This window comes from Filobasidium floriforme, assembly GCF_021052385.1.
Source record: "Filobasidium floriforme strain CBS 6241 chromosome Unknown HD553scaffold_17, whole genome shotgun sequence".
Classification (NCBI taxonomy): Eukaryota; Fungi; Basidiomycota; class Tremellomycetes; order Filobasidiales; family Filobasidiaceae; genus Filobasidium; species Filobasidium floriforme.
The window spans coordinates 1-65,766 of NW_025763638.1; the positions used below are offsets into that span (position 1 = coordinate 1).

The 65,766-nt window shown below is 50.9% G+C and overlaps 20 protein-coding genes across 20 annotated transcripts in view; 11 read left to right on the forward strand and 9 right to left on the reverse strand.

Moving 5' to 3' along the window:
* Window positions 1-1,881: 1,881 nt before the first annotated feature.
* Window positions 1,882-5,620, reverse strand: HD553DRAFT_325217 (uncharacterized protein; the record flags this gene model as incomplete). Its single annotated transcript, XM_046181578.1, has 4 exons — window positions 1,882-2,049; window positions 2,239-2,309; window positions 2,558-3,301; window positions 4,261-5,620. The coding sequence occupies 4 exons, from the start codon at window positions 5,618-5,620 to the stop codon at window positions 1,882-1,884; spliced, it is 2,343 nt and encodes a 780-aa protein (XP_046034825.1).
* Window positions 5,621-9,241: 3,621 nt separating this feature from the next.
* On the forward strand, window positions 9,242-12,264 carry HD553DRAFT_314825 (uncharacterized protein). Its single transcript, XM_046180396.1, has 4 exons — window positions 9,242-9,994; window positions 10,056-11,022; window positions 11,097-11,422; window positions 11,531-12,264. The coding sequence occupies exons 1-4, from the start codon at window positions 9,330-9,332 to the stop codon at window positions 12,015-12,017; spliced, it is 2,445 nt and encodes an 814-aa protein (XP_046034826.1). The 5' UTR covers window positions 9,242-9,329; the 3' UTR covers window positions 12,018-12,264.
* An 85-nt stretch (window positions 12,265-12,349) lies between these two features.
* HD553DRAFT_314826 (uncharacterized protein) lies at window positions 12,350-13,641 on the forward strand. The gene is made up of 2 exons (XM_046180397.1): window positions 12,350-12,833; window positions 12,957-13,641. Exons 1-2 carry the CDS (start codon window positions 12,704-12,706, stop codon window positions 13,481-13,483), a joined length of 657 nt encoding a protein of 218 aa, XP_046034827.1. The 5' UTR covers window positions 12,350-12,703; the 3' UTR covers window positions 13,484-13,641.
* Window positions 13,642-13,792: 151 nt separating this feature from the next.
* HD553DRAFT_73258 (uncharacterized protein) lies at window positions 13,793-15,921 on the forward strand. Its single transcript, XM_046184454.1, has 5 exons — window positions 13,793-13,898; window positions 13,965-14,524; window positions 14,587-14,748; window positions 14,811-15,254; window positions 15,317-15,921. Exons 2-5 carry the CDS (start codon window positions 14,014-14,016, stop codon window positions 15,709-15,711), a joined length of 1,512 nt encoding a protein of 503 aa, XP_046034828.1. The 5' UTR covers window positions 13,793-13,898; window positions 13,965-14,013; the 3' UTR covers window positions 15,712-15,921.
* HD553DRAFT_298252 (rab-GTPase-TBC domain-containing protein) lies at window positions 15,740-20,413 on the reverse strand. The gene is made up of 5 exons (XM_046178575.1): window positions 19,051-20,413; window positions 16,664-18,972; window positions 16,222-16,606; window positions 15,983-16,162; window positions 15,740-15,922 (listed from the first exon to the last, which is right to left on the reverse strand). The coding sequence occupies exons 1-5, from the start codon at window positions 20,251-20,253 to the stop codon at window positions 15,830-15,832; spliced, it is 4,170 nt and encodes a 1,389-aa protein (XP_046034829.1). The 5' UTR covers window positions 20,254-20,413; the 3' UTR covers window positions 15,740-15,829.
* Window positions 20,414-20,871: 458 nt separating this feature from the next.
* Window positions 20,872-21,693, reverse strand: HD553DRAFT_343811 (uncharacterized protein; the record flags this gene model as incomplete). Its single annotated transcript, XM_046182913.1, has 2 exons — window positions 20,872-21,141; window positions 21,211-21,693. The coding sequence occupies 2 exons, from the start codon at window positions 21,691-21,693 to the stop codon at window positions 20,872-20,874; spliced, it is 753 nt and encodes a 250-aa protein (XP_046034830.1).
* Window positions 21,694-24,035: 2,342 nt separating this feature from the next.
* On the forward strand, window positions 24,036-25,432 carry HD553DRAFT_358674 (uncharacterized protein; the record flags this gene model as incomplete). The annotated part of the gene is made up of 3 exons (XM_046183917.1): window positions 24,036-24,884; window positions 25,008-25,117; window positions 25,390-25,432. 3 exons carry the CDS (start codon window positions 24,036-24,038, stop codon window positions 25,430-25,432), a joined length of 1,002 nt encoding a protein of 333 aa, XP_046034831.1.
* Window positions 25,433-26,049: 617 nt separating this feature from the next.
* Window positions 26,050-27,405, forward strand: HD553DRAFT_325221 (uncharacterized protein; the record flags this gene model as incomplete). The annotated part of the gene is made up of 2 exons (XM_046181579.1): window positions 26,050-26,758; window positions 27,173-27,405. The coding sequence occupies 2 exons, from the start codon at window positions 26,050-26,052 to the stop codon at window positions 27,403-27,405; spliced, it is 942 nt and encodes a 313-aa protein (XP_046034832.1).
* Window positions 27,406-27,704: 299 nt separating this feature from the next.
* Window positions 27,705-28,738, forward strand: HD553DRAFT_325222 (uncharacterized protein; the record flags this gene model as incomplete). The annotated part of the gene is made up of 3 exons (XM_046181580.1): window positions 27,705-28,211; window positions 28,409-28,491; window positions 28,519-28,738. The coding sequence occupies 3 exons, from the start codon at window positions 27,705-27,707 to the stop codon at window positions 28,736-28,738; spliced, it is 810 nt and encodes a 269-aa protein (XP_046034833.1).
* A 969-nt stretch (window positions 28,739-29,707) lies between these two features.
* Window positions 29,708-30,877, forward strand: HD553DRAFT_343814 (uncharacterized protein; the record flags this gene model as incomplete). Its single annotated transcript, XM_046182914.1, has 1 exon — window positions 29,708-30,877. One exon carries the CDS (start codon window positions 29,708-29,710, stop codon window positions 30,875-30,877), a length of 1,170 nt encoding a protein of 389 aa, XP_046034834.1.
* Window positions 30,878-36,593: 5,716 nt separating this feature from the next.
* Window positions 36,594-39,975, forward strand: HD553DRAFT_325225 (uncharacterized protein; the record flags this gene model as incomplete). The annotated part of the gene is made up of 6 exons (XM_046181581.1): window positions 36,594-37,356; window positions 37,666-37,840; window positions 38,183-39,115; window positions 39,257-39,361; window positions 39,549-39,576; window positions 39,865-39,975. 6 exons carry the CDS (start codon window positions 36,594-36,596, stop codon window positions 39,973-39,975), a joined length of 2,115 nt encoding a protein of 704 aa, XP_046034835.1.
* A 286-nt stretch (window positions 39,976-40,261) lies between these two features.
* On the forward strand, window positions 40,262-42,469 carry HD553DRAFT_325226 (uncharacterized protein; the record flags this gene model as incomplete). The annotated part of the gene is made up of 4 exons (XM_046181582.1): window positions 40,262-40,938; window positions 40,983-41,142; window positions 41,452-41,555; window positions 41,698-42,469. The coding sequence occupies 4 exons, from the start codon at window positions 40,262-40,264 to the stop codon at window positions 42,467-42,469; spliced, it is 1,713 nt and encodes a 570-aa protein (XP_046034836.1).
* Window positions 42,470-44,547: 2,078 nt separating this feature from the next.
* Window positions 44,548-46,672, forward strand: HD553DRAFT_325227 (uncharacterized protein; the record flags this gene model as incomplete). Its single annotated transcript, XM_046181583.1, has 5 exons — window positions 44,548-44,816; window positions 44,863-44,984; window positions 45,018-45,271; window positions 45,950-46,006; window positions 46,121-46,672. 5 exons carry the CDS (start codon window positions 44,548-44,550, stop codon window positions 46,670-46,672), a joined length of 1,254 nt encoding a protein of 417 aa, XP_046034837.1.
* Window positions 46,673-47,887: 1,215 nt separating this feature from the next.
* HD553DRAFT_332025 (glycosyl hydrolase) lies at window positions 47,888-49,906 on the reverse strand (the record flags this gene model as incomplete). The annotated part of the gene is made up of 5 exons (XM_046182049.1): window positions 47,888-48,208; window positions 48,292-48,617; window positions 48,702-49,317; window positions 49,393-49,503; window positions 49,595-49,906. The coding sequence occupies 5 exons, from the start codon at window positions 49,904-49,906 to the stop codon at window positions 47,921-47,923; spliced, it is 1,653 nt and encodes a 550-aa protein (XP_046034838.1). The 3' UTR covers window positions 47,888-47,920.
* Window positions 49,907-50,394: 488 nt separating this feature from the next.
* HD553DRAFT_358683 (uncharacterized protein) lies at window positions 50,395-51,129 on the reverse strand (the record flags this gene model as incomplete). The annotated part of the gene is made up of 1 exon (XM_046183918.1): window positions 50,395-51,129. One exon carries the CDS (start codon window positions 51,127-51,129, stop codon window positions 50,395-50,397), a length of 735 nt encoding a protein of 244 aa, XP_046034839.1.
* Window positions 51,130-51,675: 546 nt separating this feature from the next.
* On the reverse strand, window positions 51,676-53,856 carry HD553DRAFT_336273 (uncharacterized protein; the record flags this gene model as incomplete). The annotated part of the gene is made up of 4 exons (XM_046182228.1): window positions 51,676-51,782; window positions 51,850-52,256; window positions 52,792-52,907; window positions 53,232-53,856. 3 exons carry the CDS (start codon window positions 53,854-53,856, stop codon window positions 51,861-51,863), a joined length of 1,137 nt encoding a protein of 378 aa, XP_046034840.1. The 3' UTR covers window positions 51,676-51,782; window positions 51,850-51,860.
* A 1,157-nt stretch (window positions 53,857-55,013) lies between these two features.
* On the reverse strand, window positions 55,014-56,870 carry HD553DRAFT_325230 (uncharacterized protein; the record flags this gene model as incomplete). The annotated part of the gene is made up of 3 exons (XM_046181584.1): window positions 55,014-55,771; window positions 55,999-56,075; window positions 56,266-56,870. The coding sequence occupies 3 exons, from the start codon at window positions 56,868-56,870 to the stop codon at window positions 55,014-55,016; spliced, it is 1,440 nt and encodes a 479-aa protein (XP_046034841.1).
* A 2,248-nt stretch (window positions 56,871-59,118) lies between these two features.
* Window positions 59,119-61,768, reverse strand: HD553DRAFT_286637 (methyltransferase-domain-containing protein). Its single transcript, XM_046178264.1, has 5 exons — window positions 60,524-61,768; window positions 59,845-60,419; window positions 59,656-59,752; window positions 59,262-59,579; window positions 59,119-59,154 (listed from the first exon to the last, which is right to left on the reverse strand). Exons 1-4 carry the CDS (start codon window positions 61,487-61,489, stop codon window positions 59,433-59,435), a joined length of 1,785 nt encoding a protein of 594 aa, XP_046034842.1. The 5' UTR covers window positions 61,490-61,768; the 3' UTR covers window positions 59,119-59,154; window positions 59,262-59,432.
* Window positions 61,769-64,129, forward strand: HD553DRAFT_314836 (putative nicotinate phosphoribosyltransferase). Its single transcript, XM_046180398.1, has 7 exons — window positions 61,769-62,121; window positions 62,222-62,350; window positions 62,459-62,758; window positions 62,856-63,121; window positions 63,230-63,356; window positions 63,430-63,732; window positions 63,802-64,129. Exons 1-7 carry the CDS (start codon window positions 62,043-62,045, stop codon window positions 64,044-64,046), a joined length of 1,449 nt encoding a protein of 482 aa, XP_046034843.1. The 5' UTR covers window positions 61,769-62,042; the 3' UTR covers window positions 64,047-64,129.
* A 795-nt stretch (window positions 64,130-64,924) lies between these two features.
* Window positions 64,925-65,766, reverse strand: part of HD553DRAFT_336276 (uncharacterized protein) — a gene marked incomplete at its 5' end in the record, with an annotated part of 1,497 nt that continues 655 nt past the window's right edge. The window contains one exon of the mRNA XM_046182229.1: window positions 64,925-65,766. This exon is cut by the window's right edge and continues 62 nt beyond it. Within this exon, the coding sequence (XP_046034844.1) occupies window positions 65,021-65,766 (746 nt within the window). The 3' untranslated portion in view covers window positions 64,925-65,020.

Here is a 65,766-nt window from a genome sequence, read left to right on the forward strand (position 1 = left end):
CTAACCCCTAACCCCTAACCCCTAACCCCTAACCCCTAACCCCTAACCCCTAACCCCTAACCCTAAAAAAAAAATGTCGTTGCCCCACTTGATAGCAAAAGCCAATTGTTGAATCTTCCAATCCTGCGGATCATCATCCGGATGACTGCGATTGAAAGGCTTTCTTCCATCATCTGTACGCTCCCTCAGTACCTGGCGTACATCATTGATGACTGGTTCGACCGCACCCTTCCGCTTTCCTGTCAGTTTGCTGTGGAGATTGGCGTTGAATTCTGTGACGACTATTGCGCACCATGCCTTTATGAGGCGATGTGACTTTTCATGCTGACGGCGAATCCTTTCACCTTGCCATTCGCGCATCTGTTCAGGTAGTTGCGGCTCCAGTGGGTAGTACCTCGTCATAATATCGGCTCCAAATGTACAGGCCGACGCAATGGTTGCTTCGGACACGTTCGATGCAGCGGATACTGTCAGTCCGTCTTCTTTGATCTGGAAGGACAGGACTTCGCCCTTGTCCACATTGCGACCGATATCTCGCAGGAGGGGCGAATACAACTGGGAAGACTTGGCGCTTTGACAAGTCGTGACGTTGAGGTGCGTACTCGCTTTATCTCCTTCCTGCCCCGCCTGCGTCCCCTGAGATGACGCAGTAATAGAACACCCGCTGACCCATGTCGAGGGCTGTAGCTGAGTCTCGATGTCATTCCAGACTTTCCACTCGTCGTCAGGATCATCAGTGCCTGACGTGTTGTATGACCAAGCAGAAAGGCTGGACCGCTTGTCTTTGACGCGCCGAATCGTTCCCCTTTGTTTTGGTCGAGGCAACGATGGTAATGAACTTGTCGCATCAGCCATGTCAAGGTAAAGAGTCAGCTGGGATACGGTATCCTCCAGAATAGTTGTTATGGCGGATCTCGGGAGCCGAAACTGCATGCACGTGAAGATACGCAGGGCTTGCGTTAACTTGCAAAGCGATGTCAGCTTTATATGTCTGCCTCTCTCAGGCAATCATAGCTGTTTCTGACTTCATGAGCTGCCTTCCATTGTCCATCGACGTAGCGTTCACTGGCGCCAAGTCCTTTGGCGATTGAACTATACGGCAAATCCCGCTAGACTATGGCGCCCGATCACACAATCCCTACATGATCCCCTGAACCGTTGAGCCTTTATCTAAGCTTTCTTTCCTGGCTCATCATCGACTGGCCCGCAGATTTCGAAGAAAAAGACTTGCTCATTAGGAATCTGATCCCCGACTTCATGCTATCATTTGGGACGCTTGTCGCCCGCCGTAAGAATTTACTTGTCACAACGCCGTCCCGCCTCTGCAAGACATGTCGAATCCTATTGTTCTCCCGCACGTCTATTGGTCTCCCAGAACAATAGACCGCATGGAACAATAAAGCACATCCACTCTTCGCACCTTTCCTTTTGTTCTCGCTTAGCAATCTGCGACTCGCTTAGCAATCTGCGACCACTGTCGCAAGTTGCGACCACAACCGCAAGTTGCGACCGCAAACCGCAACTTGCGACCGCAAACCGCAGACCGCAGCACCTTGCCACCTACCAGAATAACATATATAGCAGACCATTCTGGTCTGATTTCATGATCCCCTCTTGTATATTTTATCCTCATGCAAACTATACAACGGTGATCAATTCGATATCCAACAAGACAGACTGCTGGGTGACGACAGATCAGCCTGACTCTCCTTTGTGCTTTTATCACGCCAGGGAAGCTTCACGTTTGATCGCGCCATTTGCATGTGATGCAATCAGATCAACGAGTCAGCTAGTGATGAGACCTCGACGCTGTGATTACCTATCACCTCAGTCATTGCGATTTGTGACGTGATTTGAGAGCTGCTTATCGCAACAAAATGTTCAGTCCTTGACCACACTCCCTTTTGTTCCGAAACATGGGTCCTGACACGTAGTGGCAATAATGCGTTTGCCCGGTGGTTCTCCAGCAAGATGATCCATCGATTGCCACCTGGACTCGGCTTGTGAACCTGTAATAAGATCTGAATGGACCCTTGCAGGTGGGGATTCCTACAGAACCCAGCGGAAAATCAAAATCGAAGAGGAAGCTGTTTCCGGCAACGGATGTCGATCAAATTCGCAATCGTACGAGTGTTACCTTTTAAGACCCCAAACACAGACCTACAGCCTATAAACATGAGGTGATCGAGCCCGCAGCACAATCTATGCGAATGAGCCAACATTGTATTACTCACGCACATTTACATTCTTCATCGCATGATCATGGGGTACTCGAATTCTGTAGTTGGCAGGCAACACTGACAACTTTACTGAGGGCTGGATCAAGGCAGTCTATCAGACGATTTCTAGCGTGCGTAAAGAGTATCACTGGCAGGTACAAAGAAAAGAATCGAGTGCTGTTATAGTGGCTGGCTCTCCATTTCTACAGAAGTCGATTGGTTGGGACTATCGATGTGTATACATGGGCAAGAGAAACAGTACAGGCAAAGCAGTTAAAGCACAACATCTTCAGGCCGGACAGCGAAATATGACTTAGATCCTCATCCAGATTCCTCACGTTCAGCAATACGCAGAACTACCTTGACGATCAAAGATTTCAACCGAGAGTTATTCGTCAAAACCTCAATCGTACATCCGACGAGCACTTCGATGACTGCCCCGATCAGTTTGTGCCGAGTTTCCCACGTTTCCGCTGCAGCGATGGTCACAACTGACCAGGCTTCTCTGGCTTCTTGGCCTAATAATCCTTCCGCCAACTGCTTGAGTATGCCTTCGATAGTCGCTGTAAACGTCATCTGCTCACGCGGACGACGTGAACGTGCTCGACTCCTGCGTTGGTCCTCGGCAGCGAAGAACTTGTCGACGATCTGATCGACAAGGCCTGATTCCTCCCGTTGCCAGGCAGGATCGACGGCGCGGTCTGCGCCCAGGCCAGACTGAAAGATGCTGCTCGACTTCGCCAACCTCCAGAACATCTCAGCTGTAGCTGGCTGTTCATTTGAAAGGATATCGGCCATAAACTCGATGGCGGGAGCAACATCGGACGAGTTGGGTTCCTTCCGGTACTTAATACCAACCAATTCTCCGTCTTTCGTCTGCACGGACAATACGGTGTCCTTGTCCGGATGGTCATGGGACGAGACATCTTCAGCTGACACCGACATTTCCCGGATGACGTACGTTGTGATGTCAGACCAATCTCCTCCTGATTCGTCATAGTTCTTCGTCAAGTTCCGTTCGGCATAGTACATAGTAGTGTTCATGTCCTGGCAAGGTCCATGTCTCCCGTCCGATTGTCTGACTGCTCAAAGAGCTCATCGACGGTAGTTCAGTAGAAGATGGGGGTCGGAATTGTGCGGAGTCTGCCATGCTTGATAGTAGGTTGATCGACGACTGAGTCTGGGAGGGAAGATGGGTACTGAGTCTATACTGTAGCGGAACAACCCATACAGATTGTTTGCCTCCATTCCGTTCATTAGCCCGATTGAAGCTTTTACTTATATCTGTTTGCTTTGGCTCATGACGCCTGAATAGGTCTTCCTTTGTTCTATGTGTATGACACCATCATCCAGGTGACAGGGTCGGGGCGGTGTTTGATAAGCCACGATCGTTCATCACGCAATCGACGGCCTCCTGCCCCTGTGCCACAGCGTTTGAGAGTCAGCGCGATGGCGAATAAGACCTCACGCTGTCTTTTCTCTCGATCGACTTTCCGTTAAGATTATGGGATCATTGTCTGGACGTCGGGGTGAGCCTGTCCAAGCGATCACCTGATCAGGATACTGGAAGAATGACAAGACGGATGTGCGCCGGCACAGGTCCATTCAAGCATCACGCGATCGATCGCGACCTGCAACACAACGCAGAAGCTTCGTTTTGGGGCACAATACACAAAGCTGGTGCGAATTTGGTGCATCAAGGAGCCGATCGGATCTAGATATCCAGCTGACGCTCTAGACCTGCTTGTCTACTGGGGCACATGTTACAATCCGAGGCCCGGCAATTCGAGATCTCAGGATGAATCAGTCGTGCTGACGTCGGTAACTCCTCGAGACATGACACGAAGCGTATTCAATCAGCACGCTGTAAGGCAACCCCAAACTCTTTACGAAATTGCAACAAAATATCGTAAACAGATCGACAGAGCACAGTCGCGATGGGATAGAATGCAGTGCAACCGCTATTGTACATATATATGTTGCAGCAGCTTCACTTCCGCGCGAGACAGTCAGAAACGGTATTGGCGACGTTCATTCTGACCCATGTCTTGCCACTTCGATCGAATGTGTTGGACGGTCTCTGTGATGAAATGGGCGTCAACCGGGGACTCGGGATCGTAGTAATCGCGCGGGTCGACATAGAGCCTTGAGAACATAGCAGCCGAGAGGAGCTGCACAGTCCGGTTAGTTGCGCGGATGTGTACAAAAGGCTCCCTCGAATCAAGGTCATCCTGTCTGAGGTACTGAGCATCATTCGCCGTGATCAATCGGAGGATTTGATTCCTGAGGCTCTTCAGATAGTCGGTCTTGGGACCATGACCTCCTCCTTTTGTATCTACTTTCGCGAGCTCAAAGAACTCGTCCGAGATCGCCTGGATAGTGCTGAAAATCTGGGAGCTGTCTTTCCACAGGCCAAGCTTCTTCCGTGGGACCGGAGCTCGACTTCCATCGAGGGATGCAATAATGGAAACACTCCTCTGGTCATCGATCGTCGTCTCGGACGCGCTCTGAGCAGCGGACATTGAAGGCTCGTCCTCATGAATTTGGGAGGGCAGAACTCCTTCCTTCTTTGTCTGAGGCTTTCCTTCGATTGAGTCCGTTATCATGATCTTGTGTTCCACCTTCATCGAATTATACCAAACGGAGATGTAGTTGATCATCCATCTGGCCAGCGCTTCAATGTCGGTCAGAGATTCAGGCAACAACTCTCCTTGCTTGCCGTATCCTAGACCACTGACGCTCGCGCAGATGGCGCCACCCAAGTATCTGCTTGCTCTCGCGGCGTGAAAAGGCTCTTTACACTCTGCCCTACATGCTTCGACCACAGCTACCACGGCTGCCACCTTCTTTACAGGCCTGTGCCACTTCCGCTCGATGATATGCTCCATGAAGCTTGCTCCGATGTTTCGTGCAAGCTCAGTTGAACGTTCGATCGAGTGGAGAGTCTTCATGTGTCGATGGTGATCCGGGTAAATGGATTCAAAGTGTCGCTTGACGAACTGCACAGCATTCCACTCGAGATCCGAGTAGGGGACCTCAGCGAACTTGGCCGTGAGATCTTCAGTTCCCACGCAAATTGAAAAGACTGATTTTGCGCCATCAGCATATTTGGACTCTGTATTGGCAGAGCCATCTTGAGAGTGGGTTTGGAAGACTTGTGTAATATCCACATCTCCTGGTCCTTCGGAGTAGCGAGTCCGCGTGGTGAGCTCAGGGTCAACGATAGCCAAGTACATGTGCCTGCCATTGGTGCTGGTTTCCATGATGGTCCCGTCACCGATAGCAGTCGACACTTGATCCCAGACAGAGGTCGGCTTCGTCACACGTCCGTCGAACGACGGCGGGTGTCCGGTGTTGTCATCGCCAAGGGTGACGTTGTATGACCGGATAGACACAGACATTTTGCGGTGGAATTCGAGACCCGAGTATCTATAGGTGGATTGTTGGTAGCTGCTTGTAGGTAGCCCTTTTTTTCCTCGGGTTCAAGAGACATCCTAGGGTGATCTCTGCCTGTCTGCCTTTATATAAAGGTCAAAGCTGTTATAGGCTCGATTCCTTTGTATAGTATGACGATCGGATCTCGCGCCTCATCAGTGCAAGATGGCGCGATAGCACGGAAGTGTAACTCGACACTGCAGACTTGTCTGATGTGATCAGTCTTCCATTATTTCTTGCTCCTTGTAGTAGCTGTCGCTGGAGGGCAGGAGGGTGGGCTAATCTTAGGGCCCGTTGCCTGAAAGTACACGAGACACTTCTCTCTATCGCACTTCGCTTACCAGAACAGGTTGGGACAAGTCGATAGTATACTATTCGATCCTTTAATCTATCCATACAGGCTCAAATCATGCCGGTCTTGCCCTCTTAACAAACACGATCCTCTAACGCCTACTAAGCAAGCCCAAGTTAAGGGAGGGAAAGTCAGGGGGGAAACCAAGTCGACAGTTGGGCCAGATCATTTATAGGATGGTATGGGTTCACTCGCTACACTCTCTTAACTACTAGACTAAGCGTCTCTTCACCGATCAATTTGGATCTCCAACAAAACACGTTTCTGCTTTCGAAGTCCAATGATTCGTGGGCGGAAAGTTTCGGTACGGTTCAGGGGGTTCAAGAAGGGAATCACGATGGGCTCGTTTGGCAATGCCTCCGTCTCAGCGATACCGCCGATCTGTTAGAATTCGTGGTATGACTGATAATAAGCGTCTCGGTCTTGGCGGGTTAGAGCTCGAGCAATACTGCCCGACCTATTCGTGCATGATTTGTTCAGTCTGCTAGTCAGACTCGCCTAGACAAACTCGTGCTTGATCCTTTATTGTCTGGCGAAGCAGAGATGTAGCTAGGAAGTTGCTAAGAGCACGCTGCGGTAGCGTTGTACCATACAATAGCGAATATCCTGTCTGACGAGCTCGACCACATCTCATAGGTCTCAAGTAAGGCTCGACGTTTTTTTTTTTTGGTCAGAAGCGTTCAATCGTGGTGGATTCTCCGGGTTGGTCATATAGTTTTCCCGACGACAAGCTGGACCATATGCTAGTGGTTGAGCGGAAGGGCTGCCGGATTGCGACAGTCGTACAAAGCGAGATACAGATTTAAAGAAAACTGCAGAGCAAGCGAGAAAATGTCGTCGTCAACTAAGATGAACACGATATGTCGACTGTCAGGTCTCGCGACGGCTCGCGCGACGCTAGATCAACATCGACTGAGACGAGAATGTCGTAGTTAGCTTACTGACAGGTAACGTTGTCCTTTCGGCGCTCTCTTGATGCTAGTCTAGCAGCTAGAAGATCATGGGACCTTGTAGCACCCAACTCAAGGAAAAAGACCGCTACTCGATCGTGCTGTGCGGTCGCGGATGATAACAACAACCTGAAACACGAACCCCGTCCTCGATCACGTGACGGCACCGGAAGCATTTCATCCCCCTCCTTCTTGCGCCTTTCGCTGTTTCGGAATCAAATTTCCCGTTTCTGATCAAAACGTCCTCGGAACAAAAGAGAAGTCGAAAACCGAGTTTTTGTTGACATTCAGCGACCTCGGTTTGATCAAGCTATCGATCTTGTACTTCACAACAATCTTGCAACTCTACCTATAGCCATAGCTACAGAGCGAGAACATACAGTACATGAAAACCGTGCCGAAAATCCGTCCGGGGAGCTCTTTCTCGGGTCGACGATGGCTGATCAGGAGGTGACGACGGCGAGTTACGGTAAGTCGACCATGTCGTATGGTATAGTATGCCTTTCGGTCGAGACTTTGCTGATGTGAATATCATTCTTCTGTGGATAGTACCCAATCCGCAGGAATTACCGGAATACCTGTCATATTCCACTGTCAGTCTCACCACTTTTCTTACAATAATGACGAGCGCGAAAGCGTTGATCAATCCGTTTGATGGAGCTGATATCGACTTATTTCTTTTCTTTGCCTGGTAGTACGTGACGACGATAGGGAATACCGTCTATACGACCCAGACTATCATCCAGCTTCCCCAGATCTGTAAGTTGATGTGCATTCCATTCCTCTTTGTTGCTCTGTGCTCGATGCTGTGAATCGCAGTGTCACGTCGGTCGATCAAATTAATGTGGTGATTAACATAGTGAGAGCCATGCTGACGATCTGTGTCCTATCGTGCGTCGTTTGTCGGGACAGATTATGGTCCATCAATACCTCTCGGAGAAGGATGGACTTTCGGAGGCTCCGTATCCCCCACTACCGATCCTGCTCTCGCGACTACAGCTACAGGCTTACCGGTCGAGCCGAGCGGCACGGACGATGGGATTACCACTGCTGCTGGGAACACACCTTCGTCTATAATTCCGATACCTAGTACGGCTTCTTCTACTTCCGCAAGCACCGCGTCATCCCCTTCAACAACTCCATCCTCTTCTTCATCCTCCTCTCCTTCTTCCTCTCCGACCTCAACTTCGACTTCACCAACACCTTCCTCAACCTCATCATCCTCATCACCAGCTCCCTCATCCGCCTCATCCTCACCTAAAGAAGGCCTCTCAACACCCGCCCTAGTTCTAGCTACTATCATCCCCATAACTGCCTTTTTTCTGATCATCGTCGGTGTGCTCCTTTGGAGGAACCGGAATCGACGTGATCGGACTCGCGAGCGAAGTGGGGGTCGTGGTGGGAGTCGGAGAGATGGTGGTGGGAGTGGAAGAGATGGTGGTAGTAGAGGAGTGTACGGGATAGTCGGGAGGAAGAGGACGAGAGGTGATCGCGCAGGTGGAGATGGGGTGCTTGCGGGCGCGAGTGGAAATGCGGGAATGGGTGGCGCGGGAGGTGGAGGAAGCGGTGGAGGAGGTGGATCCGCGGGAGGTGTAGGAGCGTTGAGTGCGGGAATGGGGAGAGAGGATGATGATGGAGATGTCAGGGACGGCGAGGATGTGGCTGGGACAGGAGGTGGGACTGGGAACCGGGGTGGTAGGAGGTGGTTACCGAGTAAGTCCATCATCCCACATTCAAGCACTATCTGTCGGTTTTGCGATCTGGAAGAGATCGGGTATATGGCTGACCGCAACGCTCCATGCGTCGATTTCGATATGGTTGATTCCGAAATCGATCTAAACAGCTCTTCTAGCAGCAACCGGACTGCGCCAACGTTCAGCCTCAGCCCGACTGAAACACCAGAACCGGGTGGCGAGTACGAACGTCTGGGGCGATGGGTCTGATGATGACGATAATGATGGGTTCGAGATGATCGATTTGCCTGGCAGGGTACCTGGTACCTCTACAGGTGGTATGGCGGCTTCTTCGACCACTAGAGGACAACCCACTGCAGCAGAAGACGAGATTGATGATCAGGACCGAACTCCGAGAGCGAGCCTGGCCGATGCAGATCTGGCTAGCGTAAGGACGGGTAGGAGAGGGATGGACGATTCGAGAGGCGATTTAGGTTTGGAAGAGTTGGCGCCGTTCATGGGAGATGTGACGCCTACGAAATCGAGGACGGCAGGAGCGGGGAAGGGTAAAGGGAAGGGAAAGTTCTGGACTGTACTTGGGCTCGGAGCTGAGAGGTCTCGCAACGCTAGAGACAAGGAAGGCGGCCAACTTGGGACCGAGAATGTGGAACCGGATGGAACGGAAGCTGGAGTGCTGTCGATGGCGACTCTGGGTAGAGAACCGAAGATCAGCCAGACGGACTCGTCGACTCCCTCCTCTAGACAAGGATTCTTCCCGGTGGGTACGGCTGCGAAGAAGCAATCTCGGGGAGCACAACAAGATCCATCGGGATTGCAAGGGGGTGATGAAACGCTCCCGGGCAAGAGAGGCCATGCGAAGAGCGATTCGTTCCCTCCGTTCGCAGGAGGAAATGACTTGTTCTACTCTTACCCTGCCGAGAGCTCAGAGAACCCTCGAAAACCGGACAACACTCGGGACAGGACGGACTCGGGCGTGGCTCACGAAGGACCTGGCGGAGAGGAGATGTTACGTAGCAGCAGCGGGTCGAGGTTCTCGATCTTGTATCCGGAAGAATACTCTAGCGGAAGCGCTGGGAGCCGGCGGGGTCAAGGTCAAACTCAGCAATTCGTCAGCGAACAGGATTTGGCAGCGCTGGGTATGCCTCTACCCATTCCCGCAGGCAGGTTTGACGGCGAAGGCGATGGAGCGAGGACACCCAATTCGTACAGGTCGGCGCAGAGTCAATTGAGGTTCCCAGTCCCGCCTGATCGCAGTCGAGAGCCTTCCGTACTCGGACAGGTCGGGGTCGTCGGCGCGATGGAAGGAGTGACGAGGAGCGTCTCTGCCGATACTTCCGAGACGAGGTGAGTTGGCGCGTTGTAAGGTGAAACGCCCGCTGGCGCTAAATCCGGGTCACTTCGGCAGATACCACTCGCTTACCGATCAGGCCAACACCTTGACCCGTCGATCACGCTCGTCCGCTACTACTGCGGATGACGCGGGAGATCAGCCCGGTGTTGACGAGCACGGTCGACGAACAGGACCGGCAGCTGTTGATGGGTCGTACGGTACCTCTTCAGCTATCCGAAACACATCTCTGGCGCAAACGCCCGTTCGAACAGGTATGATTGAGCCGGAAGAGCACGGACTGGAAACAACACCGCTAGCGGGCACTTCTGATCGCCAACCTCGACCTCGACTCCCGCTCAGTGCGCTGCCATCGCCTTCTTCCACGGAGACACCTTCGAGCTGGACGCAGCCTAATCGATTCTCGCTGATTGCCGGGTCGATATCTTCTTTGTTCGGGGCCAAGCGGGCTAGCGTAGTTAGCTCGGTCACCGAAGCCGACCACGATCAGCATCACCAGCAGGCGCAATCGCGACGATCTACAAGCGGGATGCGGAGGAACAACAGTCGTGGCGGAGAGAACAGGCAGAGTTACGCCGGACAACCTTTGGTACCGGAAGAAGTCTACCGAGAGGCGTTCTTGAGCGGGATCCCCGAGGCTGCTAGGCGAGAAGCTAGGCAAGAATCCAGTGGCGAGACTCGAGAGACCTTCGGCTCGGCAGGTGTGGGAAGCGATGAGACCGGCAGGAGGGAACTCAGTGAAGGAGTTACCAGCGAGGGGGATGGAAGCGGGGAGACTTTCGGTGTCAAATCCGGCAGGGATCAATTAGGCGCAAGTCTGATCAGTGGACCGGGTCTGGGGGAACGGGCGAGGGTTGTCACACCCTCGAATCGAGGAAACGAGGCTGCAAGGGTGACAAGAGGGTCAAATGATGAGAACCCAGAGTTGACGACAAGGAGGATCGGAGAGTTCGGGGAAGTCATATCCGGTCCTGCTGCGCCTGGCAGGGAGGTCTTGAGACTACCGGGGGAGATGAGAAAGACCGTAAGCACCATTTTCGCACAGACAACCGAAATCGTACAGAATTCGAGTTGACTTTCGATGCGATAATTCTGCAGTCGACCCTATTCATACCCGGCTCCCCATACTCCCCCGCTCAAGCCTCTTCGCAATCAGCTTCAGTGCAAGATGAAGGCTCGAAATCTTCCTCTGGTTCTCAAGGTGGGTCAAAAGTCTCGATCGGGACGAAACGATCTATCGTCACTATGCGCAGCGGGCGTAGCCAAAGCACGAATGCTACGGGAAGGACGGGGAGGACGGGGAGGAGCGAGATGAGTGAGGAAAGCGGGGAGAGTCTGGGGCTCGTTAGTGGCCTGGCTCCTGGAGTGAGAGGTGGAGACGTCGGTGGGAGGGTCGATTATAGCGTGGCGGCTGTTCGTGGCAAGTGAGTTCAAGTTCCCAATCTCACACGCTCATCCGAACCTAAACATGAAGGAAACGAAGATGAACGCTGACCGACAACTTCTTACTTGGTTGCATCTGATGGTAACAGACGATCGATGCCTCAACTAGTAAACACGCCCGACGCGCTCGCTGGGAATATACCGAGGACGGATACTCCGCCGCCTGCGACGGTATCAGGACCAGCGTCCAGTAATGCAGGCACGGTACCATCCCACAGCACCGCCGGAACTCTAGGACTGGCCGCGGGTGCGCTTGTTGAAGATCAAGAGGTAGATAGGATACCTTCGACACCGCCTCCGAGGTCGAGGTCGCAGTCGAGGTCGAGGTCGACGTCCGGCCAAGGCCACGTTCAAAACGTCGGGTCGGACAGCCGCAACAGAGAATCGACCGGGGATCCGAACATGGAAGCCGACGAACCTCTCCTCCCCCCACAACTGCCTTTCGTCACCAAGACCAGAGAAGAAGATCGGTCTGCGAGTCCGAGTAGGAGTAGTCATTCCGCTAATTCGGAAAAGAGGCGGGAGAAGGAAAAGTGGTGGTTGGGACGGTTCGGGAAAGATAAGGAGAAAGAGTGAAACAGGTCGACTCGCAAACGCACGCGCGAGGAGGAATTAATTGAGATCGACTTGCACTTGAGGTGGGCCAACGGAGGCCGGATGAGTACTTACAGATACAGGAGGACGACACGTACAAGATATAATATGGCTCGAAGGCTGGGTTTCAAGAAAGGTCATGTAGCTGATGAAAGACGTATATACCCTTTTTTTTTCGGAATGTTTTGGCCAGCTAGAAGCGCGCCAAGTGCGCTTACTGTAGGCGGGTGTTGGGCTCGGATCCGAGTAATTGCTACCCTTTGGCGATATCGACACTGGAACAAATATGATTCTCTCGTCCAACCTTTGTCTCTCTTGACGATCAAACGACTGCTTGAGCTTGATTCAAGACAGACCATCGATATAGTCGTCGCCCGTCGTTGACGTCAATCCCGTTCGAGCCAAAACGCGAGCCTTTCGCGTTGATTGCGCGACTTGGGGAGTTCAACAATCATCTACACGCACCTTTGACGTCGAGTCCAAGTCTTCTTTTCAGCTTGGACCGACCACCAGCTCGACGCCGAAATACACATCGTCAGAAGATACATCTTCCCTGAGTTCTTTTCATCACACTTTGAAAACGCAGGCGAATTCGGGCAAACAGGCACGACCAGCTACCAGAACGCGAAAACGATCAAAATCAAAGCACCTTGCGAATCGCGAGCGAGATGGTTCGCGGTACAAGATCAGGCCGAGCAGGGTCTTCCCAGTCACACACCCAAACAGAAGAGACTACGAATAATGGAGAAGGCATGGGCATGATGGTCGATTCGGAACCTGCGTCTGGGTTGAAACGAAGTAGGTCTCGGCACGATTCTGCATCATGTCATCAACCGTACGTGCGCGGAATACTGATCTCTATTACTGTATCTTACCACCCGCAATCTCCTTCTCTGTTTTGTTTTCGTGACCACCAAGTAGAATCCCCTGAAGTATCAACCCACCTAACCCCATCCCCAGCCAAACGCACCCGTTCGTCAATCTCTAAAGGCCTTAATTCCGTCTCCCCAGTGCAACAGACCAAGACAGGAGTGGACCCCGTGGGTTCTTCCTCCGGTCCCGGTCCTAAGTTCGATACCGCCGTTGATCCTACTTCCATTTCGAGCTCCGGAGCTGCAACTGGAGCTGGAGCTGTGGCTGCGACTGGCAACGGCACCGGACGACGAGTGAGAACTCGGAACAAACCCCACCCAGCGCTCGTCAACCTCAACCCGAACGGAAATAACGGAACCTCTGGCGACAAGTCCGCTGGGAAGGGAGAGACGGAAAGGGATGGATTGGGGTCGAAGGAAAAAGGGAGTTACATGATGGACCTGAGCGACGTGGAGGATGAAGCTGAAGTGGAAGTGGAAGGTGACCAGGAGATGGATGTGGATGGGAGTCCGGGTTTGGGGAGCATTCTCGGGAGGAAGAAACGGGGAGAGATCTTGGGCGTGCTCGTAGCGTAAGCACCGAACTCCTCTTGCCTCAATTCTAGATCATGAATGGTTCATGCAGGACGATAAGATCCACTCCGGACGAGAGCTGATATAAGATGACTGTTGGCGCTACAATGACCTGCTCGATGTGTGATGTGTTAACAGTATGGAAACCCCAGATCATACCCACCAAGATCCTCACGCCAGGTCCCGAACTAAGATGGTCAAGATCGTCGACCTCCCCTTTCTTCTCAAACTCACTTCGGCGAAAGACGGGAAGACCGAGAATGACGATGGCAAGGGTGAAGTTGACATCAAGGTCGATCGTGATGGTGGTGTTGGGGTCAAACGGGAGATAGAGGATACAGATGTCAAGAAGGGGAAGGAGACGACGTTGAAGAGGTTGTTGATGAGCAAAGAGCGGGTCACGGTCGATGGGTTGTTGGTGAGTGACCCGATATCCGCTGTTTGTTGATACAGTCGAGCCTAGATAGAAAGCTAATTTTGGGAGCTACGGAATGGTGTAGAACGCCCTGTACGATCTGGCCAACACGTTATTAATGACGACGAACTTGCCCAATCCGTATAACGGCTTGACCACCAGATCGTCTTCGTCAACATCGACCTCGTCCAACCCGATCCCGGAACCGACGACCCTGTCGGCCCGACTACTGGGCTCAAAGGTTAAACAAGAGAAAGAATTACCCGTCTACGAACACCTTCAAGCGGTCAAGGACGTCGTACTCGGTCTCATCTCGTCAATGACCGCATCACCCGAGGGGGAAGACGTACTGCCGACGCCCAAACCGAAATACCGATGGGCTTTGCATCAGAGGACGACGGTGCCATGGCCTATGCCTCCTAGGCCGGCGGCTCGGGGGGAGAAACAACCAACTCCGGTGATTCCGACGGATAGGGTGCATTTGGATTGGTTCACCAGCGTAGCGGCATCGGAGAATGGCAAGATGGAACAGCTAGATGCAAAGGTTGTCGAATCGCTCAAGGAGCAAGGTGGGGAGGAGGAGGAAGATCTAGGGGGTTTGACTAGGCTGCAGACGGAAGGGTATCTCGGTGAGTAGTATTCAATCAGCATTTCCCGTCTGACGAAAAGGCTAAGATCTGTGGTATGTCAGCTCTTGGGAGACCGACCGTCGTCGGACCACCTGATAGGCATGACGAGGAAGCACAACGAGCTCGAGGCCCTAAGCTCGGCAAGACGTTGTATGCCGATGCTAGCAAGAAACTTCAGCGATACAAGGACAAGCGGCGTGGGAAGCTGCCTGTAGGCAAACCAGGTGAGTTGAGCAGTCACAGGGATCGTATCTGGCGGAACAAAGCTGACGAAGCCTTTTCGCAGTCGGCTTCCTGACGCACTATCACTCGTTCATCCCGTCCTTTGCGCCGACATACGATTCTACCATGGTCAGCGGCGGGTGGAATTATGACGATACGGTCGACGCCGCTCGAGCGGCCGCTATCAACCGGGAATGGATCGAGTCCGGTTGGAACAGCAATTACGCTTCGACCAGTGCCATCAAATCGGTCGAGCCGATCAATGACGACGTTGAGGCTCACGAGAGGGCGCTCAGGGCGGCCAAGGTGTTGATGGGTGACGATATCCCCGATAGCGCTATCGACCCGGAACTACTTGGTGCAATCGAGCAGGACCAGTCTGGATCGCAAACGGCCAAGAACAAGCTAAGGGAGAATGCCGAGCTGTTATTAACCCTGGCGCAGCGGCAAGAAGTGCGACTTCGTCGGGATGAGCGCGAGGTCAACGACCCGGAAGAGCACGCTCTGGGTGAGTCATCTCGATTCGGGTACATGGTTGACTCGCTCGCTCAGCATCCCTGCTCTAAATAGCTTCCCGCGTATCCGCCAATCTGCTCGAACTGGCATCAAGTGTCCGCCCACGGTCGATCTTGCCTCGACGACGACACCCGCACCTACCACTCGCAGCCGATCTTGCGCATACCGCCGTCTCGACTCCTGGAGCCATCTACCGAGGAACGCTTGACCCCGCTCGACCCAAAGCCATGGCCGAAAACTACGTGGTCCACACTCGTGACGAGCCGGTTGGCACAAAACGCCGTGAACCGCCAGCGACTCCTGCCGTTACGCCTAATCGATCCATCTTGCCCAACGCTGCTGTAGGTCGGGCTCCGCAACAGCCGATGATGACGCCCACCCCACCCGTGCGGCATACATCAAGTTTCAACGGAGCCATTCCACCATACCGCGGAGGTGTGCCGACATAGTCGAGCGAGTCATGTCATACTGCGCCCATGTCCTTGTCTATACCTAGATACAAGCATAATAATTCGATCGCAACCGGCTACAATATTTCGGTCCAAGTCGTGACACAGTTCGTTCGTTTCATGCAGATGCAGACATCAATGCATCAGCGTGTCTTTGCCGTCTAGCGGCGAGGTCGTTAGGGGTGATAGTCGTCTTGAGACTGTTTTGAAGCTGTCATACGACGAGGTTCTATCAGCAGATATCGTACCTGATGGCCGGACTCGCACTCACCTGTACGAGCTTGTCCGGGCTCCAGAGCCGTTCCGTAATGGCGTTAAGGTAGTCAAAGAGGTCTCCGACATTGTCGCATTCGAGTATGCCTGCCTGACCCATCTTCAAAATGGCCAAGGCAGACAGTATGATCACGTCTTTGCCTTCGATCATGAAGCAGTCCCATATGCGCAAGACGGTCTGGAGGAGTCGATACAGGTCAGCGGCATATCCAGTTCATCAATCGGACTCGAGCTCACCTCGATCGGCAAACAGCTGGTAAACAAGCTCAACATCCAGCCGAACGTGACTGCAGACAAGTCGAGTCCAAGATCCTCGAAATGACGGTGGATTTTGGGTAAAGTCTCGGCTACGAGCTCGCCAAGCACGGCCTGCTCGGTCATGCTGCCCTGAAGCGTCGAGTTGAACCATTCGCGCGGGAGCAGGTTTCGGATCAAGCAGACGAACGTCCAGTAGGCCCTTTCTTCGTCTTCGTAGATGAGCAACAGCGTGGCTGCCACCAAGTTCATCCCTTGACAGTAACCGATAGACGGGTCGTGCCAGGCATATGCCGTGAGAAGTCGCCTGAGCTTTTCGCAGCCCACACCGTCTCCTCCGAAAAAGACGTTAGTAGGGAAGGTGCGTCTGGAAATGCTTATGAATCAGTTTGTCGATCGTGTATAGATTCACGACATGACTTACTTGACGTCCTTCTCGATATCCCCAAGGATCGGATGCTCGTCTTGCTTGTGTACAGAGAGTATCTCGTAATACTCGCCCGGGATGAAGGCGTCCTTGGCGCCCGAACATTCTGCCCATATACTGGCCCGCATATTGATCGGGATACCAGAAGCAACGAGCAAAGCCTTGAATCGCTTCATGACCTCCTGACCCGTCTTTCCGTCCCCGATATTGGCGATACCGACCAGGTCGTCCTGCCAAGACCCGTTGTCCAAACCTGGTGTCGAGCGATGTCTGGCCGATACGCTGCTTTTACGATGCGAAGCTTTACCTCGTCGATACTTGATGAACTGCTCCCACTGTCGAGCAGTTTCGGCTTCGCGAACATCCTGAACCTCGCCGAGCTGACTCAAGAGGGCAGACACTGGCTTGCGATGGCGGACAGCCAGAGAATCCAGCTTGGCCTTTTGTTCTCTGACCGAATCCTTTCTTCCGCCGTTCGCCGTAATCGTAGGCCGAAGGTTGAAAGCCCCCCGACTCGACACCGTGACGTCCTGGTGCGACGCGCTAGGTTTCGCAGGTGAAGGGTTGAAGACCGCAAGGGTGGACGAGCGAGGTCGGTATCTATCCTGCTGCGATGTCGACCCAGCATTCGAGGCAGAATCGGGTAAAGGAGTATTGGCTGACCCTGGCGAGGAGCTCGACAGAGTGCTGACCTCGGATTTGACCCTCTCCAGAGCGTGTTCGTCGAATGACGCACGAGGATCCCGCTTGACGCGAGGCATTTCATCCTCCTCCTGAGGAACGGCGGCGAGCGTATCTTCCTCCGAGGCAGCCTTGAGATCGAGCAGCATCCTGACGTATCGCAGATCGTAGACGAACCCGAACTTGTCAGTATACGGAGCGAGCTCGGCTCTCTCATCGCCGAACCTAGAAGCCAGCTTGAGCGAGGGAGACGTCTCGCCGTGCAAGTTTTGCATCGTGTTTCGGCGCGGCAGCATGGTTGGCGGCTTGTCTTTGTCGGCGGTGAAGGCGTTCATTTCGACCAGCGGTGGGGTAAATGCTTCCTCGTCCTCGCCCGGACTCACAAGAGGGGTCGAAACGGCAGATCGATCTGGACTCTTTCCTTTGGCCACAGTTCCGGGAGTCGCTAGCGTTCCAACCATGTCTCGGCTGGAAATGCTACGCAATAACTGTTTTCGAGCCGTCTCGTTCTCGTTCGACTGCGAATTCGAGGAACCTCCTGTCCCGAGGAACGCTTGAACCGGGCTGGACAATACGCTACCGAGAGAGGCAGGCAGACCGAGCACCGAATGCCGCTTAGACCTCTTGTACGGGGTCTTCCGTTCGGCGGGCTCGCGATTGACTCTGACCGCCTCTGGAGGAGTACGCAAGACGATCCCAGCGTCTCTAGCGTTCCTGACCAGAGCATAAGCCATCCGACTTAGAGTCTCGCCCTCAAGCCGTTTCTTGCTCCCGGTACTCAGGATCGAGGACATGTCCGGTGTCAACAACCGAGTAGCGAGAAAGATGGCACAGAACGAAGGCGTATTCCCGCGATCTCCGTACCGGAAATCGTGATCCTCCTCGCCGTTCTCCTTCTCATCTTGATGAATACTGGTCTGGATTGGGGGCGACAACACAGGCCGACCCACCGCAGGCGACTCCGAGGTCGTCGTCGAAGCGCGTGATCGACCGGGTTGAAACTGCAGTCCTCCCTTGTCTGCTCGCAAGTCCCCGATCTGGGCGCGTTCTTTCCGGGACGCACTCTTACCCCTGTGTACACCTCCACCGGCGGTCCCGCTTGAACTCCCGGTCCAGCCCCAAAGACTGTCCGTCCAGCTCGACCGGTGATTCTGGGTCTTGCCTTTCGGTCGTGGAACGCTACTTCCCAACAACTCTTCGTCTGCCACAGCCGACTCGTTTGGAGTCGTCTCAGATAAATGGCGTACGTCGGCGATAGTCGGGCGGACCACGATCGTCGGCGTCCTACCGATCGCTCCCTCAGGCTGGATGCTCGATGTGTGATCGTACGTCGAGCTGCTTCCCGATCGTCGCCGAGCATAAGCCTGCGAAGCTGTTTCTTTGCCTGATCTACCTCCTAACGATCTCGCAGGGGAATCGGAACGAGGACGAAGAGATTGAGGCCGAGCTTTGATTGTAGATTGCGGATCCTGGTCGAGATCTCCATCGTCGTCCAGGTCTGCTGAGAGCGGATCTCCGCGATTGTGGTTATGATGGTGTCTGGTGCGTGATTGAGAAAAGGTTGAAACGGCCGGAGAGGTCAGGTGGGTGGACAGCGCTTCGCTGAGAGAGTCGTGTATAGAGAGCTGCGGTCCGAAATCACTCGTATGGAATCAGTCTCCCACCCGTGACACTGCTTCACTGGTTATAGCTGGTAGACTCACCTGATCCTCCTCCCTGAAAACGCTAGACAACCTCCGGCCGCCCACAACTCCGTTGTCCATATCTCTCCCATCCGCAGGCTCCATTTGATCAACCTCGCCTCCCCCTTCTACCTCCTCGACCCCCAACCCGAGCCGAGCCGCATCAGACCTTTTCCTCGGCGTGCTAAATCCTCCAGCTACATCCCGGCTTCCTTGATTTTTCATCTCTTCTTCTTCTTGCTCGAGCGAACGTGATCGTGATATTGCCCGTGATCGTAATTCCCGGTTCTCCTCTTCTAACCGTAAACAAGCTTCCCCTAACTCTCTAGTTAGACGGGAGAGGACCCGCAAAGGGTGTAATCCCGGATCTACAGAGACGTCGTTGGTAAGCCTGGCTGGCACGGATTCGGAGGTGCAAGCTTGGATGTTTCGATGATCTGGTTTCTGATCCCGACCTTGATCTTGACCTTGATCTTCATGTTGCAGGCTATCAAACTCGAAATCAGGCCTATCCGCAGGAGGACTAGGTGGGAAGAGTCCTTCCGTTCTCCGAACCGAATAAAGCCCTCCTGACACCGACGACGAGGAAGCTGCATTCCTTGGACCACCCTCACTCGCGGGGTGATGTTCAGATGGAGGAAGCGTCAGAGCGAGGATCTGGGTGGATAGGCGTTTTAAAGGTCGAGGGCGAGGTTTAGGGGTTTGGAGTGAGGAGAGGGAGGATGATGAGCGGGTTAGACGAGGTGCGGTGACGTCTGAATATGGATTTGAGGTAGAGGTAGACGGTGATGTAGCTCGAGGTCGAGTCGAGGTGAGTGAGGATCCAGATCTGATTGCTGTTGATGTTGATGTTGAACTTGATGGATGTACCCCGCACGCGATGGCCAACTCGTCATCCCCCAAAAGATCCCACCGGACCAAATAGATATCCAACTCTTCCCGCCCTACACCTTGTAACGCTTGAGGTATCCTAGATCGGGAAGTCGTCGAGGCTCTTGATCTAGTCTGGGCCTTGTACGAACTCGCATCTTGTTCAGCCTGCGGGTTAAGGAATGCGGCTTCCGGTTGACGTGATCTGTCCGTTCTTGTCCTGTCGACCCGTCCAGCGAATTGCGAGGCGGACGTTTTGGAAGAGATATTGGCTCGACTAGGTGACTGTCTAGATCTCTGAGATGAAGTGGTCGACGGCTGGATGGAGAGAGGGTGGGAGAACCGGTCGGTCATGATGAGCGTACAATCGTTGCTTGATGACGATCGCGTACTGCGAGGTCGTTCTAGGTCGTGATCGACGTGACGTTTTGAGCGTTTATCGAGGTCATTGTGGTGTAGTCCCCAAGTTATTCTGGAGCCAGGTGCATATAATATCTCTGAGAGTGTGTGAGCTGTGATTGTCTGAGCAGGAGCAGTATAGGTCAATTTGACGTTTCGTAGGTGGAGAAGGTCGGTTCTGATGATGACGCAGCACAAGGATTGCCCAGGGCCGGCTATCACAGCTTTCAAATGAGACTTTGAAACGATCAGCAGCAGCACCGCCTTGTCGACAAGCGATGCCACACTTCCGAGAGAGACCCAGATCTGGATTGTCAAGTAGGTTATATGAGTAGAACATAGAGTTACTCGTGTCCGATTCAAGAAGACTGCTTCATAGCTGGAAAAGCAAAGCGCGCCTATCGAACAGTCAACGTCGCGCATGAAACGCCAACGAAACTTGTTTTCGCCTTACAGACACGATTCACCAATAAGCTATACGGACGGTTCATAAATAACTCGTTCTCGGGTACAACATGTTGTTCAAATCACGAGGCAGCAGGTACAGCTTTCCATCTCAGAGTATGTATAATCTCACGTGGTGGAAGGAGGTAGGGTGCTTGCGACGCTGTTGTCCTCAGGTCCGTAGGTCCCCTTACCCGCCTCGATGATCCGCTGCAACAAAACGCTGCACTCAACAGGGCAGGTACCGAGAGAGTAGAGGAGTCTGTCATAGGTATCCCCCATTCCAGAGCCCTGGCTGTCGATCAAACTGATTGCCGACTCAAGCCTTTGGAACGCGGTCTCTCGACTTGCAAAAGTTCTAATGGATGCTGTGGAGTCATTGTCCGATTGAGAGCGATCCTAAATGAGGATGGACAGAGGGTTTTCTAGTCAGGTCCAATGTCATGATTGGGCGGCAATATTACTTACGTCTCCCTTTCGCTTATCGTTTCGGTGAAGATCGATCATCTTCGCTTCGCGAGAAGGGAGCTTCTTCATGACATTCTCTGGGAAGTCATGGTTCCTGAAGAGGTTGTGCAGGTCATCGATGCTTAAAGAACGGTACTCGGGTTGACCAGGCAGAGCGATGTAACGATCAGCTTCATGATCTTGGCGAAAATTCGGCCCTTGGGTCATCTTTGCTTTCAAGCAAAGAAGCCCTTGTCCCAACCTGGAATCTTGCGGGTACGTGACTTCCCACAAGACCCTGTAGCACCAAGCTTGATGGGGCGCAGGACAGATGACATCGTAGTTCCAAGCAGTCAAAGCTTCCCTCAAGTGGTATTCGTCATCCTTGTATGTGTACTGGAGCTTAGGAAGGGTCAGGTCTTGGTCTTGGGGACCTTTCGCGTTCCTTGGGTCAGAGACGGGAGCCGGAGGTGGCGGAAGCGGAGTCTGGGATTGTTCACTCATGATTGTCAAGATGGGCGTGGTTTCGATTTGTGTTGAACGTTGTATTCTGGAAGGTTTGCGTACCACCATGTCTATCAGCAGCGATATCAAACCGGGGCGTTTCTATGCGTCCTTATATCTTCATCCGCAATGTAAAGCTTGCTTCTCAGTCGTCATCGACGTGCTGGTCACCCTTGGCGAGATGAAAGGAAGACCCAACTGAGAAGCTCGTCATCAAGGTGGCACCTGACCCACGGGTTTGGCACTCTCCTCCGATCGAGGAAGGAGGTCCTTTCGGTTCTCCGTTACTCTGGATGACGGTGGCATAACGGCGTGATTGAGGCCCACCGCTTTCATGTTCGTCTTGATGCGGTTGATTGCGTCCTTTCGACGTACTCAAGTAGAATCACTTTCGGGATATCCCTTTCCTGCCTCAGGGAACAGGCAGGTGTTTGGGGTGATCATGAAAGGCATGAAAGCGTGACATGTGGTTGGATCTTGTCCAGGATTTAGGTTCCGCAAGTAAGCGCTTCGAGTGGGAACGGATCTGCCGTTTCAGGTTGTATTGTTCAAGACGCGCATGTGTCAGGCGGGATCAGTGATACGAAGAGATGGCCCCTAAGCCCGATCCGACGACGAGCTCGAAGTGCGACTTTACGATTCGTAGTGTGTGCCATGATCGTCAGGCGATAATGTTGCCAGAATGTAATCGACTTGGCTCGGGGAGCTAGCTCAGCGTTTTGGGTAATCAAGGAACGCATTCTGATTGCAACGAGCTAGGATATATATAAAGAGCGAGAAAAGCAAGTCGCACCATTGAAGCAATCAGGTGTTGCGCTTCAAAGACAAAAAACAGGCGAGTATGTTGGAATTCCATTGGGTGGAACGGCGAGTCAGGTAAATCGATCCACAATCGCTCAGGCTCAGGTACAGCATGTTCTAGTCTCGAGGCAGAAGGCACTAGTTGCCGACCACAAAGTTTGTGTAGTCTCAGGTGGTGGAAGGAGGTACGTTGCTGGAGATTCCAACGAGGGACTGTGACCCTTCATTTGCCATGCTTAGGAGAGCACAGATCAATTCCAAAGGACGGTTGTTGGCATATGCGGTGATACATTCGTTGAAAGAATACCCGGTCGCATCGGTGTGTATGCTGCGGGCGCCGCTCAAAGATCCGTGTAGCCCACCTGGTATGAGCTCCTCAGCTGCTTCTGCAGGACCGCTACCGCTTTGGCCCAATTCCGAGCCGATCTAGAACCAACGCTCTTCGGCAGTCATCTTTGCTCATCTCGATTTCCGTTGTGTTGATCGAGTTTGTGGAGAGCTCACAGCTGCATCACTGGCTTCGACTTTGAAACGTCTGAGGGCGGTACACTCCACAGGCGACAACATGTTCATGATGTGATGGGGAATGTCGTCACCCTTGTAAATCTCCCACAGGTCATCGATTCTAATGGGTCTGTAGTCGACTGGACAATGCAAAGGCAGATTTGGATGACCTGGCACCGGGTAAATGGTGGCACAGAGCGTAAAAGATTTTTTACGTTCGTCCAGTGGTTTCCAGAGGACTTGATAAGACCAGGAATTTTCTGGATCAGAGGAAACAATTCTGTATCTCATCAATTTCAACGCTTCTTTGTAGTGGGCGTCATCATTGCTGTATCTGATTGGATTGGACCTGGAGGGGGTGGTGGGAGAGACGAGTTCGGGTTCTGCGCATGGATCGGGAAAATAGGACTGCATCCATGATGATCGTGGATCAAGGTCGCTCAGTTCGCGGACGTGCAGAGAAGATACAGCAGAGTAAGAACCAAAATGAGACAGGTTTGGTCCCCCTGATATACCTATACGAAATTCGTCGCTCTTTGCATGAGCTTGCTTCCTCGTATGCTCGTCTCGCTGATCACCGTAACGTGATGAAAGGAGGATCAATTGAAAAGCCCATCATGGGCATCCACATGACTGGTACTCCTCTTGATGATGAGAACGGATGTGATCCGCCCGCTCTAAGAACCCTCCGTGTTCGGCCGAGTTCTTGCTTGGCGACACGATGACCGCCGAACGACAAAGGATGTGCGACAGGTTCGTCATCATCTGATAGTAGGCTCATCATCACCTGATCTTTGCTACCAGGCCTGCACAAAAAGAGAACGACACAACAACAACAAAATGTCGACAAAGGAAGTACAGGGAATGACGGAGGGCAGGGGTCTATATATACCGCCACCAGAGAGAAGGGGGCGAAGGATGAGGACACTGAGAATGTCAGCTATTCCACCAAACCCTACAAACAGATCCTCTTCTGTACATAAATCGGCAGTGACACTACCCCCTCTTATCCCTCCCCTTGACATCTTCATAGAAACATGTCGCGCGAGATCGCTCCATCATTCGACACGCTTCAAACCAACGATCCATCTCTCGACACTGTGATTCCTTCCCTCGATGGATCCACGACGGCGCCTCCGGTATCGGCCCAACCAGAAGCAGTCTGGCGTGAGCTGCCCGATGGAACCACCAAAGCCACCATGAAGATCGGCACAAGCATCTATTCAGCCGTCTTCTCTAAAAACCACTCGTACACTGCCCGGACTCGCTATTCCGAGGTCGAAGGCGGTGATGCTACCATCCAAGTCTTTCTGAGCACCCGCGGTCCCTCACCACTTTCTGCCGAATTCACAGAATTCGCCGATGGCAAGACATCCATTGTCACCTTCCACGTCAATGACCAACATCTCGAGCCAGTATACGCCAGGACTACCCACGGAGACTTGGAGGCAGGTGCCATTGCATTTGTCAAGGAGTACTTCGATGCGATCTATGTGGAAGGCAAACCTCAAACTTACATGGGAGACTTCCTGCGTTTCCAAATAAGCTTTTACGCTTCGGAAATCGGTTCGATCTTTGTGCAGGATATCACATGGCGACCGCGCAGACAAAGTGATCTTGAGAGAGCGGTGATGAAGGAAATTACCGACGCCGGATTCGCAAAGACTATTCCGCTCCACACGGCTGAGGCCCAACGACATCTGGCTCGTGCTATATGTAGACCTAAATACATAAGTCAGAAATGGTTGGTACTAGAAGGCAGGGAACTATCATCTCAGTCCAAGAAAGACGTCCGCGCGCTCATCGAATTCATGTTCAAATATATCACGGAAGGGTATTCGTCAATGACAACAGAGAACCGGGAGCGAATCCAACAGGCAGTGGAGGTCAATGGTCTTAGCTGAATGCGAAATATGATAGGTTGTAGTACAGTTATCGTATTCATTCTCAGACGACGTTGTTCGAATGCATGTACTCGTATTTTATTCTTATCCAATCAATCTCTTCAGAGTCGTTCGCGCCATCCATCGTGGCAAGGGGGAATGCTGACCTCAGAAACATCAGAATTTCAGAAACGACTCAAGACTGCCGCTGGACGGCCCCTCCTTGCATGGAAAGGGTGAGCTTCCAGGATGGTAGAGCGGAGAACTTTCCACGAGCTTGACAAGTTGATCAACCAGACTCTGCGAGCGCAATCTGGGTCAAAGACGAAGAATCATGAAGGGTCAAGACGATATACATCGACGATCGAGTATGCAAGAACTGTCACATCGCCATCCCACATTCTGCCTGAGACATCTCACACGAGGTCACTGAAGATCGGAAAGCGCTTTTTGACCACTAGACCATCGATGACACAAGATACCTCGGATGAGCATTTTTTTTGCACAGGATGCTCGCATCTTTCTGGGCCGTTGCTCATCACGGACCATAAAGACACGATTTGTTTAGTGACTCCCTAGTCCTCCTCGCAAGATTTATAGTTCACTGTGACATAATGGCTGATGAGGAGAAGATTCCTCCGCAGAATTTTTGCAAACGGTTATCTGGCCTTCGACTCACTCCTATCACATGGATAGACATCTGGTGTCTGCATAGCCTCTCGTGTTGATGTCCTCCTGCAAATTCGCACCAGCATCTTGCTCAGCTGATTCGTTCGAGAAGCTATATTGATTGGGAGGAGCGATAAGCAGGATTAAACAAGAATCTGTTGCTCAGCGCAATCAATCTGAAAAAGGAGAGCTGATGCAGTTTCAACAACGATCAAGCAAACCCTCAGGGGAAGCAGCGACTTTTGAATGCGTGATTGAGAACCTCTGATCATGATCTACGATCACCTGACTTGATGCTCATCTTCCCCTGTCGACCTGCATCAGGCAGGACAGACTAAAAGAGGATAAAGGAAGGCGGATTTCCGTGTGAGATTTCTCTCGGGCGAACGGTACAAAGCCATTTACTATTTGAGGAGGCCACAAAAGCTGCTCACCTTTCTTTACAGCTAGATAAGCAGCTCTCCCATATCCTTCCCCTCCCCATCATTACTCCTTCCAGATGTCAGGTTCCCTCGCTTCCCATCCATCTGCATCCACCACAATGCAAGAATTAGGACAGGGGATAGTCAAGAATGAAGAGGACGACGGCTTTTTCGTGCTATCTTCATCTGTACCCAATCCTGGGCAGTCCAGCATGTACACGATCTGTACCAAGGACGAAGAAACGCTTGTGCTCAATGTGACAATCGACGAGTCAAGGGCCGAAGTGGAAAGCCTCATTGGACCTTCGGACCTCTTGCTCTCCGGTGCCAACTTTGCGATTTCTATCATGACAAAGATATGTGGGAACAGACAAGATCTCGTGCAGCGCCTCGCTGCAGTGAAAGAATCTTGCCAGCAACGAGCCGCCCTCTATCAGATGGCAGCTGACGATCGGCAGTCGCACACGGATGCTATCATGAAAGAGTTTGAATCCTATCTTCTCAACCCTCGAGCCGTGCCAGCATGTCGTCGCTATGGCAACTTACGAGAGATCACCCGAGATCACCTGACGGCATACATCGAGAGCGACCAACTTGATCGTGGAAATCGAGAGGTTTTAGCTGGGATAGCAAGGGACCCTACGAACAATTGGTACTTCCACTCAGCTTTCGAAACTCCGTTCAATGACAGAAACAAGGCTATCGTAGAAGATCCTGCACTATTTGCGGCGTTGGTTGAGCAGTTGGCGCCGAGGCTCTCCGCACTTCTGCAGGAAGACAGAACCCGTCGGGGAGCACAGATCAGACGCGCATAGTGTTGAATGCGCAATCGCTTGCAGTTGAGGGCCAGTGGAAGGCAAGGGAATCTGTATATCTGTACACGCAGGATGTGTTGGATATTGAGTTGATCACCGCTGTATAGTTTGCATGAAGATGTAATTACAAGGTGATCTATCGAAAGGGGATTGTAAAGTGCCAGTATATATATTGTTCAGGACAATAGGAGTTGGCGGCGAAGCGAGCGAGCGACAAGCGGAAAGCGCAAAGCGGAAAGCGAGAAGCGAGAAGCGACAAAGCAAGCGAGCTCGGTGAGAGATGACAAAGCGAGCGAGCGAGCGAGCGAGATGAAACACAGGAGAACAAAGGCGTGAAGAGTGGATCCGCTATTGTTCCGCGTGATCTATTGTTGTGGAACAATAGGCGCGCGAGAGACAATGGATTTCGACAGGATGTACCTTCAATTTCGTAGTAGCTGGTATGTGTCTATCAAATGGTTGACCGCATGCGTCGACGTGCAGGACACTCAGGAGTTGTCGGTAGATTCCATCGACCAACCCCTGACCTCTGAGGCTGTGGGTGGTATCGTATCGATCGATCCGCTGAGATGCGCGCTAGACCAGCAGCACGAGATCGACGCAGACGTGAAACGTTGAACCTCTTCAGCAAGCAGTCACCCGCACAACAAGCGTCTCGTTCGTTCCGTGACTGAGCATAGATCAATCTTGAAGCGTCTTACTGGTGTCCATGAACGATCATTAAACCACGGTCCATACGCAAGGCCTGACGGCGGAGTCGTAATGAAGCGGAGTGACGCGAACAAGGAGAAAGGAGGCAATCTGGAACGATTGTGCTATATCAGGCTCGGATCCTACCATACGTCAACTAAACGTTGTCGATATCACATGTGTTTGACGTCCAAAACCCTTCAGACCACTTTGCCACCTGCGTGATCATGTCCACAGATACATCAAGCACACGCACCACCGATAGCACCAGCCAACTGACCGAATATCGACATGCTTACGATGTCGTTCTGGGACAGTCTTACTCGACCTGTACTGAAGGTGAACTACAAGCAGAGGCTTGGTCTGACGATAACAGCACAGCCACTCTAACAAGCGTCAAGCTGAGCGAAACTTCTTTGCCAAGATATCCGAGTACAGCCAGCGGAGAAACTTTCTTCATGGACATCATTTTCGAATTGGGACATCTTCCTAAGATCACGTTCAGCAACGAGGTATCTCTCGAACAAGCAAAGCGCGCTTTCATACTTGGCAGAAACCTTACAGCGCAGATTCAGCCTGACCGAGTGGATCTAAGTCTCGGTTTCGAAAGCGTTCGATTGTTGACCAAGATCGGTGATTCTTTTATGGTTCATTGGCTTCCGCAAGAAGACATGAAGTATAACGGAATCTCACCTGATTTGTACCATCACGTACGGGACTACATCGATCATGAGGTACAGAAAGATGCACGCATCGGATTCCCTCTGAATGGTCAACATGAAAGGGAAGATCAACGAGCAAGAACATGCTTGGCGCAGGCCATTCTCCAGCACACAGCCGGGACAAAGAGCTGCAGAACGTGCGGGATCGAGAAGATGCTGGAAAAGATCGTCTCTTTCATGCTGATGCATGTATCAAATCTGTTTGATAGCAATCGCCAACCTTTAGCTACCCAGCTGGAAAGGCTAGAGCGGCATTCCAGCTCTATCAGAACAGTCTGAGGGTGTATCAGCTGTCAGCAAGTTGCATTATACCCTGTAGCATACAGATTCTGTGCGTCTATGCAAGAGCCAAGTGCAACGCGAATCCCTTCATAAAGTCATCGATGGGCTCGTCCTTCTGGTGTCAGAAGAATAGCTTAGCGCCGAACTCGAGATTCCGCATTCGGCCCAAGTGTCAACTTGATTCACCGCACTCCGAGCTTCCTTCGAGTGGTTCAATCGAGAAATTTGACCGCAAGTGTCCATACAAGCACCCCTGATCGGACGCTCCACCTTATCGTCTCACAGGACAGCGACTCGCGGAATGATCCTCTCGCGCGTCTCGCGTTTCACCTTGTCGTTACACTCGCACTGCACGAGCGAACATGTCCACTTCCGACCTGATCTCTCACGCTGTTCAAAAGGCTCTTGCTGGGCAGATAATAGTAACGATTACTATGAGAGGCCCCCAAACTAAAGGTATGGCGATCTATGAAAATCAGGATGTGGATGATGGGAACTTTGATGCAGAAAACACGAAATGATTGAAAGACAAAGGAGACTGCAGCCCGCCTTATCTTGACTATGCACAACCAGGAGAGACTGATGCAGTGGCATCACTGAGAACCATAAATCGTTTCTCAGTACTCGTGATCGCCCACCCCTACCCCCGTTTTGACCCCTGAGATGAAAGGAATCATGGCCAAGCCACCTATCGTGAGATCACGACCGATAATATGGCCATCAAATTTCGTGCCACGAGATGCGATGGACAAAAGGGGTCTCGCAGTGAAGTGGCATTGCCAAGATAGCCTAGGCTCTCATGACGTGACCTGGACGACAAAAGAGTGTCTAGGCCGGTCTAACGCCACCGAGCTGTTTGCTGCCAGCGGCATGGATCGTGTGATCGAGAACCATCTTTCGCTGTAATTTCGCCAGGTCGTGGCTGAAACAGACAAAGGAGCGCCGTCAAAGTTTCCATGATGATATACAGTACCGTTCAGATAGCTATATAAGGACCATCATTGTCGCTGAAGTTGACCTCATCGAAGGGCAGGATTCGAAGCTTCGGATCATATCCGACTGAGCAAGCCTTTCGACAACACTCTCACCAATCCCAAACGATGGACAATTCGAACCTTCCACCGACTTCGGAGCATGGGACGACGTTGCCCGGTTTGGATTCTATCTACACCTACCAGCTACCGAAGAAGTGAGACGATCTCAAGCTGGCGCGTCAGGGCACTGACATGTTCTCTGAGGCTTCGTCCCAGTATACAGAGACCGGCTCAATCACCTATCAGGTTTACGCCCGGAGGAAGACCCGTGTCACTCGGGGCGGGTCGCCTGGGAGCAGTAGTCGATGCGAAAGTCTACACGAGGCGATCACAGACTCCAAGGTTTTATCGTTCGTCGTCAATCCCAGTGGCAAGCAGGTGGGAGAATATCAGATCGAAGATGGATTTTCCCTCAAAACCATGCACGACGCTGTGAGAGAGTCACGTCGTGTTGTGCAGGAACAGCATGGCGACGTGTACGACCATCTTGGTAGCGTGCCTCCGGAGTGGACACAACTGGACAAGCATGATGAGGAGACCCAACATGAACAGCACAAGAACGACGACGTCCTCTGGGTCAACAATGTTTGCGATCTCTACTTTGCCAAAGTCAATATGGCTGCCTGTCAGGTACGCAAAAGTGCATCAGGATATGGCGAGATTCTTCAGGAGGTTTGTAACGCGCTGGCTCAAGACACCGATCTGAGGGACTTTTTCGTCCAGTACGATCCTGAAAGGCCGAACTGGGGTGTCACCTGCTTGGCTTGGTGCATTCACCTCTCTGTCCGAGGTGATGACTTTCGGCGGAAACGACTCACTCTCGGTTTGATCGAGGGACTTGGAAAGTACATCAGGGTTTCCGCAGAGAGACAACAGGAAGAAGGGACCGAAATGAGTCTTAATGTCACGACCGATTCCGCAATCAGCTCTCTTCAGCCATCCTCCACGATCGGAGAGGCTGTTCCTGCCAGGTCTGGCGTTATGTTGAACACCGCAATGGTCAATGATGACCCATTGAAGGCATGGCTCAGCATCGTGGCCAACGAATTCAAGCAGACAAACGCTGCTAAGAATCTGAGGGGAATTCCTAGCAAGGGAGATGATCCGACCAAGGAGGCTGTATACCAGCTTCTTTCACACAAGGACGACGATCGAAGGGAACCTTTCAGTGGCGAGTATGAGGACGGTCCCGATACGAGAGAGATCATAATCATGGCTTATGCTATTCGAAGTGGAAGCAAAATTTTTCCTGTGTCGGAGAAGTCGAAACATGAAGCGCTATCCCTCGCGCAATCAAGCGCGTTCGAGACGATTGGACATCGTAGCGGCGACTGTCCGCTCCAGAGTTTCGTAGATCACTGATGAAAGAGGAGTCAAGGTGATGGATTGACTCAAGAACACGATCTGTAGTAGAGGAATTGGTACATCAATCATCCTTGTTACCTTCATCATTGTTTGCATAAAGTTATTTTGTATTGTGACCTCGATTAAATCTTGATACGCATGTGTTGGTAAGACACTCGGGGATCGAGCGCAGGTGTCAGTACAATGGAGTCCTGATAAGCGGGAACGATGCTGTCGCGATCTTACCTATGAGTAGAGATCAATTATTACGATTGCGACACTAAATCTGGATGATGGGCTCAGCTTCAATTCTCCTATTCTGGCAAGAATAAGTGACGCATTTGGAATCGACAGACCGTAATCGAGATCCTAGACCTCCGCTTCATTCGATGTGATCTGGGTTGTCTCTATGCGCAAGATCAACACAACTCGTACTGTTGCAATCTATTTCAGAGAAATATCTATGGCTTCACTCTCTCTAGCCCGCCTGACTATAGTACGCATCTGCTAGATAGCGCGCAGTCTGGCTTCTTATGTCATGGTCTTGAAAGATCGGCGTGATGCTTAGATCACTTGGGTGTCTTTCATGCGTCAGGTTTCCAATTCATTCGAAATTTTGCCTTGCTTCATCACCAATCGTCCCACCGTGCAGCTTTCATCTTGACGTCTTGCTAGATCTGGACAAGCATGGCTTGACTGACAGTCTATCTAAAGCGCAAATCGTTTCACTCGCCTACGTGCGCACAGAACAGATCCGAGCTCTAGTGAAATCGAGATTGGCGTTGTGACAGAACACGAGATGGATGCAGCACTAATCTCCGTCATCACATCGTCAGTTCGATGGATGGGGTAACATAGCGTTTAGCAAGCCAGACGATAAACGCCAAGGGATCCCACTGTTAGAGGGTGTGTAGTAATGAATGACGGCCGAGGTCAAAGGGACGTGATGCCGTGGCGCGAAACCTGTCTTGACTGGGGCAGATGCTCAGCTACTCAGCCCCCATTCCGTTCTCCCATGAGACAAGGTATATCGGGGAGGGTTATTTCGATTAGTGTTGCCAAACGAGTATATTCGTAATCGTATTCATATTCGTTTGATGATGACATCTGATATTCGTATTCGTACTCGTAATCTACCCACGATTACGAGTATTGTATTCGTATTCAGTGATTATATACTCGAGTATATTCATACCAGGTTGGGTTCCAAAAAGCATTGATTTGGCGCGCATGATGAACCGTGTTTCACAATGACATAAACGGAGCTCAACAAACTGCTTCAATATCCTTCATCAAACATAACCCTTGAGCATCCCAGATCTTGAGTGACGTCTGCTTGAGGACCATCTCTGGCTGCATTGCCTTCCGCCTGTGCCCCAATGTGTTACCCGATTGTGAAAACAATCGCTCGACACTGGTGGAAGATGCACGTATAGCTAGGAGGTCTCGAGCTACCCTTGTCAATGGTTGTAAGCGAGAATTGGAGAGAGATTGACGCCTCCAATAAGCTTCGATAGGCTCATTCCTTAGCATGAATTGACCAGGAACTCTGGTTGGTTTTGGCTTGGTGTCGTGGTTGACAGGCTGTTGAGCATTGAATTCGTTCCAAGCATCCTTGATTTCATCTCCGCTAGAAGTTCCAACATCCTGACTAGAGTGTGCCAATTCGAATGGGTTGCTTTCGAGCAGGTCAAGCATGTCATCTTGCGTATCCATTTGGTAATCTTGTGACCCCTCAGGCGTGCCGCCAGATGCCTCATAGCTGCCAGCTCGTCTCAAGATCCAAGCAACCACCTCCTCCGTTCTGGTGCGAGGATTTGAAAGGTCATTGGCTTCCGCCAATTTGCTAAAGCCCCTCTCACGCATGTATGGATTGAGGATAGTAGCTGCGCATATCCAGTCGTTCTGCAGCATGATGCACAGATATTTCTGCAATTTTGCAATGGCCATACGGAATGAGCTCCTGCGGTCTGGTGCTGATGTCAACATGCCAGCTTGCAGTGTCTGGATGAGCACGCTCAGATCCACCAGGACCCGATGAATATTGACCTCGACTTTTGAGTATCGCTTGGTCAAGCCTTGAAAAGAGGCGAGCGGTAACTTGAGGGTTTCAAGGGCCTGAAAGACGTCCCGTCCAAGCATGGGACATCCATCCTCGCCAAACATGCGACTGTATGCTATAACAGTTTCCTTCAATAGTAGGATCCGGCAAATGGCCTCATATGTAGAGTTCCAGCGAGTTCGGACATCGGCAAGAGGGAGCAAACCTCTTCGCAGATCAGGTTGCTTTGCCTGCAGGATCTTGTGAAACTCTTCACGACGGCTTGGGCTTGCCAACACAAACTTGGCAAAGTTGTGCACCTTTCCGACTGGAGATTTGTTGTAGGTCTCTCGTCTGACTTTGTCCTCTTGTGAATTCTATTAAATTGATACTGAGTTAATATGCTTTTGCTGTGAATTAGACGTCGGACCAGAAATTACTGCATACCATGTTTGATGACGTCCTAGTAACTGGTTCCTCCTCCTCGCTGTGTTCCCCCTCATCAGAGGCCAGCTCAATAACATCTCCTTCATCCGTTTCCATCTGAGCTGAACGATCAACCAATGCTCTGGTCGAGGACACCCCAACAACTCGTATGCTTGGCACAGAGGCATCCACACTCTCAGGGTAATCATCGGTTGAAAGGGTACCTGTGAGATGGGGTTTCAGTCTCAACGATGTGGCATCTGTTTTCATGCACGATTGCTCACCCTCATTTTTCAAGAAGTCCTGTGCGGCTAGGTTCAGAATGTGACACATGCACCCGATGATGTGCGATCCGTCCATTGAGTACAGCTCCTCTGCTTCAAGGCGGCCAGCAAGGTGGATGGCTGCAGCTTTATTGGTGGACGCGTTGTCCCCAGTGCCTGGGCCAAGTCGGTTGGCAACACCAATAGTGCTGAACACAGACAGTAGACCGTTGGCTAGTCTCACCGCAGAGTGCTTGCCTTTGAGATGCATGAACCTGAGTAAGATCTCTTGCAGCTCGAAGTTTGCATTCATCCACGATGCATAGATCCCAATATAGCAGTTGCGACAGGAACTGTCTGTCCAGCTGTCGTGTGCATAATGGATGAAGGTGTCTTTGCTGGCAGCAAGCACCGTGTGATCCACCTTTGTCTTGACAAGTTCGTATGAACTTTTGATCATGTTGCTGATAGTTGTTCGGCCGGGAATAGACGCGCCTTCATGGCAGTATTGAATGAGATCTTTGAATGACTGTGAGTCAACCAGCGAGAAGGGTAGAGACTCCACCGATATCATCCTCAATATTTTGGCCTTCAGGGTCTTGTCCGACCATGGTGTTTGCAAGAACCCTGAGCTTGGGCTGATCGTGAGCTGATTGCTCTGCGACTTGAGATATTTGTCACGATTCGATGGAACCAGCCCTGGATGCTTGTTCGTAACAGCAGTGGCTAGACCGGGGCAGACTGCCTGATGCTTGATCAAGTTTGTTGTGGTTTTAGCCACTAGTCCTTCCTTCCGCCGAGATGGAGGACATCCTTTGCAGAGGTATCGGCAGTTTCCCTCCAAGTCATAAACCTTGTCGTAATAGAGGTATACAACAGCGGATGTGCTTCCAGTGCTAGGTGTAGGAGTTCTGCTTTGAGTTGCAGGTATCGATCCCTTTTCGCTTGCCTTTTGGCTTCGCTTCGACAAGGCTACAGGATAGTCCTGGAATACGTCCTCATCTCCATGGCGGATGGCATGCTCCTCTTCACTGCTCAGATCAGCTTGACTCTGATCTTTTGGTCAGCATATCTGATCGTACAGGAAGAGGGATGAATGGCAGAACTCACTCTTTGCCTTTTCCTATAGCGTGTAGTCTTTCCCTTCTTTGTGTTGGCCGCTTGACTGCTAAACGGCAACACACTCCTGGTAGAACCTTGGGTTGAGAATATACTTTCAACACCTTGACTAGCCAAGTCATCTCCCTGGTCGTCACTACTGATGACCTGGTAGCCTTGCTCCATGCCCTTGCTCGATCGGACATGTTCTGTGGGTACTGTCCGTGCAAACGGTAGAGCGTTCCGATCAATCCTTGGGCTGGGTGACCGGGTGGATCTTCTGATGGCAGATGGAGTGGATAGGCCAGGGACTGCCAAGGGAAGGTTTGTACTAGCAGCTGGATTGAGGGCATGACTGTAAAGCCCATTAGTAGCATGATCGCCTACAGGTGGGACGTGGAGAAACTCACATTCGTTCCAACTCCTGCATCAACGATGTAGCCCACCCGTCCAAAAGACCTGTCTCGGCTCCAGCATTTAGGAGTTTGGCCAGTTCAGTACGGAAGTCCTTGATGACCAGATTCAACTGGTCCCCTCGAATCCAGATACCCCAACCAGGAAAGGTTCTCAATCCGAAGCAATCATCCATGGCTTCGTTGATGACCCCAGCTGGCCCGAGAGCCTCCTCCTTTGTCCAATCGAATCGAAGGGAGTAGGTGGGTACAGGTCCAGTATAGTCTCCTGTAGGCTGCTTAGCTTGGATCCACTTCTCAAAGGGAACTAACCGGTCTGAAGGTATGCTAGCTGCCCAGGACACTATCCGGTCATGATCTGGGGAGTGGTCTTCGTTGACCTGACTTGCAGAAAGGTGTAATCTGATTGTCCCAGCAGTAGACATGACGATGATTTATATTCTCAGTTGTGTTCGAAAAAAGGTGTAAAGTTGTGTCTGATCTTCAAGCCATATGTTAGTACTTACATGTTGTCGTGAGTTTGAATTCACAGGCCTACCGAGCCTATGTGACCCACGTCTCAAGTCCTGCATCGGGGGGAAGTAGGGCAAGCCTAGTGCTATAAGCTTGTGCAAACAGGCCTCAACAAGACTTTCCCTTTAGTATAGTGGATTATGGTGCATAATGTTGACGGTTAGGTCAGTCAGGTCAGGTCATGAGTTCGACTCACGGCGCAGCCTGCTTTTCTAGAGTTTTGCCCTTTTCAATTCTATTTTACAGGATCCGCAACGGGCTTCTAGGTTTCCGCACCTAAGGTCCTAGCAACCACCGTGAACAGATGCCGGCTTAACAGCTACTTCTGGGTGGTTGAGCGCTGATTCTTTTTGTTATTCTTTTTGATTGAATGAGTGTCTGCCTATCTCCCACACCGCCCTGCAACACTCTACATCAAACTTTTTGATGATTATATATCCGATTATACTCGCACATGTAATCGTATTCGTACTCATAATCGTGATCAAGAAAATCAAGGTATTCGTATTCGTACTCGTATTCGCAAATGATTACGAGTACGATTATATACTCGTGATACTCGTAATTGTTGGCAGCACTAATTTCGATCCCTTTGTCTCGTAAATAATGGCGTCACAGCCCTGAAGCCTTGCGGCGGGAGGCATACGAGTCAAGGAGCGGCAAGACACTACCGATGGCATTTTGAGATCATCCATGATGTGATGAGAGGATAAAGGAACACTGGACCGATCTAAGTCCCTCTGCGGTTGTCAGGCGAGGCGGACTGGGAAGTCGCTGAGAATCATCAATTAAGAATGCGCGTGACGCTGGTCAATGAATCACTAATGGAAGTTTCCTGCTGGAAATCGCAAGCTTTCTATATTTAACAGTCTTGTGAAGAGAATCATGCACACTCCAGTTGCAGCCAATCCCAACGATTTGCACCGCATCTGTTTGGCCCTCCTCATTTGCATTCGCAACGCTCACCACGTCTCACAAGAATGGCAGCACCAACACCTTCGCCGGCTTCGAACGACCAGAAGTTGCCCTTGCTAGGTTTGGACGCCAGCGAGATATCGTTCGGCCGGACGACCGAAGCTGGATCTGAATTCTATGCCGAGACCTCTTCGACATACAACAGGCGAAGGCCGACTACCTACCGCATACACAGATACGGCAAGCGACCTGATGACACGCGCCGCAGCGAGCCAAGCCACATTTCTGGTGTGTCTTGGAGCGATGTAACATCCACCCTGCCCGTTTTGGCTTTCGACATCAATGGCGACCAGCTCACAAACTTTTATGTGGATACCGCTCAGCCTTCCCAAACTATCGATTCTGCTTTCGCCCTTGCCCGCCGCCTGGTGAAGAAAGACTATCCCGACCGATTCTACCGTATTCAGGGTCAGCCGCCAGGATGGAATGCGCAGGACGAGCTGTTAGCAGCCCGAGTGGCCTGGACGGAAGAGATGAGAGATGCCTTTCTCGTTCAGATCGAGGGTACAAGGCTCACGGGAGTACGCTGGACGGACGTTCTGGAAAGTATCCTCAAGCATGTCACTCAAGTCTTGTTCGACCACGACGACAGAAGAGTCCCCTTTGATCGATTCAATTTCCAAATTCCCTCGAACAATATCAAGATATTGGCTCGCGTCATCGAGAAGCGCACTCGATGCCCTGGGAAAGGCATTTTCAATCCCAAACCGGATGAACTGGAACCAGACCTGATCAAGGAAGTGGCGGACGCTATCAGGTCGAAGTACAGTGAAGACCGAATGCGAAACAACCCATAGATAGACTTGATACAGGCAGAAGAAACAGATTTACAATGTGTTTCGTAGACACATGGCTAGGGACTATGTCGTGCGCCATATTTGGGTCGTTTGAGAGCTGTATCTTCTCCGATAGATTTATCTGAATACTGTCCGTATACTGCTTTAGAGTCCGGCCCGATCGTTTTCCGGTCCCGATGAAGAGCTATAAGAAGGCATTCATGTCAAACCCTATTGTTATTGAACACTAGACACGGAACAATGAGAAAGCGAAACCACTCTTTACGTCATTGTATCATAGGTATCCTCATTCTGTATCCGCTAGCATACTATTCTTTCGACAGAAACCCGCAAGAGGAACTCGAAGCCTGGGTAATCTCAGGCTTCGTCGAATTAAGAAAATGTACCACTGTAAGCGATTATTGTCACAGGAACATTAGATTGGGAGATGGGAAGTACTCGTTGATGAACCGTGTGTGAGCAGGCCTTGTACATAGTGGTATTTGCGCTTGCGCGTAATATGTATCTCCACCCAAAAGTCAACGGTAGCTGAATCTATACATGATATAATAACTAAGAGGGCGAGCAAAGAGCCTGAAAGATGTTGCCCTGAGCGCAGTCTCTGCGATAGAGGGCAATTCGCCACTTCAAATGGATTGCACCATATCACGTCATCAAACGTATAGTGTGGATGTACGGATGGCACCATCATCGGACGGTGTGATCACGAAATCAGCAGAAACGACAACGACAAAGGAGTGTTAGGCCTCATCTAACGCACTGAGATAGCCCGCAATTCACTCATATATCGATGCCAGCTCACATGCGATCATCCGGTCTTTCTCTTATCTAGATCTTGATCGAATCTTCTTTACTTGTACAAGCTGGACAACCTCTGTCATCGAGATGTCTCTACTCAGCCACAAAACCCTGGAATCGCCTCCGGACATCCTCTCATACCAGGTCTTTGATCCGATACGAGATTGTATTCTTGGTCAGACCGGGCTCGATGGTTCTCCTCACCCACAATCTACCAGTACCTTATCGCGAGACATGAATTCAGGTACGACAAGCGGTCTACTGGCGGATGATGCCTCGGGGCGTAGAGCGATGATTGTCTACGCACGGGACACCAATTCTACGAACGGTATTCCAGACACTGACACAGCAATCTTGCGATGCGAGTTCTCAACGCGGGAAGATGCTCTGTGCCATCTTACCTTCACTCAAGATAGCACTTCTATGGATCAGCTGGGAGGCCTTAACCACGCTAAAACGACCATCGAATCGGAGTTTCCAGATCTGACTGGAGTCATTTCGAAGATCCAGGCAGAGATAGACAAAACTCAAGAGCAATGCCTAGCAGACAAAATCGCAGGGAAGTTTCGCCAGATGACAGAGGACTCCGATTTTGCGGATCTACCAGCCTTCAGCGAGGATTGCCTTCTCAAGGTTAAGGAAAGCCTTCAAAAGGTAATTTTCGATGGGGACAAATACAATCAGTTCAAGGACCGCGCTGTGCTTGCGCGTGGTGAATTGACTGTCCCAGAGTTAGGCGCTTTCAAGAGAAAGGGCACAAGGGCTGACACAGTGAAACGTGCAGTACAAGCTTTCTGCTGCATTATGCCTGACATAGCAGTAGAAGATCTTGGCGCTGGGAACCGCGTGGACCGTCTATGGCGGCTAGTTGTCCCGCTCACGACTGCCTCATTTTCAGTCAAGACGAAGCCTCGAGCGACGGCCGCAAGAAGGTCGCATTAGAAACGATAGAGAATGGCATCTGAGAAGGACAACAATGGCTTCTCAGATAGAATTTCATTTGCAAACGGTGTATTGGCATTGGAACCTAGTTCAGACGTTTTTAAGACAACTCGCTGTAATCGAAACCTTAGTTCCATTTTGATGTGGCTATTCTTGCGAAAATGGCTCTTGCGCATAGTGGAGCCTTGTGATGCCATACATGCAACAAGCGATGGTAATGTCTTTGGAGCTCAGTCGTAAGCTTTCCATACCATTGTACCTTTGAATATTCATATCGATACGCAGATCACCAAGAGAAGTTGGAACAAGACGCACACCAAATCGTGTTATTGGACACCTCACGGAAACAAGCTGAAATGCTCTGGATTCCATACCGTCTCAGAAAAAGCCCAGTTCGACAGACTGTTTGCATGCCCCGTGCAGATTTTTTACGGTCCCCAAGTTGTCCCAGGTCAGAAGATATGATCAGCGAGTGACTCAACAAAATCTCAAAGACCTATTGTAGCAAAGCCATACCAGACGGCATCATTTTCTCAGCCCCGGTCATGCGGATCATATAATGCCAATCGACCGAATCGATCTGAGTGCCAGTCAGATCACGATCTTCAAACGTGATCTTCAGAACTGCCTACATCCGGGTCGACGCTGCTCTGCGTCTAACAAAATACCTCAACGCTTGTACTGATTTCCTGGCGTGCAGTGAGATCGATCGAAGATCGAGCGCATCATTTGATCGCAGGATAGGGGTTTGGCGCCTGTGGAGTTCCCGCAACCTACTGTATCCGATATTGTCCGAATCGTGTCAGAGGGAGCGGAAAACATTTCTCACCAAAAACTCTACGCTCAGTGAACAAGAGTGTCCCACGTCATCTCGAGAAGGTCGGCCGTCCTTACGAGTCTATAGAGATCAGAGTAATTCAAGACGCTGAATATAAGTTTCTTTCGAAATCGGAGTTTTGACGGTGATTAAATGATAATAAAGGAGGTCTTTCCAGAGAACAATCAGGTAGAAGTCTATATATGTAGAGTTCCCCCGCTACAGCGACTGTCACTCACATTCACGGTAGTGCCGGTCAGTCCGTTCAACCCAAGTCACAATTTCCAGGAAATCAGGTAACATACAAGTCAAGATAACTATGTCACAGTTCGATCACGCGGATCTGATCCATACACGTCAAGATTCTACTTATACTGAGCATGTGCCATCGAATACAGCTGATACGGCCCGGTCAAACCTCTTCCACTGGACTATGCCAGGTTACGATGACTACGTCGCAACAGTGATACGGACGAGCGATGGATCTACGCGCTGGAACATCTTTGACGAAGGCAACGCCGGATCATGTCTTATCCTAAGAATCGATCCTTCAGATGACAGCCTTACACGGTTGGACGATCCCTCGGTCACTGTTCCTCGAAGCTGCGCATTTGCATTCGCCAGGGATATCGTGTATACGGAGTACCCAAACTGCACACAAGTGCACAAGCAGCTTCATGACATGGCGCAAGGAGGAAACGCAGAAGCCACTCGACGGTCAGAACCATACCGCCCAATCCAGAACGATATGTTACAGAAGATCTGCGATACATTTTTCAATTATCAAGCGGAAGGTATCCCCATCAGGTCCATGTATACTCAGGAGGAGATGAGGCAGACAGCAGCAGCCTTCAGCGAGTCTGTAGCGGGACAAGTCGAGGCTGGAACGGATTTGACATGGTTCGCGCCTTTCGCAGCCAGCACCAAACATGCCAGAGAGCGAAATGTCAAGTGTCTTTGCAGAGCCATCTGGGCGCATTTGCCACCTGAGAATCGGTACCTGATGTTTGACGCTGATCAGCGGATGGTACACTTGATAGATCGCCTGACTCCATTCATTACGGCGAGACTGAGCATGGGGCGGACAGAGGCGCCTGGCCATCTCGATTATCCTGGCGTGACGACCTGAGCCTGATTTACTTTCTTCTTGTAATCATGGATCCCACTGCTATGAGCCATTCCAAACACATGTATAACGAAGTAAGCGGCAGACCGTTACCTCCTTTCCGCCATCGAACAACACTTCTCCGGCGTATCCCTTCAATAGGATGAGCAGTTACAACATTTGACCAGACCATGAATGAGGGAGCAAAATAGCTCGAAATTAGCTTACAAGATTTACCGTATGAGTATAGTATTAGTCTCGCAGCATATCAGTATCTCGACAAACACCCGCAGGAGAGACTTCAAGCCGAGACAGTCTCATCTTTCCTCGACTTTGACGATGAATACTGTGAACAAGGACAACCATCGACGGGAACGTACTCGAGTTGATTGCCTGGATCTGAGGTCGCTACGGGCATGTTCGCTAATCTTGCTGGTGACGCACTCGTGTATCACAGGGAAGATTGGGATGGTAACAGCTCTCCTTGTCCCCAGATGATCTCCGTAGGGTGAAACTTGTTCACCCTTGACAACCTTTTACCATTATGTGGCACAAAGGAGAGGTAACCTCTGGGGTTCTGGACATAGAACTCCGCGTCACCTATAAGATGATGACCCTTTTGTAAGCTCTCCTCTCCCCCGCATTCGCAGGGAGGCGAGTAAAAACCAAAGGGACTGCTGCTCCACCATGAGTCTGATGCCAGCGTGTTCCGCTTCCTACGATCTCGCCACCACGGACGTGTCTTTCAGCTTCAGAACAGATTACGATCCGACTACTGATACAACAGTCCAACCCATCCTATTCTGCTGGGATAGTGCTTTCGCAGGTACACTCGACAACCGATCTGGCACATGGGTGTTGGATATTCCGGGAAGTGAAAACGACATCGACCATAGTTCGAGCCACGAGGACGGAAGGAATGGCCAATCCATTCTCAAGGTCAGGTTCTCTGGCACTAGCGGTTGTGATGTGATGTACCCCATCGCAGGCAACGAACAGCGATTGATGAAGGCCCTTGGAGTAGCTGCGTGCGCTGTTGTACATCCCCTGTTTCCAGCCAACAACCTTCCGGCCATCTTGAAAGACTACCAGAAGGTCGTCTCCGCTTCTATCAGGTATCAGGAAATTTGGATCAACTCCGATGCGTCGACCAAACACCTCGGAGTCCCCGCAAGATTGGCCTGGAATCGCATTCTTCAAGTCATTGAGGAATGCCATGAACAGTTGACCGATTTGGACGGCACATTTTCCCGCAGAACGAACAGAGCGGATAAAGATCGTGCCAGGCGAAGTCTAGCATACGCTGTGTACTATACGATAGACGGACTGGAGACCATGGATGAAGACCAACTGAAGCAAATACTGAGAGCTTTCATCATAGAGCTACTCAAATACATCTCTCGCAGGGAAAAGACCGACTAAAACCCTGACGCGCTGCATTGATTTCAGACTCTGCTAGAGATTATGAGCCGTTCTCGCCATCTTCATACAAAGACGAGCCTCGTTGTATACATTGATAGCGATCGATGACCTCTAGAATGACATGTTGAGATTTGACTCAGATCGTTGCCAGTCATCGTCTTGTTCTAGGTCATAGCCAACTGCGACTAGGAAAGGCTGAAACTCAAAGTTTTGCTTCCGACGGCATCATTTCTTACGAATGTTTATTGCAGAACACTTTAGCAATATTGTGGAACTCAGCTTATGTGCCGGTAATATGCGGAAGACCCTGCTTAGTTCAAGGTTATATCTCCATTGTGGCCACTTGGCGCCATCTATATCTTGCCCAGCATCTTCCCGTACAAGCTGAGGCACCAGGTCACGCTGTATACTACTGCCTCGCCGTTAAGTTACGTCTAGGTATATGGTAACTTATAGCTTATAACAGCTTCACACAAATCGGCAATCAAATGATCCTGAAGATCGCAATTGTATCCGGTGGACGTTAACGGCGCTAATCGGTTGTCTCATTGACAAAAATCCCTTTGAACACATAAGCAGCCAGCGAGAACCGACTCGGACCACTGTCATCAACAAAGGAAGCGCCATCGGTATAACCCTATCTGTCTACTAATACCAGTCTTAGAGCTCTGCGGGATTACGAAAGAGCCTTGAGGGTCTACGATTTCACCTCTTTCAGCAAACAGCAAAAGCTAGACAAGCAGCCTTTCAAATATCAGCAGCACGCAATGTCATACCGTTACCTACCCCTGCCTGACATAGGCTCTGACTTCTCTCAGCTCTCAGTGCCTATGACACTTTCGGATACTAGCCACTTGATTGCATACACCAGTCATCAGTCGAACGGTAATACCGCTTTATCCGTCTACAATAGATCTACACCACTGCCAGGCTCTGATTTTGAGAGAAGCGCTGTGATGTCCTTCATTTTCGACAGAAAAAACGATATCTTGAGGGCCATTTATTACCCTGGGCTTTCGAATTCGACCGCGGATACGGTCGAGGCGGGGTTTTCTCTTGGCCGAGGAGGCAATCAACAGATGGGAACAGGAGAGCCATGGGATCAGATCCGATCTCGAGCGAGCAAAGTCGGATGATCTGGATTCTATTCAAGCCATTGCAGCATTGGCCAACGAGCTATGGAATTCCCAGGTACAGATTTCAGAGGGACAAAAGTTCACCAAGAAAAGGAGCGAGCCAGCAAAGAACGTACAATTAGCCTTCTCTATCTGCTTCGAATCCTTTATGGAATCGAGCAAAACCGATCCCGACACCGGTACGATATCATTGTTAAAGTATTTGAATGGTCTCGCGAAACGAAATCTAGAGAAGGCCAAGTCTCAGCTACTTCAAGCTATCTGGAAGTCAAGAAAGACGTATTGGAGCTGGAGCAATTGAGGGACGCGATGAGCTATTTAGTACCTCGTACGCTTAAGTGTATGGCCGAGCGCTACGGCCCAGCCCAGTCGAAATCGTCTTGACCTTGTCGACTTTTTAGAGTGTATTTGTAGTGTGGCTGCTTAGAAAAACATCATATTGAGATTCTCATTCAATCAATATTGATGTTTTGGGATGATGGAAGGCAATGGATCCATCTTGATAGTGTCCGACGGCATCATCAGATCGGAGCATGGTCTGTTATCTGGCAATGTCAAGACTTCCTATTCGGCATACACACAGCATCGGAGATGAAGATGCGAGATTCGAAGCGAGTTGACACCGTATGTAACCTAACCCCTAACCCTCAACTTCTGACCCGTCCATCCTGACAAAGAGCATCGATTGAACGAGATCCGAACAGACCCGTGTACCCTGTGGGTAGACATAGCTTTAGTTCTTGACACGCGAACAGCATCGGCTTTGATCGGTTGCTCTGTTGAGGATCATCCCTTTGGCAACGCGATGAGGCCTCAAGAGCCGATTCGATTGAACCCCTATCGGACAAAGGAAGGCTAGACTTTTCAAGGAACTGTGTTTGATCGTCAGTCTAGAACGACTTGACTTAAAGCCTAGATTAACCCGTGTCCCGCGAACGGCCTATGAGCAAGCGAATTTCAGAACTTGGCCGCATAGCTAGCAAGATCTTGAAGGATAATGTCAGACTCTCGATTGCCTGCCCCGAGTCGGAACTCGGTAGCCTCCGAGAGCTTCATTGCCTATACCATGCCTTCCTCTTTAGGCGCACCCATCACGTATCTGATCTACGAAAGATCAAAACCATTGCCACCGTGGCGACATTCAGAGGAGGCCAGTGTCTTATCGTTCACTGTAGACAGAAACAGCAGTCTCATTTCGGGGATCCGACACGGTGAGGATTCACCGGAAACGATCTCGTCTGGGCTTGAGTTCGCCAGACAATACTTCAACACTGAAGGGGGTCTGCCGATCAGCCTTGCTCCGCGAGCCAGATACTGGCAATATCGTTATCCTCCATCGGTAGGAGAGATTGTGGCGAGGTTCGATAGCTCTAGGGGAAGTGAGTCGCTGATTTCGCCGGAGCGAAAGCTAGTCGGGCGAAAGCAAGCCGCGAAAACGGTCCAGGCTCGATCTTACAATTGCTTTGATCAGTTCGTGCTGTCGAGAGGGAACTCTCTCCCTGGCGGTAGGCAATCCGTTTTGGTACCTTTTCATGGTCATCGGGCTAAATCGTATGACGACGCCAAAAAGCAGCTGCTTCAGGTCATCTGGGAGCACGCAAAGGATTCGAGCGAGTCTGACGACGCGCAACTCCTTGATCGACTTGCGATGGACATGGAATCTATAGTCGAATGGGTTCTTTGCTACATAGCGGAACGTCATCATTATCATCATCATCCGCCTCCGCAGTATATGTATGACCCGCAGCATATACTCATGTGAATAGCGGAGAACTATGGATCTGCAAAATTAGATTGATTGGCGATCGGCATATTGAAGTCTGCAGCCTGCTAGATCATCTGTCCCCAAGATGTAATTTACGTCTCGACACAGGCGCATTGAGCATCTGAGATGAGAATACCACTAGCATGAGATTGCAAGATTGTTGCTGGCGCTGTCCTCTTTCATCTACTCTCAAGATGTATCAGTCAAACTTTCCTAGCATATGTCTAACTCCGTTGTTGCAGAGATGGATGATACAACAGCATGTCTTTCCGAACAGTAAATGGACACGCAAAGACAAGGGAATTCGTCCTCTATGCAATCCGTAGGATCCTGCAGTTCACTTGGCGTTGTCGTCATCCTGAAAGCATGTACCGGGAACACTTCCGACACCTGCCTTATTGTGAACAGGCTCGTGGGCAGCGTTTAGGGGCAAAGATAGGTAAAGGATGCGGACAAGGGAAGCGCCCATCGCTGAAGGAGCATCACACCGCGCGCGTCTCGAGAAGAGATCGAGGCGTTCGGCAATACATGGTTGCCGATATATGAAAGGTAGCAGGTACCACGTTCGTCGCGCAGTAGACTTGGGAGAGTGAGCGACCCGAGCCTTCGATATGGTTCTTATGGCGTAAGGCCAAGGTAAGGGATGTCCGGCACTGTTTTTCCATCGAGAAGCTCAATTACATGGGGAACAGCCATACTCGTTGTCTTCCGATAGATTCTCTAAAACGGCGGGTAGGTGTATATAAACAGGACCGTCTGCCCCTGATACACGGCGGTGAGATGGCGCCTAATCTCAGTCTCTCGACTCTCGACAATCAGTTCATCATGACAAACACATCCATCAACACCTATAAAGTGTCTTCGATGCGGGGAGAGGACAGCTGGAGCTGGACCAAAGACCCCGTGACCGTCATCAGTCAATATGAAGGCAGATCTCTTCAGATCCAGTCGTATCATTACGACATAGCAACATGGACCTTCGACAACAACGAGCCAACCCTCGAGCAACCCCAGTATGAGGACCTTTCAGTGCTAACAACATACGTGAACGAAGCCCTCTCCTTTGTACCTCGAGGAAGTGATATGCACGACAAGTTACTCAGAATCCAGAACAAGCTCGAGACCGAAGGACTCGACAGCAACACGGACAAGGACCGACAGCTGGTGCTTGAAGACGCTCCTGGCCAGCAGTTGGCAGATCTAGCAGACCGTAGCCCTTTGTCTGTACAGAAGCAACAAGCTGTCAACCCGAACGATAAGGACGGAGATCTACCAGAGAGCGTAACGGCAGGAGGGATTTGAGAGCGGATTCACCGGAGAAGTCTTATGCAGGAAGTAAAGCGAGAAGCGAGCCAGGGGAAAGGGAGATGTGACAAAGGAATACTAGCTACCGAATTTTTTGGGCTATATGACGAGCTGATCAGTGATTTATCATGCCAATATTGTGTTCTCTGATGCTATTTTCGGGTGTTTGAGGGACGATCTCTCTGAAACACTCACCGCTCTCTGACGAACATTGCGGTTTCGTCTATCTACGAGTAGTATCGCTTGCTTGTTTGTCACGATATGCTTATGATACATATAGGACTACTCTGCTAGTCGGCGATACCGCCAGTAAGGACGACGAATGTCGTTAAACCTGATGTGAGCCGAGGCGATGTAGCGTGCTCCCATGGATTTTTAGCGCGACAATCAGGTGAAACATGAAAAGTAGCGCGCGCTTCCTTTCATCAACGTGCTGTCGAACCGCATCGTCACGTCTGTCGGCTGTGCCATAGCGAAATCTGGTATGCGATTGCGTTAAACGGGGAATATTTACCATCTCAAGAGCTTCCTTTGTTCGCGTGACACCGTCGTCACGCTTCTCCACTTGAAGCGAGATGGCGAGCCCCGGTCGAGCGATGCTCTGCTCGTCGTCTATAAGTACAGGATAACAGATCAGTACGTTTCTGCCCAAACCGTAGCTGTTATTGGACATCGTCTCGTTGATAATCTGAGACATCCTCTACTGCCTCCTCCAACGTGATCGGCATCGAGCTCCAAGATTATCGAATTACCCCTCCAAATCCCGATCCCACTAACATCAGCATGACTGACAACCCGGACTTGAACACCATGCTCTCGATCTTCGCCTTGTGCGTACGAAGTCCGCATCGCACGAAGACGCTGGATAACGTAGTTGGGCGTTACCACTCGTCGTCCTTGGTTTCGCTTCCCGCCACACAGAAATCGCCCTTGCAGACTATCAACATCGCGCCTAAGCGATACACGAAAGCGCTCGCGGCTACCCAGAACGGGTTCCGCAAGACCTCTCTCGAATTCGAGAACACGCAAGAAATGGAAAGGTTGATCTGGGCGGTACAAGAGGAAGGGATCGATTTCGAGTTGGATCCCGAGGCATACGTCTTGCTTGCTGAGCGATGTCTGGGGCAACGAGGCGGGACACCGGCGATCAATTTGTAGTTTATCTCGTTGTATCATGCACAACATCTTACTACCAGCGAATGAACACGCGACCCGATACAGATATAGGAGTTTTGCCTTGCTAAACTAATCCGCCTGCTCTATATCAGGTGTAAAACAGGCAAAACTGAACGAAGCAGGCTGTGAGCACGAAGTCCCCTCATGCCCCTGCGCGTAAAGTCCGAAATGAGTGCCTGTGAAAATGGCATCACGTGTTTTCTGATCTACGAGAACTCGAGTGGATAGCTCTCCTAGATCGATCCATGGTGCGTCTGGAGCCATCGTGTTGAAGGAGAATGTATAGGTCTGGGGACGGGCTTCGATCTTGAATTGGATCGGTTTCGAATCCGTCTCATCTAGATTTCGACGTTTTTCCTGTTCAGCCAACGGGAAAGACCTTTATTCAGCTCGACGCCGTCATGCATATAACATCTCTCGTCATGGATGACTTGTCTCACTTGATGTTCCCCGGTATCGGGGTCGTACCACCGCAGAAAAGCGTATCTACCATCTCCTTCCTCCGATTTTCTCAATCCTGCCGCCATGAACGCATACTTGCTCCAATAAACGGTCGTTCCAGCCTCCTCGCCTGGATGATCGGGGTCGAAATCGATTTCCGTAGTCCAGGTCCCCGTGAAGGCTGTTTGTTTGCGGAAGAGGGCGGCTGGGCATTCTTGTTGATCGATAGTATAAGGGTTGCCGTACAGGGTAAGGCGCCGGGATTTGAGATCCCAGTCTTGCTTGATGGGTGTACGAAGGTGATACCATCCCAGCGAGAGGGTATCTGTCAGAATAAGTTCGCTCGAATCAGCATGAGTGGTCGGACCGGAACAACAGCCACGCCGAATGTGTGAACGACGCGACATACCTTGATCGAAACCGTCTCGCCAAGGTCGAATTGGGTCTTGCTTTGCGATCGAACCACTAACAACCGATCCAACGGTAGAAACGATCTTGCGATCGTTCACCACAGGCCAGCCTCCTTCCGGCCAGACCATCGGGACCAAAAAAGTCTCCCTTCCAAGATGACTTTCCATCAAGACACCCTTCGAGTCGGTCTGAGGTCGTGCGGCCAACAAGACTGCCCACCATCCGCCTGATTCATCTTGTACGACATCCATATGTCCCGTCGTGCGAACCAGCGAGTCTTGATCGTTAAAGACGATCGGGCAATCCGGACCCGCCTCATAAGGACCCATTGGAGAAGTACTTCGAGAGACCCAGACTTGATGCAAGTCCCCCGTCCCGCCATCGGCAGTAAGCAGGTAGTACATGCCGTCTTTCTTGACGATATGAGAACCTTCGGATACGTTGGTCGTCGATGGTTTGCGCAACAGGACGGGCCGAGAGAGGTTACGACCCGTGGTGATATCGATCTCGTTCCCGAAGACGGCGATGCAGTCCAACTTTGTGGGTCTTCTTTCTCCACGGGGTGTCCTCAGGGAGGTGGATATATAGACTTTTCCATCGTCGTCGAAGAACAGCTGAAGCGAATTGATGGAAAACTAGTCGGTGAGCGGAGATCCCGATCAAAAGTAGTGAAGACGGACACTACTGACGTCTTGATCGAATCCGATGTTGTCAAAGTAGATCGGATCACTCCAAGAACTTTCGTCAAAGATGTTCTCGGTCCAGACGTAGAATCCGCGTGGTTCGACATGTCCACCGTGCTACAAGAGCCAAGGACCGGACGAGCAAACGAAGAAAGTAAGAATAGAATCAGCTCAATGATACTCGTCGCTCGGACTTTCCGATACTTACATCTCCCCAAGAGAGGTGATGTACCGCCGCAGTCGTCATATAGAATCGTCCGTTATGAAAACGCAGCGTCGGCGCCCAGACTCCGCCGCCCGGCTCGACAGTCCTCATATCCAACTGTGAAGGACGCGTCAGGGCATGCCCGATCAACGCCCAATTGACTAGATCCTTCGAGTGATATATCGGCACACCGGGGTAATATTCGAAAGTAGATGTTGCCAGAAAGTAGTCGGACCCGACTCGAATGATCGATGGGTCCGGGTTGAAGCCGGGTATGATAGGGTTGCGGTACGTGACGATAGAGGTTGGCGGCATGGCGATACTGGCAGTCGACAATGAGGAGCTGGAACAACAACATGACCATTTCCACCAAGATTACAGCCATTCTAGTCATCGCCCACCATCTTATAGTATTCGATGTTCACTTGGTGCGACAGTCGGTCGACCCGGTCGTTTCGGTAGGATGTTGTGGCGCTTTCCCCCCGACGGGGATGCTTAGCTCCCGCGCGTCATCGATCACCTATCCTCACCCAGACTCGACGCTGTGACTCTTTCGACTACGATCTGAGTACCATTCCAAGACATATCCAAGACTGCGTCTAATTCATTTGGCCAATGCGCTCGTAAATCCAACGAGCCTGCGTTTCTGCGGTGGGTCTGAGAGCGAAAACTCGCCTGCAATCATCGGTAGGACTTCATGGCGATGCTGCTGTAAGCGGGCGCGAGGAGATCAAGGACTAATCCAAAATTATAGCTTTCAATGATCTAATAATACAGCCAATCATATCTTTCTACCACATGGTTCAGCCAGACGCATCACCGCTTTCGAACGTCGATTGAGTATAGTCCAACAGCTGGGACACATTGAGCTGTCTGACATTCTCGATTTCCGCTCGACAAATCGCATGTATCAAGCGATGAACGACATCGACCTGTATGCTGAAACGTTCCGGGTGATTCCAATGAACCTCGAGGACGTGGTCTGCAACCAGATTGCCAACTCCGTCTTTCTCCTTGTTGAAGAAGCATCGTCTGCCTTCAGCCGCATCTGAAACCTCTAGCAGCTCCCGGATCCTCTGTAAGAGAGCCTCTCGCGCTTGTAACGCGACACGCGCACAGGCGAGTTGGTCACTTAAAGGGCCGGTAGTGAAGGTCTTGACCTTGTCGATAGCGCAGATCTGATCTGCCGTTGGAAGATCAGAGCTACTTCTGATTTCTTCGTACCCATCTCGACCTCCCTCTGAGGGTTGAAAATTCAGGCTCATGAGGAAGACAGATCCGTCATCGCCGTCATCGTCATTCTCGCCGTTCGGGCCCGTCATCTTGCTGTTGTCAGCGTTCGGGTCGACGGTTTCTGTGCCATCGTAACCGTACAACGAGTCCCAGGCGATAGCAAGCATAGATCCGTCTTCAGGGCCATAAATTGAAAAGGATTCTGGATGCTCCCCTGCGAGGTCGATCGCATGGATATCGATACCGGTATCTGGATCGGGATTGAGGAAGACGCTGGGGATTTGTGAGAGGCTGACGGTGGACATGTCGGACAGGGATCTGGTAGATTACTATAGGATGATGATGACAGGATGACAGCATTTCGTGTTGTTGAAGATATTGGTTCAGTTGGTGGTGATCCCTAGCTTCTTATGTATCAAGTCCAACCGCAGCTTGTGCTACTGATACCTTGAGGAGAAACCCAGTACACTCTGGCCGCGAGAGCATGTGCTGTCATACCATTGATGACCAGAGTGTCAGTCAATGGAGCACCACTTCACTCACAACGGAGGAACGGACAAAGGAGGTCGCCGTAAAGGCAGTTCAAGCCACCGGGACATGCATCGGAGATATAAGGCCAAAGACGCAACAACGGAGGCTCGCCTCTAGTTTCCTTGATGCTTGACGAGACTTAGGGTAGTAACACTCGGTTCTGCTCGTCATGCATCATTCCAGAAGGAGTCAAGTGAGATCTTGGAACTCGGTTTCGGCAGAGCGAAAACGCAACCGAAGATTTCAAGAACGCCACACCGCATTCGAGTCCCGTACATATGCAAAGGGGTGATGTGATAATCTCCATTCTCTGAACAAACTCGCCCCAATGTATGCCCATCTGCCTGTACAATCCTAAACGTAGCACCATGTCCACCTAGCTACTTTCAAATACAAGCAAAATCCAGCTTTCAACAAGTGCTATGAGCTAAGAGAAAGAACCATCAGCGGTCGTGACATCGTCCCGATAGCATGTGCGTCTGAAGGCTAATTACCGCCACCAACATCAGTATCGTGTGATCCGGGGGTTCCGTTTCACGATATCTTTGGACAACGCCTTGTCCGCGACGTCGAGTCTCCTTGCAACCTTTTCGTCCAGGCCAACCTTGCGACTCGCTTTCTTGACCACCTCTAATTGTACCTTTGGATCTTCAAATTCCGATATGATCAACCCGAGCTGCTCCGTATCGTCGGATTTGATGTCGTAGCCGAGAGTCAATGCCCACAGAGACTGCGGCTTGGTGTCGTCATCGTCAATCTTGGTCGGCGGCCAGGTCGCGACGCTGCTCGAGCCATCAGCTCCCTCCGGTACGAAGTCGATTCGCAACGCCGCGTCAGACCAGTACACATTGAAGGAGTCAGGGGTTGCATTGTCAAATATGCTTGAAGCCTCATCGGTAGCCTGGGAAGAAGGAATGGTCGTCATGTCAACAAACTTGTTCAATGCTATTGGACGATGTGTTGTTAAAAGTGAGCTGACCCTCCTCAAATAACTTTCAAACTGAGGGATCGACAGTGATATATATATATGTCCATACATATAGAGACTGGTATGACTGAAGCGATACATCGCTAGCCATACATTGTCAGATCAAGATATCGAGCTGAAAGGAAGTCAAACTCGTCAAGTGCCGACACCGCCATCATAGGGTTCTCATCGGAAAGAATCGGAATGAAAATGGCGCCCGATACCTTTGGGCTGTGCTATCCATGATTCTCAACATCGGCACAAGATCACCCCCTGTGGCTGCAGTAAGTCACCTCTGCTGTGAATCCAGTTCGCTAATCGGCCTTCGATTGTTATGGTCTTTTGCCTCCTTGAACAGCCTGCACGCTCAGGGTCGAGTCGAGATACCGACACATATATGGTCAGCACCTGATCACACATCGATATACTCTAGTACTGTAAGCTTGATTTCCAGCATATTCCCACAGACGAGGAAATCAAAGTATCGATTGGGGGATAATGGGGCGTGACTACCTAAGAGGAGAATCGACGAAAAGACGCTCTGTCCTCCTTGGTCGCCGGCTTTCGATCTACTCAGAGCTAGTCCTGATTATATCACATTGGTAGGCGATCAGACAGGGTGACAACGGATCTTGGCTAGATCCTTTTTGATATCTACACCATATGCAACATGCAGCCAACACAGTAATTACGAACGAATATATAGGACTCTCGCAACATTCTCTACTAGAATTTGATCACAGGCAGTGGTGCACAACCTGGATAATTCAACATGCTACTAGAAAATACAAAACGCAAGACGACGCAAAAGATTTCCGGGCGCGGAATATCAGGGCGTGTTTCTTCAACCGCGACCGCTCCCGAAATTCGCACGAGTATGTTGCAAGAGTCCCTTGACGTCCAGCTGACGAACGTCCGGAACTTCAGCTTGAACAATGGCGTGAATCAGACGAAATAGGATATCCTGGTCCTCGTCCGACGGACGTCTAGGGTCCCTGTGCCATTCGCCATTGACGTGTCTACCGATGTGAGTCCCCTGACCAAGACACCGTTCCCCTTCTGCAGGATCCGAGTCTTCCAAAAGGTCTCGGATCTCCCTGTGTAGATCCTTCCTCTGGTCCTGGAGGGCGGCGCGCGCATCGGCAAGTCGGGCCTTCTCAAGGGGAGTGGCAGAGTTCTTGACTTTGTCGATTGCACGAATCTGGTTCAGTGGTGAAAGGTAGGACATGCTGACGATTTTCTTTCGGTCGGTCTCGCCCGGAACGGGACGGATGTCGAAGACCGCTACGGGAGAAGGCTCATCGTTACTTTCGTTCGATGGGTCTGGCTGAGATGTTTCAACAACGCTAGCATTGGCACCTTCTGTGTCCCAGGCGGGATCCCAGTCGATACCCGTCACGGTCCCGTCGTCATTGCTGTAAGCGGCAAAGGTATGCTCCGGCTGTTTCGAGAAATCGATAGTCGTGATGTCAATGCCGCCGACCTCCTTGGGGTAGATGCTTCCTTCAAGCTGAGTGAAATCTACGTTCGACATTGTTGGGAAGAATAATGCACAGGTTGAGCAGAGAGGGAAAGGATGGCGGAAAGTAGGGCACAAAGCTGTTTTTCTAGATATTTCTCGGTGTAAGCTCTTGCCTCACAGATTTATATAGCTATCTAACACAGCGTACAATACGAGATAGAGAGATACTGTCACAGGATGACGTGACGCAAGGGATTACCTGAAAGGAGTCTCGCCTGCCTGACTTCCTCCTCCCCTCCAGACGGTTTCTTGGGCAGAAATCGGAATGTGGAAAGGCGCGATATACGTCTTGCTGACTAGTCAAGCAGTGAACACCTCGAGCCAAGACGTGCTTCACCCTTCCCGCCTACGGAATTGAAATTCTCATCGGCAGAATTGGTAATGAAAATGTGCGACATGCCTTTCGGCTGTGAAATCTATGGTTCTCAGCTCGTCATTGCCGTGTTTCACGCTTCGGTGAGGTGATCTGGACAAGGGAAGGTTGGTTTCAGCCTCTCGATGGCGTAGAAGCCACGTGATCATCGAAACACGCTATTCGGCCGTTTTCGGGTAAACTCGGATCGCTGCCGGTGAACAAGAACCATCGACATCGATCGACTCCAGACTCGAGTCCCCTGGGGAATTCATCAATTCAAGCTGGCCTTTGGTAAGCGATCAGTAGTGGTTACAATTGGTGACGAGGATGTCAGTAGATAATCAGCGGACTCATCACAACGTGACACTTCGGTTTGTATCGCGATAGGGACCAAATAGCGTTACTGATTGCTGATACTTTGTATGGTCGACCCAGGCTATATACCGTCCTGTTACTATCCGTTCTGTATATCGTACCAGTCAAGAGTGTGTTGGGGGGAGCTCGACTATCGGTCCGAGTTTCGATAGCAGCATGATATGCCTATGTTTTACGATTAGTACGGTCTTTCCGAATCGTCTCCCCGTTTACCATCATTAAGATCACAAATCCCGCGTGTAGTGATATATCCGTGTATACGCAGAGTCGAGCCGTCTCTCCCGGTTTAAATTCAGCCCTTCACAGGCCTAGGATACAATGGTTATTATGTTCGAGAAGAAAGCGGCGATTTTTTTCAGTTACAGACATTCTGAGTGTACATATATGCATCCGATATCTTCACTGCCAATCTCGCTCCGAACCGTAAACAGGGTTCTTCTCAAGCCTTGTATGCCTGAGCTGACTCTTTCCGGTCTCGCCGATCTCGCGCCTCCTGCATGACTTGGATGGCTACCGCCCATATCTCTGGGCCCCTTGCTTGGTGAAGTGTCTGCCCGATAATCTGTGCTGCGACAAGATCAATTTTCTGCACATCAGTCAAGATGCGACAGACTCCATCAACCTTTTCCCTCAGACGCAGGCGATCTTCCTCGGTCCATAGGTATTGCCAATATTCTGGATCGAAGATCCAGCAGGCGGCCTCATTCTTGTTCAGTTTTCCATCGTTCTCATTCTGAAGACGGTGGTAAACTTCCAACATTTTCTCGATCTGTTCCTGCTTTTCGATACGGTCCTTTTCTGGTGACTTGTCAGCCAGGAGTTCGCTTGCTCCTACCAGCCAGTCACTAAGATCGCTTCGCAAAGCGATTTCTTTGAGTAGAACGCTAGTGATCACGTTCTGGGTCTCTGGTACGCTGAAGTCGCTGTCTATCGTCATGTCATGTCCATCGACCGTGACCTGAACGAAATCATCATCGAGCGGAACGATATCCGTCTCAATGTAGAAGCCAGACTTCTTAGGAAGCATAGTCAGCTTGTAGGTGTACTCTGATCCGGTGGTAACAGGGAGTGTCTCCATGCGGTCCTCATCTGCCACATTCAGGCTCTTCAGAGTCCAGTATGACCGGGACGATGGGACGAATGTGGTCTCTGTCATGATGTTGTGTTTGTGCGTTGAAGTGTAATGATGCAAAAGGTCTGATTACGATAAAGCGATTATTCAACGCCTCGTACGATAGGAAATTTTGTACATCTTGCATATATAGCCATGAGGAGGTTACTACGCATGGTAATCTCGTCACCTCGATCACGTCGCCAGAGGTCAAGCACAAAGGAAGCTCAAAGGTATCTTACCTTCCCTCGTGCAACTAGTGATTCTTGCTCTGGATCGGAGTCACAAGGTGCATTCCGATGGCTTGACTCACAAATCCAATCTGCTGCTCCATCTGAGTGTCTCGCGTCATTCCATATCTTCATCTCGTATCGCAGAGCCCGTTGAATCCTGAACTCTTGAATGTAGTAGTAGATACCGCAGAGCATCAGCCGAGGTTGCTCTGAATTATTGACATCACATGGCCGTTCCGGATGATACCGCAGACGAGTACAACAGTCTATATTACAACAGTCCGGGCATTGGGAGTTCTGGCACACTTCAATGTGATCCATGTCGAACCGCCTTCGACCTAGCTGACATGAGTTTTGCCACCGAGGCTTTCATGCTGTCATCGACTTTCCCAGCTTGAGGCAATTCTCGCTCTGCTTTGGATACTGCCTTGATAAGCAGCTCTTGCCTCAATTCGCTTGAATCCGGATCATGGCCGCTTGCGGTATGTTTGCGTTTCACACTGTCGTTTGAGTCATCTTTCTCAAGCAGAGCGACATAGTACCGGTATACCAATTGCTGAAGTGAGAACCGTCGAGCGTGTTCTTCCCGCTCGCGCCGGGACATGGCATCGTAACAACGCCCTAGACGCGCCTTCCGCTGTTTGTCGCGCTCGTGAAGGGAAGCCATGAATAAGGCCGTTTGAGTGGATTCTCTGGTGTATGTGGACTTGATTTCGATGTCGCCTCGACCATCATCGCTGATTGAAATCCTGCTTCGAAGTGTTCTGCTGTCTTCAATGCTGCTCGTTTGATCCTGTTCTCTGTCAGGCATCGACGAGACTAACATGATAGTACTCCCGCCCTCTGACAAGTCCTTATCTGTATGGTTCAATAGGTAGGGTCCCTCATAGTCTTCGGTGCCGTAGGATTCTCTGGATATTCTGGAAATTGTACGGGTATTGGCGTGAGTCATCGCGATACCGAGATTTTTGAATGTGACCTGGTTGATAGATTGATATACAAGCTCCTATCGCCTCTTGATTGAGATCAAGCCTGCTTGCTCAGCCGGATGATTTCTGTACATATATACAAGTGAATTCGCAGCGAGAAGCAATATGCAAGAGGTTGGAGAAGCGGATTACGACAAAGGAGCGGACATCGATACGGTCAACGTGGAAATATGGTTCTTGTAGCTGTCTCCAAGATTTCAATCGGTCTCAATGTGGCTGAAGTTGTCACCTCAACATGGCATATAACGATGACCCTGAGAACCATGACAAAGGAAGGGCCGAGCCCTCTTGTACGTTCTCATGGGCAGTACAATCCCTCGTAGGAACAGCCGATAGTGTCAAGACTTGGCGATACGAGACGATAGATGAGCCTTCAGCACAGATAAAGAATACAACAGAGAAAGAACGATACGATCCAGATAGACTGCCTAAAGACCCATTTGATGAGGCGCTCGTGCCGCGGGACACCGACTTTCGAGACCACCGTCTCTCGCCATTTGCTCAGAACGTGGACCCGTCGTGGCCATCTCGCCGCCTGATGATAGATGTTCCACTCGCCTTTCTGTAACTCCCCTTTCTCTTCTAGCTTGGTTTGACTCTCCCAAACATCCTGAATGCTCTAAACATCCTGAATGCTCACTGATATCGAGCGACAGTTGTCTCTTCGCCCGTTTAAATCACCTTTAATTTCGGACTCCTTCTCGTCCGATGTTTGAACTGTGTCCATATCGCTTGAATATCTCGTCGAACTGACTTGCTGATCGAGTTAATCTTCCTACTCTTCGACGCCGATCAGCAAAGTGACAGGCGGATTCAGGGAGGAACTGGACTAGTACTCTGGTCCGCGTGAAGCGTCACGATCTGCCTATAATCATGTAAACTTCGGTCTTTCAAACAGGATCGAGGTGAAAATTATGGTTAGAACGGCTCAATGCCATAGTTCACGCGCTCTCGCACTATCAGATCGAAATCACAATAATACTCCCTTTGTTCCGTTTTGAAATATGCTGGCCGGTATGGCAACGCTGAACTGTGCGGCCGATTCAGCCAAGGTGTCATGCGATATGTGTTGATGAAGGGTTTCCTGTGCCGAACGACGTACTTGGACCTCAGCAATGATACAAGAACCACTACACAGGGATCTCCTCAATTCACGACCTTCTGCAGCGACTGTCACTGCAACAATGTTTATCAGAATCAGTGTGAAGATTTACCAAACGTCCAACAAGTAGCGATGTCATATACTTGTACATAAATATTCGTAGTCCATAGTTTCGAAAGAGTACCAATAAATACCAAATGACGATCAAGGCACAGACAGAAGAGCATGGAATGGAATGCCACCCTCAGCGCGCGGCTAGAAGGACGGGGAGCTGTACGGGAGGCCACTACGTGCAATCACCTTGTCGACCGGTGTCTCTATTTGTATTTCTCAATGGGGCTTCTCCTTCCTCTCGAAGAGTAAATCCATTTTTTCTGATCAAGATGCTCCGCCATCCTCGCTAGTCGCCTCTTCTCCTCCTCAGCGATCACCTCTCGCTGCTGTACCTTCGCCTTCTCCTCGCGAGAGCGTATATCTGCCCAGATTGCCTCACGCGCATTTACGATGCGGGTTTGTTGCTGTTCGTTCGCTTCCACAACATTTTCCAGCATGAAAGCGGTCGACTCTCGGGTGACCTGAGAATTGACTAGCACGCTATCCTTCCGAAAAGATAAGTTGAAGGAATACTCCTCGCCTGGTACAGCGTTGTTGTGGTTCGAGAAAACGAACTCGTCTTTGGTCGTCTGGATAAGCAATGTTTCCCAGCCGACTTGGAAGATCGGTACGCCTTCCGTCCCCCAGCTAGACTTCTCGTCGATAGAGAAGCCAGCATTGCCAACGGAAGGTGTGTTGTTGCTTGTACGGTCGGACATCGTGTTGACAGCCAGGGGTTCGAGGGCAGACGGTACCATGATATTCCTTTTCATATACTAGTACTCTATAGGATCTACAGAGTTATCCCTATAAGTGTAACTTTCGTCCAGAGGAAACGACATGCGCACCGTTTGCCAACGTACAATGAGTCAATTCCACGACATCTGACGAGGACTATACGTGAAAGGAAGCCATCGGTCACGCCATATGGATGCATGATCCAGCCCGACATCGGCAGCGAGTCACCTTGGTACAACTCCATAAACTCGCAAGCCATTTCCCCCTTGCCCATTATACCTTTAGTCGCTGTCATCAAAGGTTGACGAAGAACCCTGGACCGTATCAGTACACGCGCGACATGAAGAGGCAAAGCAAGCGCGAAACAGGTGTGAGATGGCGAGCTCGACATTTCCGCTTTCCTTTATTGCGGTATGCTTGCCTGATGTATGAGCAATGCCGAGTACCGCCGTAGCCTTGGCATAATTGCCAATGAATTCTCTGTCCCTCCCACCGCGGGGATGATATCGCTTGCGCCATGCATATCCATATACTTGCACCACATCACATCGAAATACAGCAAGCAATTCCGCGCGCGTGCCGTCCGGCCACCTCATCGCTTCTTGTACACACACCCCTTCATGACCTTCTCCCCGCTCTTGACCCGTTCCAACCATCCTTCCTGTCCCTTGACCTTACCCAGGGGGAACGGCGAAGTCTTTCGGAACTCGAACAGGTCGAAATGGGTTGTAGGCGATTTCTGATCGGGGCAACACAACGAGTCAGTAGGTCTCTTCGCTATACTTGAGTGTGCAAATCAGTGACGAAGGACTCACGTGTTCGACCAACTCGAAACCGAACGAACAGATCAGAGCGATGAAACCCGGCTTGTCGACCAGTCGGGAGGTCACCTCGGCTACATAGTAGATTCCTCTATATTCAAAAATTCGCAACCAGGTTCGACACAAATGATCAGTCCTGCAATCAAAACCCAGTGATGTAATCTTGCAGCGACCCAAACTCACCCTTCCTTGAGCACCCTCGCGACCTCATAAACCCCTCCAACCCAATTAATCCCCATCAAACTCAGACAACAAACAGCCACATCCACCAACTCCGGTCCGACCGGTACCAGATCCGCACTCGCCCCCAGACCGTTCTTCTTGTCCCGACGTTTCTTGGCTTTGGACACCGCGATCGGTTCCGCCGAAGTGGTTGGTAGGTCGGACCCGCCAGGATTTCCTGGGAGGGGGATCGAACTGAGGAAATCGGCGGGAACGACCCATCCTCGGCCTTTCGATTTCACTTTCTCCCCATCCACCGATTCTGCGTTCGTGGAAGTAGGTTTGGCGGATGATTCCACCCAATCGACATTCCCAACCAGATCATAACTCGCTACTTTCACCCCCTTTCCCCTCCCAACTTCCGAGTTCATCAAGTCTCTTGCTAATTCGGCATCCCCGCAGCCTAGGTCGATGATGAACGATCCGACCGGGAGGGGGTTCGTAGATGCCGAAAGACGTGTGAGGATCGTCCGCAGGATGAATGGCAAGGGTGGGGAAGGCCAGGCGGAAGTCTGTTGTCGGTGTGCGTTGTGGTACTACCACAACAACAGCGACAAACAAATGTACAAAAAGAAACGTTTAGCGACTATCCAAATCATCATCCCCAGCATTTTCAACAAAGAATAGTCCGCCCACTTACATCATCAAACGCCCTCCCCCCTTCCCCTCTCATCAACTCCCAAGCCTTCCCACTCGGCGTCGTATAAAGCTGTTCATTCAACCACCTGAACTTGGCCGAGGACAACTTTGACGTCAAAGAGTTTTGGAGGGAGGTGAGTTGTTGAGGTTGAGCTTGAGAGGTGGTGGTTGGTTCGTCGATTTCGGCTTCCGAGCCGTTTTGGTCCTCGATCTCAAGGTCGACCTCGGACCGAGCATGAGCAGAAGACGCTTGTACTTCAGCCTGAGCTTTAGTCGCTGTCTTGGTCGGTATAGCCTGTCCCTTGACATTCTCCTTCTCCTTCGGCCTGACCTGTCCCTGTCCCTTGCCCTTCCCCCCGTCCACCTTCTTCTCCTTCTTACCCTTCCCACCTAACAACCCCGCTAACGGATCCACCTTCCCCGCAGCTGCACCCGTGGGTCGTCCGTCTAGGCCGTGTTTGACCTTCCTCTTCTTTTGAGTCGGGTTTGAAGTCGAACCTGAATTCTCTTGGTTGTCTTCGTCTGAAAATGCACCCCGAGTGGTCTCTTCGTCATCGTTGTCAAACTTAGATTTGGGCGTGCCTCGGTTTCTCCTAGAGCTAGGAGCAGGCCTCGAATTGGCATTATTGTGGTTGAAAGAGGATGGTGACTCGACTTCCCCGGTCATCCCGACCTTTTTCATCAGCTTCTCCAAGTTCGCCTGGGCGGCTACGATCGTCGACCGTTTCTGATAAGCATCCTTGACCGCTCCACCACCATTACTTCCACCGGGGTTGTTGTTTCCTTTCTTCGTAGGTGTAGAGTTTGTAGGAATGGACCGGGTGGCATCGGATTCTCTGGGTCGTTTTCGTTTCTTATCACCTCCATTTGCTGGTGAGGAAGAAGAGACTGAGAACGGGTTGGACGAGGTCGGGATCGAGGTTACCACGGCCGAGCCGGGTGCCAGGGATGAGGAGAACAACGACATGATTGCTGTATGTTATCTGCTATCTGGTGTGGGCGTATGTACTATGTCAAAGGTGATCGGGCGTTGTTGTATCGGAGGTCGATAAACTAGGTAAGAGGTCGGTAGAAGTCCTCAATTCCTCAACCTCACTGGCCGAGCTTCGAGGTCGCGCAAAATCTTCTTGAGCAACCGAGTGATCTTGCGGAAAAGCTTCCAATAGCTACCGTCAGCGTCGAAAAGCAATACCAATTTCACAAAGTGATACTTGACAGGTTCGCTTAGTCTCTAGTAGAAGGACATTGAGATTGAGATATTTTGAGATCACTTTCGATCGATTTCTATCGTCCTCGTCCGACTTGACCTCGGCCTGATCGACTTTTTGCGTGATTTCGTCATCAGCTTTCGCGAGACCCGAGTTGAACAGCTCGAATGATACACTTCGACATTCTGATACCCGTTTTGTTCGTAGATACCGTCCGTACCTCATAGTGAATCGCTAGTTCGACCCTAGGAGTCTGACCCTCATCGCTAGAAGATCTCGTATCCCGTGAACCGCAAGCGGAAACGGTCCAGGATGACCGATTTGAACTCTTCACGACCTGTTGAGGATGACCGACATGTCCCGTTCAGTATCCTCGATACCGATCTCTACAGTGAGCTTTCTCTGCCCGCATTATCATTCCTACTTATCCAGTCCTAGCCCTCTTACTGAATTGTTACCAATCTATCTTTGTACATGTTTGCTCCTTGTAGAACTGACGATGCAACAAGCCGTCTTCCAACAATTCCACAATTCCACCTCTGAATACCGGTTCACGAACCGCTCGCCGGAGATGTTGTTCAGTAGGAAGACTTTCCAGTGGGTGAAGGTACAGGTCGGATGTGAGTCTTCTCCACTCCTTCTCCCCCTTTTTTTTTGTTTTTCGGTTTATGTTCAAGCTAGGTTTTTTCGAGCGAGCTGGCCTGACATGAATGGTTCTTTTTGTGTAGACTTGAAGAACCTACACTTAACAACCCCCGAACGGGAATACCTCCACCAAACATGTCCCTACTTCCAACCCGCTTACCTGGACTATCTGGAGAACCTGCGGTTACACCCTGATGAACAGGTTACCGTGGATTTTGTCCTCAAAAAGCGGGCGGATCGAGCGCAAGATGGGGATGGAGCTGGGGAGGAAGGTGGTGGTAATCAGGATCAGGCAGATGAAGAGGACTTGGGATTGATTGAACTGGGCGTGAAGGGGTTGTGGAGGGAGTGTATATTATATGAGGTCCCGTTGATGGCCATCCGTAAGTCTTGTTTTTCCGCATGCTTTCTCACCTTGCGATATGGCTGATCCCATCTCGTTGGTATGTCAACCCCTATCACCCCGAACGGCAACTACAGTCTCCGAAGGATACTTCCTCCACACAGTCCCACACCAATGGCACTCCTCCCCCGTTCAAACCCGCGAGCTGGCATCGACAAAAGCTTACCGGCTCCTCTCCGGATCATCCGGTAACCTCGCCTTTAGCGAGTTCGGCACAAGACGAAGAAGGAGTTACGAAGTGCAGAAAGAAGTTGTTGAGGGACTGAGGGAGGGGGAGGAGAGGTATTGGAATGAAGTTGGAGGACGAGGGGGGAAGAAAGGGGGGTTGGTCGGGACTAGCAATGTCAGTCGGGTCTCTTCTTGCCTACAATATCTCCACGACTTAGTGATCAGAGAAGAAGAATTGCAATTGATATGGAGCATGGGTTTTCGTATGGTGTGTGGGTCGCAGGTCCACTTCGCGATGATGTTCGGCATGAAACCGGTCGGTACGATCGCACACGAATGGATCATGGCCGTAGGTGCCAAGCAGGATTACGTAGATCCGAATGGGACGGCTATGGATCTGTGGGAGAAGGGTGAGTTGCACAAACGCGGCACGTATCATGAAGTTTTGACCTTCAAAGCTGATAACATGACCTTTCTCGCTAGTCTATCCGGCATCAGCGGCATCTCCATTACATACGATGTTGACGGACACTTACACCGTAGACGTCTTCTTCCGTGAATTTCTCTCTGACCCCGACCGAGCTTCTCGATGGAACGCCCTTCGACACGATAGCGGGGATCCTATAGATTTCGCTAGGCAGGCGAGGAAGACCTGGGATGAGATTGCTAGAAAGAGGGGCGAGGAGGATCAGATGGGGAAAGTGGGGAGGGTTATTTTTAGTGATGGACTGGACGTCGACGAGGCGCTGAGGATATGGAAGGAGTGCGAGAAAATTGGTATCAACGGTAAGAGACCCAAATGGCTCTGTGTTGAAGCCTGAACCCGATTGACAGGTCATTCTCTATGTCTCATAGCCTCTTTCGGAATCGGAACACACCTGACCAACGACTTCCATATGATCGACGACCCGAACACCAAGTCGAAACCGCTCAACATGGTCATCAAGCTACGAAAGATGGACGGAATGGAATGTGTCAAGCTGAGCGATGACCGGGGGAAATGGACAGGAGATAAGGGGGAGGTACAACGGTGTAGAAGGATCTTAGGATTAGCTGGCGATGAGTTGGAGGGTGGGCAGGAAGCGCCGGGAATGACGTGAAACGCGCGATCTGGAGTCGCATCGCGAGTGAGCGCGCGAGTATTCGAATAGATATCTTCCAAATGGCATTATCCTCGACTCTGCACAGCTCGGCTACGAGGATTTTTGGTGTGTTTCTTCTGTCCACGTGCTCGCAAAATCGTGACCACATACTTGTCATGAGCTTGACGTGATCGGCAAGAGTACACAGCTTTGTCTTTTGCATCTTGACAACAAGCCCTGTTGTAGAAGAATGGCGCGATCGCTCGAGATGTTCGTTCCTTTGTAAGCGCAGCGAGATCGTCACGGGGCTCAACGCATGGCAGAAGCAGCTTTCGTGATGCCGGACCGGATACCGTATAAACCTAAAGATCAGCATCCCTCGGACCAGATCCGGACCTGCCTTGCTTCGCGTACCGAAACGTGAGACATCTCACCAGACCTTCTTGCTCGACCAACCCACTGCTTCAACGATGGATTCCGACCGATACACGCTCGCCCCTCGCAGTGTCCAAACTTGGGGAAAAGTCAATATACACCGAGAGCCCGGAAATAGGTTTCCTGGAGAATGGCGAGACATGCGAAACACAGAGGATCAGAATGAGCTACAACAGGCAACGCTTCGCGGCATCATCAACCGATACATAGCCCTTGCAGGGGAAGAAAGTCAAGTCGCTATAGAGAGACAGCGTCGAGTTCATCGCAATATTCGTCAGCTCAATCCTAGGCTCTCCAGCGACGATCGGATCAGGTTGGCTCTTGCCATTGCAGAGTCATCGAGAGAACTGGACATCAGTATGTACTCGATTTTATTCGAGATCGCGAGTGGGTTGTAAAACGAACGGAAGTAGCCGGAACTGGCGCATGTAATCAATACGATAAGAGACATGTCTGACTCTGTCTCATAGGGCTAGAGTTGATGCTACGTGATATGTCCACGACGGAATATCGGTAAACTTCCCGACCTATTAATAGAGGCTATATGCACTGCTAGACTACCAGTTGAATCTGAAGCTTCTCTTCTCGTGGTCACTGAGCTTCTTGTGATAAACACAAAGATAAAACAGGACAGTTTTGACGAAAGATTCCACGTCAAAATGGGTCTGAGCGTCTTGTGTCAGTGCCTCGAAAGACCGGTCCATAAGCATAGCCCAAGCCAAATATTTGATGGCTCTATCATTGGCCGATCCACTGTCTCTTCCAGTCTTGAATGGTCCTTCGATGCTCCTATCACCCGTGACAGCTTTAATGATCTCTCGCTCCAGCTCTCGAAACCCTGGTGCGCGAGTGGCATATCTGACAAGTTGTCGTTTCGCAACGAGCAAGAAGGATTCTCCGACACTCCAGACCGCTTCGGTAACCATCAGGGACTTTCTCACTTTCTGTAACAAGGCGATATCGCTGTATGCAATCTTTTCCAGTATCCGCAGGTGCGACTTCATCGCTTCGATCATCTCCACCGTGTATGGGACACTAGGCGCGACAAACTTGTATCCTCGGTTGAGCCCGATTTCATACCCCGCGAGGACCTTACCATCGCCGGCGTTGTGGATCGTCGTGCGTACAGATTCCTGCTCCTTGTGGCAAGACATCAGAACCGCGAAGGAGCCATCGAGAGTAAGCAGCTGTCTAGTCGCGTCCGACCGGTAAAGGGAGATGTGATCCAGCGCAGACCTCTCGTCCTTGCTACAAATCTCCAATGTACCGTCAGGCATAGTCCTTGCACCGAGATAGCTTCCGG

What these genes read in the sequence shown, in the direction of transcription:
- HD553DRAFT_298252 (XM_046178575.1), bottom strand. Translation starts at nt 20,253, where the DNA reads ATGACCGACCGGTTCTCCCACCCTCTCTCCATCCAGCCGTCGACCACT. An exon ending in TTTTCAGGGAGGAGGATCAG is followed by an intron (nt 18,973 to 19,050) that starts GTGAGTCTACCA and finishes TTCGGACCGCAG; the next exon opens with CTCTCTATACACGACTCTCT. An exon ending in GATATCGAGAAGGACGTCAA is followed by an intron (nt 16,607 to 16,663) that starts GTAAGTCATGTC and finishes AAGCATTTCCAG; the next exon opens with ACGCACCTTCCCTACTAACG.
- HD553DRAFT_314826 (XM_046180397.1), top strand. Translation starts at nt 12,704, where the DNA reads ATGGTTCGCGGTACAAGATCAGGCCGAGCAGGGTCTTCCCAGTCACAC. An exon ending in TGCGTCTGGGTTGAAACGAA is followed by an intron (nt 12,834 to 12,956) that starts GTAGGTCTCGGC and finishes ACCACCAAGTAG; the next exon opens with AATCCCCTGAAGTATCAACC.
- HD553DRAFT_73258 (XM_046184454.1), top strand. Translation starts at nt 14,014, where the DNA reads ATGACGACGAACTTGCCCAATCCGTATAACGGCTTGACCACCAGATCG. An exon ending in GCTGCCTGTAGGCAAACCAG is followed by an intron (nt 14,749 to 14,810) that starts GTGAGTTGAGCA and finishes GCCTTTTCGCAG; the next exon opens with TCGGCTTCCTGACGCACTAT. An exon ending in CCCGGAAGAGCACGCTCTGG is followed by an intron (nt 15,255 to 15,316) that starts GTGAGTCATCTC and finishes TGCTCTAAATAG; the next exon opens with CTTCCCGCGTATCCGCCAAT.
- HD553DRAFT_314836 (XM_046180398.1), top strand. Translation starts at nt 62,043, where the DNA reads ATGACCGATTTGAACTCTTCACGACCTGTTGAGGATGACCGACATGTC. An exon ending in CCTCGATACCGATCTCTACA is followed by an intron (nt 62,122 to 62,221) that starts GTGAGCTTTCTC and finishes TGCTCCTTGTAG; the next exon opens with AACTGACGATGCAACAAGCC. An exon ending in TATGGATCTGTGGGAGAAGG is followed by an intron (nt 63,357 to 63,429) that starts GTGAGTTGCACA and finishes CTTTCTCGCTAG; the next exon opens with TCTATCCGGCATCAGCGGCA.
- HD553DRAFT_286637 (XM_046178264.1), bottom strand. Translation starts at nt 61,489, where the DNA reads ATGTCGTTGTTCTCCTCATCCCTGGCACCCGGCTCGGCCGTGGTAACC. An exon ending in GCGAGGGTGCTCAAGGAAGG is followed by an intron (nt 59,753 to 59,844) that starts GTGAGTTTGGGT and finishes TTTTGAATATAG; the next exon opens with AGGAATCTACTATGTAGCCG. An exon ending in GTTTCGAGTTGGTCGAACAC is followed by an intron (nt 59,580 to 59,655) that starts GTGAGTCCTTCG and finishes TGCCCCGATCAG; the next exon opens with AAATCGCCTACAACCCATTT.
- HD553DRAFT_314825 (XM_046180396.1), top strand. Translation starts at nt 9,330, where the DNA reads ATGGCGACTCTGGGTAGAGAACCGAAGATCAGCCAGACGGACTCGTCG. An exon ending in GCCGATACTTCCGAGACGAG is followed by an intron (nt 9,995 to 10,055) that starts GTGAGTTGGCGC and finishes TCACTTCGGCAG; the next exon opens with ATACCACTCGCTTACCGATC. An exon ending in GTGGCGGCTGTTCGTGGCAA is followed by an intron (nt 11,423 to 11,530) that starts GTGAGTTCAAGT and finishes TGATGGTAACAG; the next exon opens with ACGATCGATGCCTCAACTAG.